Genomic DNA, 72,089 nt, shown 5'->3' with positions numbered 1-72,089 from the left:
GGAGCCCTCACCTCCCTTTCCCCCCAACCCCCTGCCCCAGCCCGGAGCCCCCTCCTACACTCTGAACCCCTCATTTCTGGCCCCACCCTGGAATCCGCACCCCCAGCCCAGAAACCATACCCCCTCCCACACGATAACCCCTGCCTCAGCCCGGACCCCCCTCCCATACTCCAAACCCCTCAGCTCCACCCCCATCCTGGAGCCCCCTCCTGCACACCAAACCCTCATCCCTAGCCTCACTCCAGAGCCTGCACCCCCAGCCGCACCCCAGCCCCCTGAGCCAGCCCGGTGAAAATGAGCGAGTGAGTGAGGGTGGGGAGAGCGAGTGACAGAGGGAGGAGGGGGTGGAGTGAGCGGGGGTGGGACCTCAGAGGAGGGGCAGGGTAAGGGTATTCGGTTTTGTGTGAGTAGAAAGTTGGCAGCCCTAGGCCCAAGTGAAGTGCAGGCCTTAAAGAGGCTCCAGCAACACCACCCTGGGGGCACTGCTCTATACCAGGGCAGACACAGACTTACAGCTAGCCCAGAAGGGGCTGGGGGCTGAGGACTGAGCCCATAGAAAGGGCTAAGGATACCAACAAGGTCTGATAGGCCCTGGTGGATCTTTGTTGCCCCAGAAGGGGTTCTGTCATGTGATGAGACTGCGTGACTCGGCCAGAGGGCTGAGCCACTGAAGATCTGCCTGACGAGGGCAACAGCCAACCGGGGTGCCAGAAAAGGAAAGTGTGCAGGTTTGCACTCGGCCAACAGGAAGCGCTGGGTCAGTGTCCCCATCGCACTCCTGTACTGTTTAAAACAACTGTTTGGGTTTAGCCTGCATTAAAAGCTATTTTATACTCCTATGGCACTAGAACACATACCCCTTTATGCCAGGTCTGGAGTTAGGACTTCACAGCGTCAGTGTCAAAGTAACCAGCTAATCACATCACAGAAAGTGCATACAACAGATACTTTTAAGGAAACGGTCATGGTTGGATTTAGTCTCAAGCTACTCTATTTTCAAGTAACAGAAAAATAACCTTTAATTCCCATTAAAACAAAAACCATCTCGGGAAATATTTAGCTTGTGGCTGATGTGTACACACTTTTTGGTAAAATCTCCAACACACAGACCCACCTGAAACACATGGATCCACTTGCAGACTTTATTTTGCCATATTTTAAGGCACAAAGGAATTAATTACAAGCAAAAGAGACTCACTGAAATCCCAGAAAAACTCCCCAGAGATGGAGCTAAGAATGTACAGTAAAACAGCTCCTTTTGGTCAACTCTTTGTTGAGTACATCATGTTTTAAAATAATGGAATTCTTGCTCTCCTTTTGCTGATCTAGGGGAGAAATATTGTAACATTAAATGTGGGTGCACACAGTGACATGATGTAAACCATCAGCTGATATGGAAGTCAGCATCTCTAGTGGTTCAAGCACAGAAATAGGAATCTGAAAATCTGAATTTTGGTCCTGGTTCTGCTATGACTTGCTGTGTGATCACTGGGAGTTCGCTTTACCTTTCCATCCCTAAATTCCTTATCTCAATGATGAGGACAATAAATATTAAAGTTTTCAAAATGATTTGAGATCTTTGGATGAAACTAAATAAATACAAAATCTTAGAGGGCACTGGTTAGTTAATATGGGAAATGAGTGTAGCAATGTTATTGGTAAGCAACATATATATGTATGTTTGTGTATTTGTATACTTATGAAATGTTTCTTTATATTATTACAAATATATGGAATAATACAAATGCTACATTCGTGCACGGACCATATAGAAAAGGATGAAGGGCAGCAGAAAACAATTCACAGTTTAATTAATTTATGCAGTCTTATTGAGAAACGGTATATAAAAAAGACTATTTCATTTCCATTAAAGAACACTGAACTATTTGCAGAATAGTCTAACACGTTGTCCAGTTTTCGGTGATTGCAATATGCCAGGTCCCTACTGTAAGGGGTGAAAGCATTTATTTTCCTTCCCTCCTCAACATCAGCTCCCTCCCAAAATACAAACTGAAAAAATTTAACTCAAAATGAATTATTTAGAAATCAAAAATGTGCTCTTTTTTAATGTTTAATCATCTCCAATCTTCAGGGGTCTCTGTCCTTCCTCACATTGTCTCTGTTACTATGCTAATGAATGCCTTGCATTATTTCCCATTAGAATAATCACTTTCTTTACAATACTTGGCATTTCCAAAGATAATGCTGTGAAGAGGCGGTGGATCTTGAGGTGTCATTTCTCCAGTACAGTGCCCCAGAATAACACCAGCATATGCTGACTGCACCAAAAATATTACTGTTCCAGATTATTAAAACAAACATAAGGCAGAACAATAGATACATGAGAACTGAGCAGCAGTTTAGCATGTATGGTACCACTAAGGTGTGCACAACTATGGTCTTCGGTATCAGAAACATCAAGCGTTGGTTGTTCAGAACAAAATGAATTCCGCGTGTTTGGCCCTGCACATATGTTTCTCATCAGCCAAGCTGCCCTTCTTGGGTTTTGAAGAGTTTCTGTTTGAAATTTTCAGAGCTAGGGATGGAAAGACTGTTTAGCTCAGTGTGTAGAAATGAGGCTCATCCACAGCTGTAGAGAGTCCCAAAAGTCACTCCAAAATGCTGGGCAAGGTTTGGACAATTAATTTGTTTTGAATAATCCACATTCAAATTACATATTGTTTAGAGGAGGCAAAGGAAAATAATGTATGTTATGCTTTCAGCCACTGATGGCTACCCTGGTGCCTTTCCCTGGCATCCCTTGGCAGGGGCAGAGGCTTTTTCTATGAAAAAAGAGCACATTAACAAGGTACCAAGGCCTGTAAAGATCACTACTGCTCTCAGCATGTCAATGGACCCTATGTTCAGGGCCTTGGGCTGGCAGGCAGCAAAGCAAGAAAACTAAGAGAATGAATTTGTCAGGATTATTTTTGTTTTGGATTTTGGAGAACTTCCACTCACTTGTCTCTAGGACTTGCTACCTGTGCAGGCTTAAGGGGTAGAAGGACATGAGCACAGGATCATTTTGTACCTTTTTAAATGGAACCAAATTTCAGTTCCAGCTTGTCAAACATACAAATATTTTATGTCTCTAGAAATTGATGTTTAGGTAAAGAGTGAATAAGCAAAGTTTGCAGATCTCCCCTCTGATTTATCTGCCCATCCTTAAACCATCTGCCTGAGTTCCTCATTATTTAAATGTTTTTATCTTCTCTGTTGCTGTATGAAAGACCCACACAAACAGTGGAGAAACTAACTAAAAGTGGGAAATAGTGCAAGTTACTGTAAGCAAAGTTCTGTCAAATGCAGAAAGTAAACAAACCAAAAAGAGAGATTTTTCTCTGATCTGTCACCTCTATTCATTTTAGATATTACTTGTATGTTGAGAGTGATGCAATGTTTGCGTTGAAAGTGTGCCTTTAAGACAGCAATGCTGGGGATAAAGTCAGATGGTAGTGCTTATTGCAGGTAGGTTTCCTGCTCCAACAGCAAGTTGCTGACAGTCTCACAGTATAAAAGCAGCTGAATTTTTGAGCTGGTCTTTGTCCAGTTTTTACTTTTTACTGATATAAAAGATGGTGTGAGATAATTGGAGTTGGTGAGTTACTCATAACGAGAAAGACTTTATGTGGAAAACTGGAAGTGCTGTTGTCTGAAATTTCTGGACTTTCTTTTAATGTTAATTGGTTCAACTATAATCAAAGTAAAGTTGTTTGTTCCACTGCAACTTTCAAAGAAATAAAATAACCCTTGTTAGGTTTGTTGTGTTTGGCTCCAGTGCTTTGCTTTCAAAGTGAATTGGAGTGAACGCCTGTGTCCCCTAGCTCAGAAGATTGAACTTTCATCGCCACAAAGTCAATAAACATCCCCATTCAGAATAATACTTTCCCAGCAGACTCTGCCTTCCCCACATTGCTGATCACTTTAAAACCTCAGTCAGCAATATTTTTTTAGAAAAGGACTGCAATTTTCTCTTTCTTTCTTCTCCTTTTCTTGTGTTTCCTTGTTATAAAGATAGAAGAAAATGATGGAGGACAAAGGACATGTGGCTGTGCTCAAACTGTTTTCTCTTTTCTGTTTTAATTCCTCCTTGTAGCTAGCTGGTTCTCTACAGAAGTGATTCTTGGAAGACATTTTCATTCTAAGCCCTTATTTTACGTAGGATATAACTTTCTCTCAGATTACATTTTGGGCTATAATTTCTCATGATTGTTGTCATTCCAAATGTGAGGCATCTTAGAAAGTTTGTGTAAAATCTGTCTGGCTGATTTTTATTTATCCTAGCTGGAAAAGGCAGTTTTTCACACTTTCAAAAAAGTGACTAGAGGCCATTTTTTTCACGGATAACTCAGAAACAAGTTAAATTTTAAAACGTTAGGGTTGGCATAGATAGTGCATTGTCCTTAGTGAGGGGTACGGCTTTGCTTGAAAAAAACTGGTTATGAATTTAAGTTGTAAATGAGTGAACATAGTATATTGTGCGCACATGCAGTCTCCTCTTTTCTTAACACAGCCAGTCACAGCCTCCCATGCTCAACACATTAGTTCCCATTAGCTACCTTAAAACTCATCCAAAGGGGCCCAGTTCCAATGTGAGGTGTTCTAAGGGCTGTTCCCTTAAGTGCACTGGGCCCTACGCAGCATGCCAAACTGCACTGCATATACAGTGTAATGATCACAGTCAGGTGATTTACTAACATGTCCATCTTTTTATCTCATTCCCATTTCTCTTTCTTTAAGCTTTCCCCCGCCCCCAAAGAAATGCAAAATTAAATTAATGGAGCATTAATGGTGATTTAATTTCAATAGATGGTTCCAACAGCACCCCAGAACAGCCAGATTGTGCATATATTTAAAAGACACTAAAGTTAAAGCTGCACATAGTAATATAGAATGTTGCATATGCACAAGGGAAGGGGTAGGGGAAGTACAATTGCTGTGGGGACCATAACTTTGAACGGCTTACTTTTGAGTAGGATTAGCTAGTAGCCCATTGATGTATTTGCATTTGTGTTCCTTTAGTGTGTGAGTCAGAACATAGTTAAACTCCTGAATCATGCAGCTCCTGTCATAATTAGAGACAATAATGAAGGTTTTTATATTTATTGATTAATGGATCTTCCCTCACAAGGGATTTGGGATGGTGCACATTCCTTCCTTTCCTCAGCTGCTTAAATCATCCCCAGAGTCTGAAAAATTCCAGTACTAGCTGCACAAAACCCAATTAAATGAAAAGATGATTCAATAAGAAAAAAAACCAGATGCATGTGATCAGTAGCATGCAGCCAACACACAGGCAATCCATGAAGAATCTCAGAGCATCTGTGGTAAATTCATCACCAACTAAAGCTATCACAATTTCATTGGTCTTACTCCCCAACTCACTCCCCTTAGCCCTACAATTGTATGAATAATTTGTCAAGTTGTGCCCCAATTTAGATTGCAAACTTTTGGGTAGGGACTGTATAATTGCTGGAAAAGGCCTACCATGTGTATTATGCCATGTAAAAGTCATACCGAAAAAGAGGCGATCCCATGCAGTTGATGTAATGCAGGCAGCACACTTGGATCCTCTAGGCAGCACTGAATATAATTCAACAATTAAAGTGGTTAAAAAGTATTATATAGTGAAACACCAGTTTGCACAATGATTTGCTTATTGGCCAAAGCGAATTGCAGTGCTCACACTCTAGTGCTGGCAGAGGAAAGGCATCCGGGACAAGGCATCGCATTCCTTCTGTTTTGATGGCTAATCACTTAAAAGGGTGACTTGGCACCTAAGGAATAAGCAAGATTCTGACCCACTTGTAAGTGGGTATGAATGTAAGGAGCTAAGAGACTGTGAGTAAGATTCCTAGCCAAGAACAAGAAATAGCTGTCTGCACAGTGTAAGAGGATGCTCAATATGTTTAATCCCATTGAGCTGCCTTGATCGCCACATAATAGGATTACACCACCAGTATAAAACAAGCAGGCAGGTGTGTGGGATGTAGAGAAGCATTTTAATGAAGTATCCAATTCTAGCTCTCCACAGGGGGCCCCATCTCTGCTCCACTGCTTGGCCAAGTTTCACGTAATTAGGTTGGCAGGTACCCAAACATGTTCCACAAGGGAGAAGCCAAATACAATGTGAACTAAGCCCACGGTTCTCTGGCACTCTCAGATACAGTGCTCCACATTCATTCTCACAGGGCAGGGCACCAGTCTCTATCCAGCAACACAGGGAGATGCTCAGAGATTCACTTTAGCAGACAACAAGCTGTAAAACATCAATAAAAATATTCTCAAATCTGAGAAATGTCAGCACTGACCAGGGAAGAAGAAATGAGACAAGTCGATGATACAAACAGGCCTGTAAAGCAAATGTTTGTGTTAAGTTGGTTAAGTGCTGACAGCATGCTCAGTGTTGTGCAAGGTGAGTAAGAGGGGAAGGCATCATTAATCATAAGGGGAAAAGACAAAGGATTTTATTCATCATCACAGACGGAGCTGTGCTTGTGTGGTGATTCACCCCTGGGTGAAGACAAACAGCAATATTGCCACCACCCTCCACTGGAGAGAGCACTTCTAGGCTCCAACTGGGATTCCAAAGAAGCCTTAGTCGAGGCCACGCCGGTCAGCTCCAGGTCACTGGCAGAATGGGGTCTGTAGTCCTGCCACTCTGCTCAAGGTGAGCTTTGCTCCAGCAGGGGCTGCTGCCTCAGTTCTCCCGGTTGAACCTGGGCAGCGATTCAGGTTGCCTTCTGGTCTCTGCCTTTTACACAGAAATATTTTTGGCAGATACATTTCCAAAGTCAGTTTATGGCTGGTAAAAGGTGTAATATCAGCAGTCTTAGAGACTGAAGTCATCGGTGTATCCTAAAAATAGGTACAGCAAGGGTCATGGCAGAGCAAGCTTTCCTCTCACACTGCCCCCTACAAGCATCTACAACCCTGATCCCTTAAGAAATAAAGAGAACAATTGTAACAGAATAACGAACTGCTGATTGTATTTAATCCTAAGAAATACAGCCCCAGTTACAAGCACTGCTTCTTTCCTTCTGTTGTTGGCAGCTTTAAACAGAGCCTGAGGTAGATGGGCTCTGGAGGAAGTGTTTTCCAAGAGTTACAGACACAGATGTTTTGGAAATTTAAACAGGCTGTCAAAACTAATATTTTGTAAGTAAAGAGCTGTTTGCATTTAAAGTGATAATAATACCATTTAATTCAGTGGTTTTTTATTTGTGGAGAGAGCAAATTTAACCCTCTAGATCATCCCTGCACAAGTCCTTTGGTCTTTGGCAGGCATGGCCCAGGAACCACTTGTTACCAAGGTTTTCAATGAAGTGTAAAATCAGTGATGTTCCCATCACATGCTACTTGTAGTATGTCTATGACTTTCCTGCACCTACTAAGACAGTAAAGTCCTGAGATCTCTTCCTAGCTCCTAATTTCTGCAAGAAGGGGTGAGGGAAATCTTCAAAACTAATTAAAAATATCAAATTCAGTGAGGAAATACTCAATGCAAACTTTTAAACATTTGGGAAGACTACAAGGAACATGTTCCCATTGTGACAGAAAAGTGAGGGAGTTTGCATTTGAATGGGATAGTGGAAAACAATCCTTACAGGAGCTATTAGCACTAGTGGAAGATTAAAGGCACCATATCTCATCCAAGGAATTTTGACTCATCCCCAGGGTTTGCCATGGAACAAAGAACTCAAGGAGATGAACCTCTGGTGCACAAGGTCCTGCTCTTGGAAAGCCAGCCTCTCTATCTAAGTGTAAGATTGTAATCATCTGGACCCATGGAAAAGAAGCCCCTGAGGAATTCCACCATGATTTCAACAATTTCCATCCCACCACCAACCTCAGCCTGGTCCAGTCCACACAAGAGATCCACTTCCTGGACACTACAGTGCTAATAAACAATGGTCACATAAACACCACCCTATACCGGAAACCTACTGAATGCTATTCCTACCTGCATGCCTCCAGCTTTCACCCTGACCACACCACACGATCCATCGTCTACAGCCAAGCTCTGCGATACAACCGCATTTGCTCCAACCCCTCAGACAGAGACAAACACCTACAAGATCTCTGTCAAGCTTTCTTACAACTACAATACCCACCTGCAGAAGTAAAGAAACAGATTGATAGAGCCAGAAGAGTTCCCAGAAGTTACCTACTACAGGACAGGCCTAACAAAGAAAATAACAGAACGCCGCTAGCCGTCACCTTCAGCCCCCAACTAAAACCCCTCCAACGCATTATTAAGGATCTACAACCTATCCTAAAGGATGACCCAACACTCTCACAAATCTTGGGAGACAGGCCAGTCCTTGCCTACAGACAGCCCCGCAACCTGAAGCAAATACTCACCAACAACCACATACCACACAACAGAACCACTAACCCAGGAACTTATCCTTGCAACAAAGCCCGTTGCCAGTTGTGCCCACATATCTATTCAGGGGACACCATCACAGGGCCTAATAACATCAGCCACACTATCAGAGGCTCGTTCACCTGCACATCCACCAATGTGATATATGCCATCATGTGCCAGCAATGCCCCTCTGCCATATACATTGGTCAAACTGGACAGTCTCTACGTAAAAGAATAAATGGACACAAATCAGATGTCAAGAATTATAACATTCATAAACCAGTCAGAGAACACTTCAATCTCTCTGGTCACGCAATCACAGACATGAAGGTCGCTATCTTAAAACAAAAAAACTTCAAATCCAGACTCCAGCGAGAAACTGCTGAATTGGAATTCATTTGCAAATTGGATACTATTAATTTAGGCTTAAATAGAGACTGGGAGTGGCTAAGTCATTATGCAAGGTAGCCTGTTTCCTCTTGTTTTTTCCTCCCCCCCCCCCCCAAGATGTTCTGGTTTAACTTGGATTTAAACTTGAAGAGTGGTCAGTTTGGATGAGCTATTACCAGCAGGAGAGTGAGTTTGTGTGTGTATGGGGGTGGGGGGGATGTGAGAAAACCTGGATTTGTGCAGGAAATAGCCCAACTTGATTGTCATGCACATTGTGTAAAGAGTTGTCACTTTGGATGGGCTATCACCAGCAGGAGAGTGAATTTGTGTGGGGGGGTGGAGGGTGAGAAAACCTGGATTTGTGCTGGAAATGGCCCACCTGATGATCACTTTAGATAAGCTATTACCAGCAGGACAGTGGGGTGGGAGTAGGTATTGTTTCATATTCTCTGTGTATATATAAAGTCTGCTGCAGTTTCCACGATATGCATCTGAGGAAGTGAGCTGTAGCTCACGAAAGCTTATGCTCTAATAAATTGGTTAGTCTCTAAGGTGCCACAAGTACTCCTTTTCTTTTTGCGAATACAGACTAACACGACTGTTACTCTGAAATTGTAATCATCATCATCATTTAAATAACAGCAGTGTAGAAAGGTGCCGAAGTTGCAAATTTTATTGCAGGACAAACACCAAGAGAACAACACTAGAGATATTTTGCTTTATAACTATACGAAAATTCCCACAGGAGCCAGTGGGTTTAATCAGGGGAAAGCACAAATCCAATGTACAGTAATTCCGATATGACGTGAAGAGGCTGTTATATTCACTATTGGGCAACTTATATAACTGCTCTGGGAAACTGAAGCTTGTGACAGAGTCACCAGCTGAGGGTCTGGTATCAACAGCATTTCTTTTTATCACATGAATTTAATAAGGGAGAAGCCAATGTGGTACACACAGGTTGTGGAGGTAGTATTTAGGGTATGAGTGGCTCTTGTCTTGTAATGGGACTCTTGGCTGTGATCGTGTTGAACTTCCTCTGTACTGTAATAACAATAAAAAGCGTCTGAGCAGGACCTCAAAAACCATAACCTGCCTGTGGGGTGGGAATGTTAGAAAGAGATTTCTGGTGTTCCAGGTTCTCGCATCAATTCAGTAAGCAAAGCAGTAATTACTCATCCAACAGGATTTCACCCTTTCATGTTTCAAAGACTCCAGAAACCCATTTAGTCACAGCAGTGATGAGACAGTGAGTCCCCTATTAGGTGATGGAAACTGATTATAATCCTCACCCACTCCATCCTACAGGAGAATGAACTGCATTCCCTATGGCAAAATCTACACTTTCACCCCTTAGTCCAGTTAGTGAGCAGTGCTGGATTCTTCATCCCAGTGTGTCTAGTGTTGTGCTTGGTTAAAGGTGATGCCAGGAAGGTCACTTCCACTCTGCTGAGATGGAGCATATTCTGTTTGTTGGTTTGTTTTCTCTCTCTCAGAATCTATGGGTGAATTTGGTACTCTTGCAAGAAATAATTCACCCATCTCCACTCAGAATCACATGCCTGATTCACAGCCCTCCTAGCAACCGTGATTGGCTTCAAGTGGCTTCTATATTGCTATTGGCTTTTCATGTTTGTAACACTGATGTTAAGAAAAAAGCAAGACACAACACAATCCAAACACGCCTAATGGCAGTTAATTATCTCACTCTCTACAAATGTCACTGAAATCCTGACAGGCATCTTAATAACCCAGTTCCCAAAGAGAATCGAGAAAACTAGATGCACAAAACCTACATCTCACACAGGAAATGGCGAGTTGTGGATGCCTGGGCCACTCTTGTGAAATGAGGAGCTGCCTGCTAACTACTCCCTTCACACTGAACACAGGTCCTGTGGTTCTCACATGTAGAAGTTCTTCTCTCCAAGTTCCCATCTATGCAAACACTTTGGTGGGACACTCAACGCATCTCCTGGTGGAGGGGCTGCAAACCCTCCAACCCGTCTGGATTGAACAAAAGAGTCTTGAAATGCTGTAGAAGTTCACATGATGGACTGAAGATCATGAAAATACTGTGTACAGATCACAGTGTCCCAGATACCCTCTGCATACAGCAGAAACAAAGGGAATGTGGTGTATAGCTTGGGAAGGTGTATGTGGATTGAGGTTTTTGTGATAATTTTGTGAATTGCTAGTATCTTGGATTATTCTAATTCTTTCAGACTTCCTCAATAAACAATATGTATTAAAAAGTTATATAATAGAATATCAGGGTTGGAAGGGACCCTAGGAGGTCATCTAGTCCAACGCCCTGCTCAAAGCAGGACCAATCCCGAGCTAAATCATCCTAGCCAGGGCTTTGTCAAGCTGGACCTTAAAAACCTCTAAGGAGATTCCACCACCTCCCTAGGTAATCCATTCCAGTGCTTCACCACCCTTCTAGTGAAAAATTTTTCCTAACATCCAACCTAAACCTCGCCCACTGCAACTTGAGACCATTCCTCCTCCTTCTGTCATCTGGTACCACTGAGAACAGTCTGGATCCATCCTCTTTGGAACCCCTTTTCAGGGAGTTGAAAGCAGCTATCAAATCTCCCATCATTCTTCTCTTCTGCAGACTAAACAATCCCAGTTCCCTCAGCCGCTCCTCATAAGTCACGTGCTCCAGCCTCCTAATCATTTTTGTTGCCCTCCGCTGGACTCTTTCCAATTTTTCCACATCCTTCTTGTAGTGTGGGGCCCAAAACTGGACACAGTACTCCAGATGAGGCCTCACCAATGTCGAATAGAGGGGGACGATCACGTCCCTCGATCTGCTCGCTATGCCCCTACTTATACATCCCAAAATGCCATTGGACTTCTTGGCAACGAGGGCACACTGCTGACTCATATCCAGCTTCTCGTCCAGTGTCACCCCTAGGTCCTTTTCTGCAGAACTGCTGCCTAGCCATTCGGTCCCTAGTCTGTAGCGGTGCATTGGGTTCTTCCGTCCTAAGTGCAGGACTCTGCACTTGTCCTTGTTGAACCTCATCAGACTTCTTTCGGCCCAATCCTCTAATTTGTTCAGGGTCCCTCTGTATCCTATCCCTGCCCTCCAGTGTATCCACCTCTCCTCCCAGTTTAGTGTCATCCGCGAACTCGCTCAGTATAGAGCTCTAGCTCCAACACTGCTAACGCTGAAGACAGTAGATTCAGCCTTTGTATTTTACCTATAAGAAAAGTTGTATGTGATTATTGAAGCCCAGGACTGCGTTTACTTGCATTTATGATGCCGAAATTGATCTGAAAACAGTCCAGGAGAAAGGATTTATTTATATAAATTGCATCTCATTGATAGGCAGGAGCACTGGTGGATATTGTGAAGGAAGAGCTTGTTAAACATTATATAATGTTTTATGCCCGTAAGCTATACTTGTCACAATGGCATTTAATATGTTGAAAGCTCAGCAGAGGAAATCTTATCACTAATTAAATTGTTCTGAACCAGAACAACGTCAGCTCTTTTCCTTGGTTTGTTTCTTTCTTAATCAAAGACAAACATTTAGCACAGCGGAAAAATATAACCTAGTGACTTAACGTCTACGTCCAGGCTACGTCCATGTCCCCCTCACAGCTGCTTATGTGTGGGGCCCTTCCAAATTCACGGTCCATTTTGGTCAATTTCACTGTCATTGGATTTTTAAGATAATAAATTTCATGCCTATTTAAATCTGAAATGTCACAGTGTTGTAATTGTCGGGGTCCTGACCCAAAAAGGAGTTGTGCACGGAGGTCGCAAGGTTATTGTAGGGGGTGGGGTGCGGTGCTGCTACCCTTCCTTCCGCGCTGCTGCTGGCGGGGCGCTGCCTTCAGAGCTGGGCAGCTGGAGAGCGGCGGCTGCTGGCCGGGAGCCCAGCTCTGAAGGCAAAGACACTGCCACCAGCCCTGCAGAAGTAAGAGTGGCATGGCATGGTATTGCCACCCTTACTTCTATGCTGCTGTTGGCAGGGCACTGCCTTCAGAGCTGGGCAGCTGGAGAGCAGCAGCTGCTGGCCGGGAGCCCAGCTCTGAAGGCAAAGACACTGCCACCAGCCCTGCAGAAGTAAGAGTGGCATGGCGTGGTATTGCCACCCTTACTTCTATGCTGCTGTTGGCGGGGCGCTGCCTTCGGAGCTGGGCGCCCAGCCACCAATTGCTGCTGTCCGGCCACCCAGCTCCGAAGGCAGCACAGAAGTAAGGGCAGCAATACCGCAATGCCCCTAAAATAACCCCATGACCCCATTTTGGGTCAGGAGCCCCAGTTTGAGACACGCTGGTCTCCCCCGTGAAGTCTGTGTAGTATAGGGTAAAAGCACACAAAAGACCAGATTTCACGGGGGGGAGACTGGCTTTCACGATCCGTGATGCATTTTTTAATGGCTGTGAATTTGGTAGGGCCGTGCTTATGTGTGAGAGATCAGAGCCAACATCCAAGCGGCAGAGGGCATTTACAAGAAGTGTGTCTCATCCCAGCCAGGTCAATCAGAGAAAGAAATTTTATTAAATCATAAGTTGGGGTTTTCTTGTACTCAAAAACAATCATTTGGGGAATAAAATAAAAACATTAGTTTTTAGTACCTTAGTACTTAGTACATTAGTACCTTAGAAACCTGTTATGTGAACATCAGCTGAGGACATATCAAACCAGACTCTCCTGCCGACTTCCTGTAAGCCAATGGAGTAACGCTGGGGGTGAGTAGCACTATTGGATCTGATGAGAGAATAGCTTGCTACAAGGAAAAGGGCAGACAAGTCACTTAGAGAAGGCTTTCACATTCTACATACAGCCAGTTTATCTCATCTGATGTCTACACCACTTTCTGGATTTTGTCAAATTTTTTTTTCTAGAGATTGGCATATATGGTACAGAGTTCCTATTCTACACGACTGAGTTCCTGGATGCCTTAGTTAACTTCACTTGGTCAAAGAGGAAAAGAAATGTGTCCAAGTTCTTAATATGCATTTTTATATGTTCAGAAGTGGTTGAATGTTCTTCTAATATTTATGGTTTTATCTAGTGATCCTGTATCTTTAAAGAAGTGAGTCTCATTCTCCATCTGGCACTTTGCTTCCTGCGTCCAGACAAATAGTGTCTTTTCCAGTGTATTTCCATCTGTAATCACATTGTATGTATCTGGCTGTGACATCACAAGGTCTTCTGGGTACCAATAGAAATTTTAAAAAAAGAAAGGGAAATAAGAGAGATTACAAAGTGCAAATTCTTTCCAGTTAATAACAACAAATAAAGATCATCCTGACCAAAAATGTTTCTGAAAACGCCAGAGACTCAAGACAACAGGATATGCCAGAGGCAGCAAAGAAGAGTTAGTGAAATAACTCAGACGTCTACTTTTCGCACTTGACTCCTGGCTACCCAAGTGGTTTCTTTTGTGTGAACTGATCGAAAAAGAGTGAAATGTCCAAATGATTTACACAGTGATGATCATAATCAGAACCCACACAATGATTTTTCTGCTGTTGTAGCATGAAAGAATATAAGTGACTTGGTGATGTCATCAGATGAAATCAGAGAATATATGAAGCTCAGATTTGTTAATTGCTCCGGGGATACTTTAAGTGGATGTGCCAGTGTTTTATAAATATTTCCCATCATCATCCTCAACTGGCAGTTACTTGTTCAGATCCAATATTTGCCTTACCCACTCAGCTAATCATCTATAGAGATTATAATTATGTTTCAATCTACTGTCTGTCATTATTATTCTATCTCTCATAAACATTCTGACAGTGATGTTAACAATGAGCTGGGAGTGTTTCCCTTAGTCTGTCAGGAAAACAACTTCAAACTAACATAGTCAGATCTGTTGGGAATAGATGGAGAGAGAACCTGAGAAATTATTTAGAAGGCAGCGTACCAGTCAGTGATGAATTTGCTCTTTTGGTTGCCCTGGATCACAACTGAAATGTTGCAGCTGGGTCCCCGTAAAGGCCTGAAGTAAAATCCCTGTCCTCAGCTTCTGCACTGGCACCAAACAGGCAAAGCTGTAAGTATCTCATGCAGCTAACCGCTGGAGTCAGTTTGTTGATTAATAGTATAGCCAACTGATTGAATATGCTTGCGTTCATTATTAAGAATGTTCAAGAGACCAACTAACCAAATTTAGCCAAATTTACCATCTAAAGACAAAACACAAAGGAGACATACATACCCTCTGTCTGGGAAGCAATTCTTGCCTCACAGGATGTTCACCTTACACAGAAGGTATGCTTCAAAGACTCCTCCCACAAAACAACTTATATTTATGTCATGGCTTTTTACAAGTTAAAGAGCACTTTATAGCTCACCTAAGATCCGACCCACTAATTCCTTAACGTGCTTGTCTGTACCTTCCCTTAGCCCAGTTTTGTATGCCACACTCCAAACAGTGGGGTGTAGAGGTACAGCCTGTGCTAGGGCACACCATTCGTGATCTCGGCTTTGACAGGCTTCCTGTTTTCTGTCGTCAATGCTGACCTCAGCTTTGCACAGCGTTGTGGAATACATACCATGGGTAAACAGAACGGTGCGAAGAGCATAATATATTCAGTTTACTTCCCAACACATATACATATATAATGTATATTGAAACCATGCACATACCACCCGTTGACGTGGTGTATACTGCACCTCTCATATATGGAGTGTCTAACAAGTGGTTACAGCCCTCCAGGGATATTGACCTTTGTGACCCTGCTCCAGGTCATGTGACTGAGGACAGGCCATAAAGTTCAGTCTCTTCCAGCACCCTTATTACACCGTCCATGTCGGAATGCAGGGGGCACAGTGGTGCAGAGGCCAGGGAGCAGCTAGGCGCCCCACTGTTCACAGCTCCCCGGAGTCAGAGTCCTAACCAGGTGCAGCGGTGCAAAACGCCACCTTTGGCAATCAGTATTCATGACTAGCATTCACAATCCATCATGTCAAATCCAAACTGGACTCATTTGTGGCTCCTTTTCTCTAACTTCTGGCCACTTCGTGTTAGCCCTCATTTACTGTTGCTTGGAGCACTGGCCCATCTGGACTCATATGTCAACGGGTTCTGCTACAAAATGAGAACGAAGGTAATGAGAACCCAACGCTCACTCCTTATGTCTAGTGCCAAGGTCAATATTGATGTTAGTTCCTGAGCACTGAATTGAGTGGGAGGAGAGAAGATTAACTAATTGTCAGTTTGTTTATGCTTAAACAGGCTTCTTTTCCTCTGCAAGGTCAGAGTGCTGGTTTGAAAGAAGTTGGTACAGTTCCCTTTACATAATAACACGAACAATACTGGAGCACGATTATATCTTTCACTGAAGAAATACTATAGTGATGCCTGTCTCCATCAATTGTTTATGGGCCCAAAGCCCTCCAGGACGTGTCAGAAATCCACATACTATTCTGCAGTTTGCATTTGGATCTCTAATTAGGATAACACATGTGAGAAAACACCCATAACAAGGCAATTGTCTCTTGTGTGCACATCTGCCGCTGTTGAAGAGTGTAGATTATTCCAGCTAAAGTTTTCATTAGATTAAGTTGACTTTTTCCTCCAGAGATGCCTTTTTTTCAGACAGTACATTACAGCATTTTGTCTTGTTTTACTAAGAGTGCCCACGTTTGATACACGCCTTCCTTCTGGCCCCCTAGTGGCAGGTCAGTAGGATGTTACATACAGATACACAAACTGCGTCATGCAAGCCTCTGTCTTCTGTAGGTCAGTGTCAAGAAGCAGCTTCTCCATTGACCTGTAAAAGGCAAGATTTCAGACAAGCATTTCAGTGTGAATGCAAATGTTCCTTCCAGACAGTCAGCTTTTGTGTTGGAACCTGCTCACACCATTAATAAGAAAATCTCCTAGAAACTATAATTTAAGAAAAGTTGTCATCTAGTTTTTTAGTGACTTCCCAATCATGTCTCTCACTGACACTTGATTGGCTATAAATCCTCTGAAGCATGGGAAGCAGGAGGTCATGGAAGTTGTTGTTGCCAACTAACTAAAGAATAACTGAGATTGTTTTTTTATTTTTAAACCACATTCTTTAAATATGACAGTGTAAACATGCTGCCTTCTGAAAAGTAGAATAAATGACATGAATACTGCCCTGGGGAACTTCACAAATCCAGTTTCAGTGATGGCAGCACCGTATATGCGGTATTGAGTGGCTATCCAAGCCAACTGCTTCAAGGTGAAAGCACAAATACCAGGTTAGATTGCAATATTTTTGTTACTAACTCAACTAATTTTATTTCAAACTTTTCCTTTATTTACATTACCAAAAGATTACAGATTTGCATGGATAATACGTTTTCCTTTCCACAGATGTTCTTAATCTGCCACGTCCCCTGGGCAGCATACATCACTCTACCAAACACCTGCTTCTCTATTATGCATCACACTGGAGAGTGGGTCACGAGAAAAGTGGCCAGGCCATGAGAATAGGGATGCGTAGCCTTAGCAGTTCTGAGTGTCACAGGCTGGTGTTTGTAGCTATCTCTACTAAGTATGGAATTCTGAATTCCATGGTTAACTACAGTGTCAGGATCCAGGTGCATAAATTCCCTCTGGGAATTTTCTGATGATAAGGCAGAGACATCAACACATAGCACAGTTCCTTGGCCATGTTTCTGTACTAAAGGATGAAGCAATATTCTAATCTCAGTGGTGGGAGCACAATCAATCTCTGAGGCAAGAAGCTGAGTGTAATAAATCAGTACCCTCACTAAAAATATGCAAAACCACATGGAATAGCTGAATGTTTTACTAGTGGAAATTTTAATCAAAGTCAAGATTTATAATAATGATGACGGTTATTTTATCAGCAACTATAGGCCCCCTAGATTGAGCTTTGTTGGGACTGATCTCATCCTTGGCGAGAATTTGTTTTAAGGAGTAACAGAAAGAACTGCAAGTGGGCTGATTGTGGAAAGAATGCCAGCTCCCCAGATTCCTATTGCAATCAGAAGAAAGCCTATCTCAGAGTTCCACAACTCTCTGAAGAGACTCCAGGTCTTACACATGTTTCAGATTATCAACTACAATCTTGAGACAATGTTTGAGCTGCAGTTTTGTTATGTCAATGGTAAAATAATGGCAGAGTTTTGATAAACCATGAAAAGCTAAGACATACAGAGATTTTATTCTTTGCTAACTGCATTGCTCTCAGGTAAGGCAGAAGATCTGACTAGAACACATAATATGTAACATCATTCATTGCTGTGAGGTCCCCCTCCTTTCAAGGTTGCAACCAAAAAGCATACACAGGATTTAGCTCCGACTCTGGATATTTCTCTGCTTCAGTTGCTCTGCAGGTGGCATCTCATTCCATTACTCCTCAGCTGATCTGCAGGAGGTTGCCACTGTTAAGAGCACATTCCCAGCATAGTTGGGGGCTGCACCATTATCCATCACACCATGAATGTGCCTGTTTCACGTACATCCCTCCCCAGAGCAAGAATTAATGATTCTGGAGGCTTTGCACAGGGCAGAGTGAGAACCATATGATTCTGCCCTCCACCAGCCTTCTACCTAGCAGCTGTACATGCAAACTTTGCATCTACCTTGCTATTGAGAGGGAAAAACGTTAATCTGGTGCCTCTGTTCTGCACTATAACCAGCCACTAGAGGGGACTGGAGAGTAGCTTACTGCTGTTCTTCTCAAGCCTGAAAACACTCCTGCTTGAATGTGATAAACTAGCCCAAAGGTGGCTCAGACTGATAGGCCGGGATACATAGTACTAGGGTGACCAGATTAAACGGAGAAAATATTGGGACACATGGGGGATGCGGGACAAAGACCTAAAAATCGGGACAGTCCCGATTTTATTGGGATGTCTGGTCACCCTACATAGTACACCCCAATGGGCTGTCAGAATTTGTGATATATGCCTCCTGATGCCAGCCCAACTGGCAGTATTTTAATAAAAAGAATATTTTGTCTAGTTTTAGGTTATTTCCTGCTTAGTGAAAAGACAGTGAGACAGGATGGGTTTGGGGTTGGTTTCAGACAATGTGCGGCCTTCAGTGCAAACATCAATGTCTCTGTAAGTGAAGAATTGAGTGAAGAGATCAAAAGCTGCTGTCCCTCTTCACTGTTTGTATAGGCCAGGTAACAATGAGGGAGGTTTTTTAGAGGAAATAACAGTATTTGTGAGGTGGTGAAAGTTGGGAGATGGGTTCATCCTCTAGGGCTTGGCAGACACCAGACGAAAAGTCCTTGGAATACTTGTTTTGAAACAGTTTATTGGAGGGATAGCTGCTGCTTTTCCAAAGGAAACAATGGGAAGGTTTATAGATTTTGTTCAGATTGCAATGGATGGAACACACATTACAGGCCTCAGGCTGGCAGCTACACCAGGCCTATAAACCGTAGTGCTCTCAAGAGAGTGAGAGCAGAGAAACCATAAATGGGAGGAAAAAGAAAAGGAGGACTTGTGGCACCTTAGAGACTAACACATTTGTTAGTCTCTAAGGTGCCACAAGTCCTCCTTTTCTTTTTGCGGATACAGACTAACATGGCTGCTACTCTGAAACCTGTCATAAATGGGAGGGTGGTTTTTGGACCATTCTTACTGAAATATGGCCAAAAGATCTTTTTCTAACATTCGCTCCACGTTAAGGCACTGTCGTCAAGATCCAGCTTTAAGTGAATGCCTACAGTTAAGGTATACACCCCCGGAAATAGAGATTTCTGATTAAAACCATCATTAGTCCCATCACTCTAGTACAACTCATAAATGATACCATTATCAGACAAAAATCTGCATCTTGAGCAAAGTCATAGTCTTCTTTTCTCCAACATAACTTAGAGCTGGTTATTTTCATCATTGAAATATTGGGCAGTTTTCTCCGGCACACTGAGAATTTTACTCTGAAATATCCATAGTGGTATATAACTACTGTACACTGCACCAACAGTTCACAGGATCCTATGACTGACTAGAAGAATGGAGGGTAAAACCAGCAATATTTCTGTGGGTTTTTTTCACGCTTTCATGAGTTGGAGAAGAACATAGCATTCTGGAACAAGCCACATTTTCACACCAAAAAGGCAGGTTTTGCCTGTGAAGATTGGCTTTTTGTGGCAAAGAGTAGGGAGGGGGAGATGAAAAGTGCAAAATGTTTGTTTTTCACAGTACTCTAATGGCTAAGCTCTGTGACTGACAAGGCTGAGATGAACATTTCTCCAAAAGATTGTTATGTCATTACATTAAGTTCACAACACACAAGGAGTTTCCAAAAGAGTTTAATAAATAGCGAGGTTCTTTCTTTACTGTATAAACTATAAATATACCATGCAGTCCTTATAACTTAAAATAATTTACAGGCTGAGGTAGGGGGAATGGGAGGATGTGGGCATGAGTGTTTGTTCCATCTCAGGGTCTCACTGTTTTCCGGCTGAGCACGCACACACAGGCGGTATCGATTCGGATAAATCTCCAGGCTGCTTGCTTGCCTTCCATTGTCAGTGCTTTGACAAAGGTGTGCGTGGTGGTGCAGTAGGAATTCCAGTGCTTAGCATCAATTCCCCGGCACCCACTGGAGACTGGCTTAGGGTCCCTGCACTTGGTTTCGAAAAAGTACTGCTTGAAAACATTGTTGTTAATGTTCACCTCTCCCAGCACTGTCACCTCTTTGCCTTTGATGTCAGTAGCTGTGGTTTTGTCCCCAACCCACAGGCTGACGCTGTCACAAACTGAGAATTCTCCCCGGTGCAGCACAGGATGAGCAGTCCGCTTGGTTCGAATAGTCCTGTTAAGAGAATCTGCACTGCCCAGATACTCCATGTTCTGTCCATCCCCTAACACTGGAGGGGGCTGCGTGCTGAACAGAACCCGAGGGGATCGGAATCGTCTCTTTCTGAAAAGCTTTGGATCCACAGTGATGTTTGCTGCCTGTCCAGCTTCTCTGCTGTCTACCTTCCCAGCAAGGTGATGATTGGCTGTGTGTGGAGCTGCCTTGGGACTGGGATTTGCTTTAGTCCGATGGATATTTGGAATGGTGGGTCCTGCAGGAAACCCCCATGGAGCATTGTCCTCTGACTTTGGTGCTGCCTGTATGCCGAGCAAAAAAGCTATAATCAGAGTGTAGTACAGCATGGACATTACGCTATGCACCTAGAATGAAACAAAAACTGAGGGTTACTACAAGTGACACGGACGTGAACCGAAAGCACTTGTGCTACATGAAAAGTGCCCGCTCTGACCTTGACGGGGTTTACTGATCTAATGCTGCTAATGACAATGACTTTGCTGGATATTTAGTACTGTAATGCTGATCATACAGATCTCATCAGGTATTCATGTGAGTCCCAGATGTTCTTCCAGAAAAGCTCATTCAACCAGCACTAATGTGCTTAATAAAGTAGGAATCCAAGGAAATAATGGCTTGATTATAATTAATTCCTTTGGTATTTGTTATTAGAACATTGTATATGAAGCACTTGTTTGGGGTTATTAATGTGGAGACCATAGGATAAGAAGGTGTTCTCTGGAGTACATATCTCCATTGATACTTTTCTCAAGCTCTTTGACAATGGCTACTGCCACTCTGGGGCCATTTTGGGCACAGCACTGGGAGTTATGGGTAGAGAAACACCCTTCTTTATTCGGACAGTCATGATCAAGTTCAAGTTCCACAGACGTCACTGAATAGAGAAACAAGGCCAGGGCTTGTCGCTCTGGAAACTGGAGAATATGCACATCTGTTTGGGTGTGGAAAAATGTAAAATAAATTTCTAAAAATTCTTCAAGAACAACGTTATGCCACAAGTCCAGTGACAGTGAAAGCTGCATCAAGCAACACAGACGTGTGTTAGGTAATGAATCAGTAGTGGGCATCCTATGAATAAGAGAGACATTCAAAACATAATCTGAAATTGCACTTAAGGGCAGACATTGAATTTCCCCTGCGAAGCATTAATAAGTAGAGACAGGGTATAAACAGAACAAAAACTATCAAGCCAGACTCCTCCCCTGTCTCAGTGTCTCATTTTGCCTGACATGTTTCAGCTGGCTTTGGATTTCACTGCATGTCCGGCAGGCACGCACTGACTGGACAAACATGGTTTCACAGGGGAAAATTCAAACTCTGCAATTTAGCTCTAATTTCCCATAATGTTTTAATATTTTTTTGGACATGGATCACTTATTACTAAAGCTCCCCCCGCCCCTTTCTGCTCAGTCTTTCTCCCTAGCCTAAAATTGGGAGGATTACTAGAATACTAGTTAGTGTTTTATGCTTTTGCTAAGACCAGGATCTCATGGAAAACTCAGGAGCCTGTGAGAAAACTGATATCTGAGATAAGAGCTGGATAGAACTAACCAGCTGAGTTTGTGCAGGACTGGATGGTCTGATGGATTCAAGAAGCGAGCCGAAGATGCCAAATGGAAGGAGTTACTGGAGACGGTAGTGATGCGAAAGTCCCTGCAATAAGGGGAGAGAGAGAGGCCAAGAGCCACTTTAGCAATTCTCAGCGCAGTGACCACACTGGATTAGGTGGAGACTGAATGTTGGAGAGAGAGGCAGGTCTTGCTGGAATGAAAATCTTCACCATTCCAAACCTAGCCTCATTTAGTAGGGCCTGAGGCTGCCTTCTTCCCACATTCCGCTTGTGCTACACAGGCATTGTCTGTGTAAGGAAATGGAATTTGGAGGTGGGAGTAGCACTATAGCCATGTGAGTCTACGAGTAACCTCCAGTTCTCCAACTCAAATTAAAGTCAGATGGTTCACAACATCTCTAAAGAGTTTTCTTTTTTCAACAGAGATGTTATTGAAAAAAGTCTGCAGAACGAAATCCAGGCGTAGTTTAAACGCCCCCACAGCAGCCTCAACCAAATGTATTTACATATAGACCCTTTGTTTATACTTTCCTTCTATAGGAAAGAGAGTTTAGTGATGCCAATAAAAGCCTGTGTTCTGCTTTTGTGTGATTCAGAATTCACTAAAATGCAGCAACATGTAAAGAATGATTTATCTCCCTTCCTCAAGCTCTTTTATTACACAGTTACTAACATCATTGTAGTCTGCTTTAAACCTACTAACACAAAATTGAAACCATCTCCAATTTTTTCTGCCCCGCCCCCAACTTTACAATTGCATTGCTCCATATTTCTCTTCACTGTAGCAAATACTCTGCAGGCAGCATGGTGTGAGGTAGGACTAACCAGGACAAAGCTATTTGTTTGGGATTTTTGGTAGTTATTTTTTAACCTTGAGAAAACATTTTCAAAACTGGATCTCTCCATCTGTCTATGGGAAATGGAAGATGGAGGATTAAAGCAATGTGTACCTGAATCACAGTTAATTGTATGTGCAAAATAAATTTCAGGCCTTGAAGTATGTGGAATATAGATTTGCAATCTTACGGAAATGGCCATTCCACAAGGTCTGTTTGTTTCTGTTCTTCCATTCACGTGCTTAGTACATACTTGACTCTTAAGTGCTGCTCTTTGAAAATGTGTAAAGTGTATGCCAACTGCATCTGAGCTTCAAAGAGGTTTTTTGGAGTTGCAACCTTTAGGCATGAAATTCAGGGACACCTCTTTGCAAATATAGCCATGTGGGTCATCACAAACCTTTCAATACTAAAAATGTAAACACTGCAATGGAGAGTACTTTATAACAGATGTGACTTCAGAATGGCTAAACCTCCATTATAATACAGTAATTAGTAAACTTTTCCCACAAATGAAGTAATCTGCTAGAAGAAGAAGAAGGGAAGACTCAATGAAATTAAAAGGCAACTAATCAAAAAATTTTAATGATCTGTTTAGGTAACTTGGGAGTTCACTGCTACAGGATATTATTGAGGAAAATCACTTATCAAGAGTCATAACAAATTAGGTGCTTACAAAATTAGGTGCTTACAAAATAAGAATATTAAGTGCAAAGAAGTGGCAACAGTAAAAATGATAGGGTCTGTTGGTCTTCCAGCTTCAGAGTATAAACTGATCACTCTTTGGGCTAAGAAAAAATCTGCTCTTTCCACACCTTGTTGTACAGTTGATCACGTGTATTATTATTTATTTATTCTTTTACTTCTCCTCTGAGGCAGCTGGTACAAGCCACTGCTGGAGACAGGAGGCTGGTGTAATTAGACTTGGTCTGTTTTGATATAGCAGTTACTATTACACTTACCTCTGGGTGTATTGAACGGAAAGCTGCTCCCTGGCAAGGTCTTTATTGCCTCCAGACTCTGAGCTGAAGTTGGATGCAGCATGCCATCAGGCCAGTCTGACTGCACAGCTAAGAATCTCTGTACAACCTAGTCTGGGTTCTGCTAGAGGAATAAAAGTATTGTTGTCAATAATAATGCAGAAAAAAAGCTTTTCAAATAACCTTTCCCCATTGTTAGAAGGAGCACGGGAGCAAGGCCTAGCAGGCATGCAGGTAGGAAGCTCCCTTGCAGGGCTCTTTGAACTATGACTTTTTTGCTAATTTAATGGCATAGGAGTTGCCTGAAGCACACGCTCTCTGGCTCTGCGGGCACTGGCCTTGAAGAACAGGAAAGCACGAAAGCACATGCTTAATTTTCACACATGAATGCCACTGGAGTCAATGGAAAGTAAATTTTGGCCAGTTTAATTTCTTCGGTGGCTGATTGTGCGAACCTCCCTCAGACTGCGTCTGACCTTACTCTGCAAGTGGTCCATTCGGTTTCAATCTGAGTCAAGGTGGCAGAACTAGGCCCCAATAGTGTGGGTGCACCGAGTGAGAGGATCATCTGCCCGGCACCAAGGCATTAAAGAAGCTTTAGAATTTGTTTTAATCAAGTTATTTTTAAACTGAAATTTCACAGGCCAAATCCAAAGAGTCAAACTATGCTTTTGGCTCCACCTGCACAATCCCCAATTTTCATTAATAGGAGCTGCACATCAGGAAGTGAGGTTGTGGGATTTGGTTGATAGTGTGGCCCTTAAAAAATCAAAAGGCAAAGTTAATTCTTTTTAATAATGTATTGAAAATTTCCAAAGCACTTTTAGCAGGGGGCCTGCACTAACTAAACGTGGGAGCAGCTAGGATAGCATCATGGACTGTTGGAGCCTTTTGATTTGACAGATCAAGGACCTTGCATCACTTTGATAAGATGAGGTGGCCAATGTCCAAATTCATTACTGTATGTAGATTGGTTTCAGACTAACCAATTTATTTGAGCATAAGCTTTCGTGAGCTACAGCTCACTTCATCGGATGCGAAAGCTCATGCTCAAATAAATTGGTTAGTCTCCAAGGTGCCACAAGTACTCCTTTTCTTTTTGTATGTAGATTATGGTCCACAGTCTACAGTATGGAGTTTGTTACAGAGAAAATTTCAGAATAAGGCAAATTACAATTACATGAATTTGTTAAATTACATCAAACCCTACAAACAAAATCTTCATGCTATAGAACTGAGTAAACTATATTTTTGTAAGAATGTACTAGTAAAATAATAACCCTTTCAATGTAGCCTGTCAGTTTAGTAACACTAATGATAGAGTTATAATATTCATGCCACTGCCAAAAATAATCCAACAATTTTTCCAACTGTTCTGCCACCCTAAGAAAACACTACTCAGTTCCAACTGGCTGGTTATTTAACCACAAGAAAAAGTTTCATTTCAGCATTTTTTTTCAAAGTTCTTTTACTCCATGCTTCCCGGATTCACCATCATGGCTGAATCCAGTAAATGATGCAGTGTCATTCAAATGATGCTGAAGACAGCACCTATCCATGTTTCCATTGTACATCCAATTCTCAGAGATTAATATCATGTTAGACATACTGAAGCAAAACTTTTTTTCAGAACTTGTCAGTTTAGATTTCTTTTTTCTAATTTTAAAGCTAGTTTAAGCCACTTCAACAAACATTTTACGTGGAATTGCAAAATATACATTTTCCTTCTTTCGGGATCTTCTCTTACTCATGCACTAGTTAAAGAAGTAGCATGTTATAAATGTTTACGACACTATTCACATGAGTTTCTCATGGTGATCTATAGAGAAACAAAACACTTTACTACTTAAAAAACAAAACAAAACAAAACACCTCAGACAAATGGTTGCTGGAAAAGGCATCAACCTAGATTTAAATAACCTTCTCTCTTCTTTTGTATCACGTGTTAAGTCCTGGCTGCCCACCCTACAATAAAGGCACACTAGAAAAAAGCAGAACAACATGAAATTAACAGTTTGCTAACAAGTCTAGAAATGATGACCCATATTAAGGAACACAGAAGGAGACTCTCTTGTCACCTGGGAGACCCTAAGCAATGTACACAGGCAAACCAAAATCTAACCTACAATACATAAAACAAAGGAACTCAGCTCAGTTTTTCTTCTACTAATAGACATCTTACCCCACATGCTCCAGGATCAGGATTACGAAAATAAAAAAGAAAAAAAAGGATACATTTCCCGGATGGAGGTTATTCAGTACTTGAAATATATGAAATGTATGGCCTCTGTGCCTCCTCCAAGATGAATACCAGTGGTTAACATTATTGCCAAAGTCTTTTCTTTTCCTTGTTATGCTAAAAAGGCAAAAATCCTGTATCCATTGATTTCAATACATGTCTCGGAAATTGTTGTGTAGGATTATTCTATACAATCTGAAGAATCAGTAGACAGCCTTAAAGCACACGCACGCACACACACACACACAAAAGAGGTGGAAGTTCTTGCAGGAATGTATGGAATTAACACCAATATCTGTCAAAATCACAACTAAATATTGGCAGCTCTGCATTTTGCGAGAAATACAAGAAATAAGTACATAAAAAAGGAAGTTCATCTTTCGTTAGATCTATAGTAAGTAAAAACTTTCTGAAAACTACAAACCTTTTTCCAATGCCATTACAATGGGGAAACAATAGATACTCATGCAATGTCAAAATAATTCCAGTTCATGGTTATAGAGACCCATTACTCTACTAACATGAAATACAGCACTGCAAGTTCAATACTGTCTGCCTCTTCTTCCTAGGAAATCCAGAGTGCACCAACACTCCAGTAATATTAATATTTGATTTAAACCCACTAAAAGAGAAATGTTTGAGTTTTATTTGTCACAAGCCCAGCTCTTTGGTGCCAGTGTTCCCTGGCACACTGAATGATGTCACAAATATAAAACCTTGGCTCAGGGCACCAGTGACACCTCAGCCTTACTGTGGAATGACGGGCAACAAATACTTGGGTCTCCTGTGGCTACGCTGGGAGCTAGAGGAGCTTTGTCACCTTCAAATCAGAATTCCCCTTCCCAGAATTTCCGTTTTTGTGTTTGTCAGAATCCTAATGTTGTATTTAATAGTATTTTTCTGTACAATTTTAACCGACAGACATTATAAACTCAGCTTTTTTCACAAAATTATATTATATATGCTTGATGGTAACTGCCAATACGTCAACCAAGTGGTTGGATATAATGAAGGCTGGATTTCATGGGTATTTTTAAGCTTATGTTTAAAGTGGATTCATCTAGGTCTTTCATTAACTCAGTAGCAAAGGTCAGGGAGATGAAAACCTGGTATCCTAAATTTACTTGATACACATATAATTATGTTTCAAAAAGTTCACAGTCTTCTCGTGTTTCTTATTTCTGGTTCCATTTGACCATGACATCATGAACAAAGGACAACTTTCCACCAGGGAAATTCACTCTGGGGCTGACAAGAGCTCCACAGTATTCATCTCTCCCAAGGGTCTTGGATCATTTTGAGTAAGAGAATCCCTGGGATTAAGAGCAGATTCTTTTCCCCCACACCTATAGAATGAAGGAAACCAGCCGCTTTCTCCTTCACCACTAACCTAGTGCAATTTAGATATTTTAGACTCAAAGGAACGTGAATTCCAGCAATTCAATTCCCAGCAGAAATTGCAGTCTCTCACTACAGATTGCCTTGTTTCAATTATATAAAGCTCAGTCACCCACTTTTTTGAAAGCAAGAACAATCTTCCTGTTCTTTATTACATGTCACCCCAAAATGAGCCATATTGTGAGGCCAGGGAAAATTATTTGATGTCAGGACCAAGACTGCTGGAAGTTTTAGCTGATACTTTGTACAATTATGTTCCGCTTCTGTATTAATCTACAGTCACCCAGCAGTTTAGTTACCATGGTCTGTAATCATTAGATTATAAATGTTACACTCCAATCTCTCTTACTGAATCAGTTAGCGCCTTAACGTGCATCACTTTCCCAGCTGCTCTCCCAATTGTCCAAATCCAATTTATTAATTGATAAATGAAATGTATCAGCTAAATAACATTGTGCCGCATGCTTGAAAAATATTAAAAGTCAATAAATGTGTTAACCCTGAGTGTGCAAAAGCAGGATTGTGATAGCATTTCCCATTTATTACAAGATATCTGGAGACAGATTCTTATCGATAATGTCTATAAAGAAGCCTCTCCTGTCCTGAACAAGAAGGTACAGGAGCAGAAGATGTGCCTTCAGAGCCAAACACGTACAAATACAAATCACAGTCCAGTTAGCTTTTGCAGAACTGTCTATGTGATTTTACTGTTGATAGCAATTAATTCTTGCTAAAACATGAATTCTGACCAAAAAAACCCTTCCATTAGCCTGTTAGAGACTAAAATGTGCTGTAAGTATTAACAGCTCATAATTCCCATCATGTCTGGTTGGAATGTACTTTTGCTACACGGATTTTCCTTAAAGATTGCCATATTCCATTTTTCCTTTGAGGTTTCACCCCTTATGTTATGCAGCTCTGTAAAGAAGGTGATTTCATTGCTCTGTCATAGCCCATAATGCAAGACATGAAAGATCAGGAAAATATATAAAAACCTGGTTGTGCAATCGGTAATTAAAGCCATACTCCTATGTTACATTTTCTTCAGTGTAAACTGAAAACTAAGATGCAAACCTTGAGTTTATACAAGGACACCTATGAAACAATCACATAATTGGTGGCCTGGTACTAAACTGGTGGGAGCAATACCTGTGCAAAAGCAGGCGGTTGCTGTTTGAACTGAAGGAGGAGATTCTCCCAAAAGTGCTGCAGAACCTTCTGACTCGCTGTACATAAATGCCCCAGTGATTCTCTTCTTCTAATTAGACCACAGTTTCCACCCTGAGTCTTCAGTTCTTGTCACACTATTTTGTGAATGGAGATTACATATATTTTTTTGCTTAACTGAAAGAGACCTTCTTTCTTTTATGTAGCAATATCTGATCACTTTCTTCACCCATGTTGTTTTAAGAAGATGCAGACCGTTCACACCTTGGAGACAGCCCTCTGAACAGAATTGGTCTAGGGCTACTAGAGTTCAGAAACATCTAAACTACTCAGTTTTTCCACCTACACATTTCTTCTCAATGGATTTCCATCACATTAACTGGAGGATTGGTGCCTTCTATTAGTTTGCTTTTGTGTGGTCTACCGTTGTGCAAAAAACTTCTGCTGGTAAAACCAGCCAAAAGCCACATTTTTATGGGATTATAATAAAAATTATCTAGCACTTCCATACGCACACTTGAGAGGTAAGTGAATCTTTCAAAGAGGGGCAAATAAAAGTCCAGAGAAGACAAAGACTTACTTTTTCAGAGGTGTTTAGCACCCATAGCTCCAATTGTACCAGCTTTATTATGGAATAATGTACTATTTGGGCCATGGTTAATGTTGCCAGTACCTTTCAATGCTAAATCCTATTTTTGACCCATTGAAGGGAAGTTGGCTGATAGGTGAGTAATGACAAAGCCAATATACTGTATGTAAGCTCTGTTATCTGCCCAATTCTTACTGCATATTGGAGTCCCTGAATACTAACACAGTCCAGTTATGAATGTAATCATTTCACTGGATGAAGGGAAAATCTGCATAATGTTAATTTGTTATGGGAAAAATAAGACTCCAGAGTCAGAACCTGCTTTGTTTGCCGAAGTTCTTCAATCTCAGCAAAAAATGCATCTGAGGCATGTTCACTGATTCTTAATACTGCAACGTTTTCCAAACACTGCAGCATGACATTTAAATGGAACTGACTTGCAGAACATTCAGCTGTGTGTGTGGTGGAAGAGAATTCTGAACAAAACTATCAAGTCACAGGAGACCACTTAGGCCCTTTGGCCCTCTTACACTGCTCATCACCACACAGTATCTAACCTTTATGTGTGCTGAGAAACATCATTAAAGTTAATTGGGACTACTAATGTGATGTTACTCAGTGTGAGTAAATGCTGCAGAATCAGGCCCTAAATGAGAATAACACAAGGAGTAAGGAACATTATTTTTATCTTGGGCTCTTTTCTGGTGTAGATATGTTGGTAGAGAAAACAGAATTCAGCCTGCTGGCATGCACATTATCACAGTCGTGCAGTAAAAACAGATCTCCTGCATTACAAGGGAAAATATAACTAATATCCCAATCAAAAGTAACAGTAAAATTCCATTCTACAGAAAAATAAACCCAGCCACATGGGTTATGTTCTAGTCTTATGCATGACACTATTTGGAATGCCTGTTTGTGTCATTTCTGAAACAATACTTTAAGGAGGATGGCAGATTTGGGGGCCGGGTAAAAATGAATGAATACTTAAATAAAAAACACAAGTGATTCAAGCGTGTCTTAATGATTAGAAAAATTCAGATGTGCCTTGAATTTATTAACTGATGTGTATGTCTCCAAATGTAAAGTGTACTTCTCAAACTCCTAGTCACCACTGAGTCATAAAATCATAGAAATATAGAGCTAGAAGGGCCCTGAAGAAGCCATCAAGCCCCGCCCCCTATGCTAAGGCAGGACCAAGTAAACCTGGAACTGCACTAGTCATGCTCCCTAGAGCAAAGGTAAAAGAGCAAGGCCTGGTCTACTACAAAGTTAGGTGGACATAAGTAGACTTGCGTTGACCTATTTGTGCATGAATCTACATTCAAATTTGTCACCGGGCAATGTAAGTATCCCATTACAGCAACACAGTAAAGCCACCTCCCTGAATGGCATGGAGCCCTGGTTGACCTACAGAGGATGATGCAGTGCAAGTGTAGAAAGGTGTGTAACCTGTGTCAACCCTAACAATCCTCCAGGAGTTGTCCAACAATTCTGTGACCACTTTGGTCACAACTGTAAACTCCATTGTTCAGGGGTCACAGAGACCAGAAGCCATCCCCCACACTTTAAAACCCTCTTGCGTGTTTTTGAAATGCCTTTTCCTGATAGCTCATCTTGGCGAGCACATCTAGCAGCTCACCTCTGTTGTGCGCTACTGCCCAAATGACCGTGTCAGCTCCATGCACTAGACACACTCCTGTTTGGAGCAGACAGGAGGTTTGGATTTCCTGGGCCCATGGGAAGAAGAGGCTTTGCAAGCACAACTAAGGACCGGCCATAGAAACATGGGCGTATATGAAGAGATTACGCAGGAGACGCAGGCACAGGGGTACAACAGAGATCAGCAGTAGTAGTGCCAAATGAAAGTGAAGGAGCTTCGCAAGGCACATCACAAGGCCGGGAGACCAACAATAGGTCTGGTGGTCTGCTGGGGAGCTGCTGCTTCTACAACAAGCTGCATGCCATACTCGGTGGAGAAACCACCAGCACCCACAGACCAAGGTGGAAACCTCCGAGGAGCCTGAGTCAGAGACCCCCTGCTATGAACAGTGAGGAGGAGGACACAGTAGTCATGCTGTGAGCCACAACCTGTTTGAGACTCCACCATAGTCTAGCCAGTCCCACAAGGAGAACATGGATGAGCCAGATGAAGAAAACTGGGGTAAATGTATGCATGAATTTTTCCTTGCAATGTTTAAATTGAAAGATGGTACCTGGTGTCATAACCCACAGGCCTCAAACCCAGGTCCATGGGGTTTACAGGCACAGCCATGCTCCAGCCTTCCACCTGGCAGCTTGCTAAGAGCTGCTGACCCAGGACCCATGAAGCCCAGCCCCAGTTTGAGGCTCCACCCCATGACATCCCATTGGCGGAGTCCCAGAGCAGCCGATTGGCCTGCTGCCCCTACTGAAACCAGCAACAGGCACAGGAAGCTTTCTGAACAACTGGCAGTTACCTACTCCGGACCGCGTGCCTTGTGCTGCCTGCTTCCCCCAGTTGGACTTCCTGGTGCCCTGACCTGACTTGGCTCCTGGCATCTGACTTGTGGTTTTGATCTCGGGTTTGCCTCTTGCCTCTGAGCTGGCCTGACTGTGAACCCTGGCTCTGACCACTATATCTGCTGCTCTTCCCCTGACCCCTGGCACATCTCAAGGTAACAAGACACAGGTATTGATTTTTCATTGTTTTACTCATATGAGAACAGCTAGAAGTAGAATTGGCATTTGCTTTTCATTCTCCTGTTGGGGTAGATGGGGGAGGGCATGTAGAACACTGTATGTGCAAGGGAATTTCTCCTTTATCCTCCCGAGAGCTCTTACTGAAACTTCTGCAATCCTTTCCTCAAGGTTTGTAGGAAGGTCTACCTTATTTTTGCCTCTGCAGTAGGATGTTTTCTTATGCCACTCTGCAATGAGTTCAGCTGGTCAAGCTTTACTAGGTTTATAATCTGAAGCAGTAATATGAGTTCTGATTATAGGATATAGAATGAAGCCAACATCACAATAACAGAGTGTAATAGTTATTCAACATCCTGAAAGACTAATAGCCTACCCAAAACATTTGAGTAGAACGCTGTGCCTCAGTGTGCGAAAGGGATTGTTTTGCTCTCTAGTGATGAAGCGTGCCTAATTATTGCTACCGGATGATTTGTAAAGTATTGACAGTTCTTGGCCCTGCACCTGACACAGTGACACCAGGTGCTGCCCAGAAATGCTCACAAACAAAAAAGGCAGACGGGCAAAAGTCTGGAATCCTAAAGGGAGGTATAACTGGGAGGTGAGTCTTCACTGTCATTGTTGCTGGATCACTTCATTTGGGCATCTTCAAACACTTAGGAAGGCTCGGAATTACTAGAGGGTGGTGTCTCAGTAGAGATAGGTGGGGAGAAAAGGGGACAAGCAGGGTAGCGTGACTTGCATCCATGGGGCGAAAGTGATAAATGAGATGAGGGAGGGAGGCCAGAGTGGAGCTGTGCAGGGCTCTGATGGTGAGAATATGTGTTTAGCATGGGAAGCCCATGTTCGGGCTCAGAGTGGGAGGGCTTGACATGGTAGGAGTAACTGGCAGAAGGGTAAATTGGAGCTGCATTTTGATGGACTGGTGGGATCTGATATGGCCATCAGGGAGACTAGAGAGGAGGATGCTTTAGTAATCAAGGTGGGAGGACATGGACAACCACCCTAGCTGTCAGGACAGAGGAAGGGATGTATTTTTGATAGGCTATGGAGAATTTGGACATGACCTGGATGTTTTGGCAGATTAAGAAGGCAGAATCAAAGCCGATCCCCCAATTGTAAGCTTGAACAGCCAAGAGGATGTGGGAGCAACAGTGACAAGATGGGAAGGTTTAAGGGGAAAAATAAGGAGTTCAAGTTTAGCCATATTAAACTAGAGTCATTGGCAAGCTATCCAAGTGGTGATGCCAGGATGAGACCTTGCTGAAATATAGCACTGGGCAGAGGGACACCAGCCCAGAGGGAAAAGCTGGTTTGAGAGTCACCAGCAATGAGGTAATAGTTGAAGCCATTTGAGTGGATGGGTGTAGGCCCTGGGGTTTGACTGGGAAGAGGTTGTCAGAGCCCCTGAGTCATTTCACAGAAGAGGGGTGAAAGCTGGAATAGAGGCTCTAAGCTGGAGTTGGAGGTGAATAAATGGAGGTAGGTTTGTAAATGACCTGTTGCCTGAAGGGAGCTGGAGTAATGACTCTGTCCCGGTACCTACTACCCATTCACTGTACAGTCAGACCTCAACAATATATATCTGATTGTCACTAGTAATTCTGGCAGTGGGCTCCAGAGTGACATAGCTGGTTAGAGCCAGGAGCAGGCCACAGAGTGGGGGTAACAAACATTTTAAGTTGTCATGATGCAAGTTTAAGAAACCTTTTTTGCCCTGATCCTGCTTTCATACCATTTTTACATCCATATCATTCCACCAACTTTAATGGTGTTACTCCTGATTTACATCAATGCAAGTGAGATCAGAATTAGGCCCCCCATTGTAGGAGAAAAGGAAAATTCCCTGTTTATCCTCAAACAGAGCAGTTTGGCCTCTCCCAGATATAAAAGTAAAACCCCAGTAACATTACATTCCACAGTCATCCAGTTTTTGCTTAATAGTACCCAACACCAGTGAAAACCACTAGGAAATGTGCATCTCAGAAATTCTCCTCACTTTTGACTCTGACTTTGTTAAAATATTTGTATAGGAGATAAGCATGCTTGTTGCCATCCTCCCCTTATTACCAATGTGTGTAAATTACAGTGATAAAATGTAACTTCAAACATTGAAAAGCTGGAAGGTCTGGGGAAGCATGGAATCATGCTGAATAAGAACAGCATCATGACTGGGTCTTACTCAACCAAGGTAAGATCAAGCAAAGTGTAAAAAAAGGGAACTCTAATGAGCTCATTTCTTAGACTGTTATGTTATCAGCAAGTTACCATCTAGTGCAGGGGTGGCCAAACTTTCTGGCCCTCTAAGCTGCCTATGATAACCCTCAGAAGTTTGAGAGCCACAAGACCCGCACAACCTGCCCTGTGGGACAGTGCATGCTGGGGCAGGGGGCTAAAGCCCTGGGACCCCTCCCTGCAAAAGCCCCCTGGTTCCACCACCTCTCCGCAGGACAGAAGCCTCAAGCTCTCCCAACCCAGTCTGGTAGGTGGACAATGTGGGGGAGGGGGAGCTTACTTACTCCACGAACTGCACTTTAACTGCAAAGAGCTGCATGCAGCTCACAAGCCACCGTTTGGCCACACCTGATCTAGTGCATGTATTACAGTGCCTGTGGGATACTACTTGTCTCTAGCTGCACATATACAGCCCTTCTTACCAAAATGCCTCCAATGCTGTAATGTTCCATGAGTGCTTCCACAGGAAGGTGATACCTTTGGGAATAATACATTGCAGTGTCCCTTCCTATGCTGCAGTATTATTCTGCACAGTTGTAGAAGGATGGGCAGCAGATCTACTTCTAGACTTCGGGTTCAAATCCAGCCCAGACAGTGATGATCAAACAGGTACTATCAGCTGTCTGTCTGATGGTCAGTGAGGTCGCTGTCTGCTTCATGGGGTTAAGGAAGACCATGCTAGCCATCTCGTTGCACTCACTGCTATTGTTGGCTCTCACAAATACAGGCTATGGAATTCTGGTGGGAGAATGTGAAGATGTATGAGAATACCCTCATATTTATGGGTGTCTTTGGGATCAGGGCTCTCTACAGTTTCTCCCAATCTAGAGCACGTACTCAAGAGTATTTCTAATCACCAACAAATGTCTAGAGAACTGATTTCCTTTTAGTAACAACACATGACCTTTAGAATGCTTCCCCAGTTAAGGGTTTCGACTGGGACGGAACTGTCACTGTCAATCCTAATGGTTAGCAAGGTGATAAAGCACACAAAGTTGCCCTGACAGATACAATTATCTAATTTAGATAACTAAGACAAAATGGCTTACAAAGAACAAATGTTACTAAAATTAGCCATGTCATGCCAAAGGGCCTTTATACACAGTGAAGGAAAAAATTAGTTAATAGTCACTCATGAGACTGGTGGGAAGTTTCTCTGAAAATAACGGACAGGACAAATTATCAGAGGAATTGTGTGTGAGGCTCAAGACACAAGGGCCCTAATTTTCAGTAAGTCAATGGACTCAAAAGGTTTACTCGTATGATGGACTGGTGAATCAGGCCGAACATGCCCAAAACTCTGGCTGCAAAGCATTAGCTGAGCATGTAGTTGTATAATGATGATGATAATAGTAACCTAAAGCTAATGATTGACACATGATGACTAGCTTGGAATCTTCCACTGCAGACTTCAGTCTGTATATGAGTGTTTTATTGGACTTTTGGGTTTCATAAATCCTAACTCACTGGCACAAGGCACTGACTGTAAGAGGCTAAACCCTCACACAGAGGCCTCGGCCACTGTCTGACCAGAAAATCACAGCTGAGGGCTCAGGGTGAAATTCACTCCATGAATGTGAAGCCTTCCTATTTGGGGTGGATGGCAAGTGAAATTCACTCCCTCTCCTCCCCACCCCAATCCAGAGCCAGGGTGCTGGGCTGCCATGCAGCTACCACTTTAGGCACAGGAATAGCATCATAATATTCACTTTTTGTTCACAGTAAAAAAGATGTCCGTTTATACTGCAGTGCATAGGGAGATCTCTAAAAATCTGTTACCGCCTGAGATCAGTCATACCTTGTGTAGCATGTAACATGGAAGCACAGAAGTGTTGTATAAAATTAAAACTGGGAAGTAGACCTGGGTGAATAACTAACTGACTTTTTGCTTCGGTAGCAGTTCTGAAAAATCAGGAAAACTCTGTTTGACCTGAACAGAATCTGAAACTTTTCAGAATTTTCACTCAATTGAAAAAGTCAGTTTTGGATCAAACAAAATGTTTGTTTCTGAGCATTTTCAATGGCTAAATTCACAAACTGGCCAGAGGAGGAGGAGTTTGTGCTGGCCCCCCGCCCCCCCAACCTTTGGCCCAGTGGTTTGGGAACTTGCGGCTTGGTTATACGTGCGAGTTAGAGCACATTAAAGCAGCCCTGGGCGCCCTAGCTCACTACCCGTCCACACTGGCAAGGCACATAGAGCACTCTGACTCCACGGCTAGAGCACTCCTGGTACTCCACCTCAGCAAAAAGATTAACGCTTGTTGCGCCTTGGCTGCAATGCCTGGGCGTCAGTGTGAACGAGGTGTTGCATTACTGCGCTCTGATCAGCCTCTGGAAACATCCCATAATCCCCTTAAGTCAAGTGGCCACTCTTCTCATTGTTTTGAACTCACTGTAGGAATGCGGTTATGCCCTTTCAAAGTTCCGTTTCTGACATCCGGCATGCTTATCTGCTCTGAGACAAAGCAACCATTACTGTGGAATGCTGTGTGTGTGTGGGGGGGGGGGTCTGCTGCTGTCTGAAAAAAACCCTCTCTCTCCCCACCCCCCACACACAACACACTCCCTGTCACACTCCACCCCCCTCCCCCATTTGAAAAGTACGTTGCAGCCACTTGCATGCTGGGATAGCTACCACAATGCACTGCTCTCTGTGGCCTTTGCAAGAGCTGCTAATGTGGCCACGCCAGTGCGTTTGTAGCTGTCAGTGTGGACAGATTGTAGTGCTTTCCCTACTATGCTCTGCGAAGGCTGGTTTAACTCAAAGCGCTCTACATCTGCACATATAGCCATATCCTTACCTGTGATGTGAGAGACATGGGTTCAAACTCCTCCTCTGCAACAACGTCGACCCAGGTCTCCCCTGTCCGAGGTGAATGCTCCAATCCCCAGGCTATTGAGTATTCTGAGGCAGCTCGCTCTCTCCAGTTGAAGCTGTTCAACTTTATATAAATATTAATTGGAGCAGGGGGATTCAGAAACTTTTCTCCCCCCCACATGCCCCTCCTCCAGTGAGTGTCTTAACCATCAGGCTTAGAGTAATTGTCTCTGCCTCAGTGACTATTTGAGGTTATCAGGGACGGGAGGAGCATGAACACCACAACCTTCAACCCTCCTGTTAAGTCTCCTTGTGAATCTAGATTGAAAATTGCTTTTGTCCTAAACTATTTGGTGAATGTCTGCCAAATTTGTGACTAGTTTCAAGTTGACCAAAATGCATTTTTTGGCAAATAAACTATTTGTCCAAAAATTTTTGCCCAGTTCTACAAATAAGTCATGATCAGAATCTCTTGGGCAAACAGATTCCATCATTGTAAAATTTCTCCAAAACTTTATTTTAGAAAAACATTCTTCAAATACACAACCTCCAGGAAATGCTGACGTAATCCTCATGGTATTGATATTTTTTTGTTTGTTTCAATTCTTCATTCTCCATTCACTCTTTATCCAAACAAGGAATTTTTACCTCCTACCAAAGTCTCTCTCAAACTTTCATGTGGCTTTTACATTTTGTAAAAGCCACAGAAGTTTTTCAACAGGATGGGAATTCTATTCCATGTGAACATTATTACACTTGTTTGTAATTGGGAATTCAGAGAAGGAAAATAGATCAGCAGTGAACAGAGATCAGAGTTTGCAATGTAGTAGGCCCTACAAAACCAGAAGCTAGATGAAGATCATAAAATCCTTATGATGAAATCAAAAACAATGAAATTGTATTGGAAATGATGCCAAGATGTGAAAGACGAAACCGATTTGTTCATGAAAAGGGATTAAAAACTTGAATAGAAGAGATCCCCAAATAAGCCTGTACCCTGCAAGAGGAAGATGCTGCTCTGCTGATACAAGGCTTTCTAAAACCTACAGAAATACTGTTAATACTTAAATAGAATATTAGTTGCATTTACAGAAATGTTGTTCAAAGATCTCAAATTATTTTATAAACAATAATTAATTAGGCCTCACAACAGACATATGAGGTACCAGTAGGAATTATTTGTGGCAAGTCAGTGGCAGAGTCCAGAATGTAACCTAGGAATCCTGTCTAGCAGTTTGCTTCTCTAGTCACTAGATACGCTCCCTTGCTTTTCTTTACTTCAAGGAGATTCTTTCCTATTTCTAAATGAGAGATCTGTTTCCCAAATGAGACATTGGGGGGGCTTCTTGTTCTTAGCAAATGAATTCCCTCTTTGTTCACTCACGTTACAGCCCTGAAAAATAACCTCCTAATTTGAAAAAGGTAACAAAAAATACTCATGAATGCTTCAGAGATGTACTACCTCACCTTCCAGTGCACTTGATGTATGAAACAGCCAATAGCATCCCACTGCAGTATTGTTGACTCTCTGGGTTGTATGCTTTTTATTTCAGGGTTTTATGGTTTTGTGTGACTCACTGTATTACAAATCCACATGAGCTTTAGGCATGATATTTTAATGTAAAATTTAAATGTTAATGATCTAACTTAAATCAACAAAGCCTTTGTTAATATTTCAAAGGGCTTTGAAATGCTCTATAAATGTGGAAAATATTGTTTGGAACATGAGTTCTGCAGATGACCAGGTACCACTGGGTGTAATGAGTTAAACAAACTGAACCTGGAATATAGTTCTTAAATATTGCTTTAATTCAGGTGATAAAATATTTTAATTTGAGTAGAAGAATGAAAAAGCAAATAAAACCCCAAACCAACTCATTTAACTTATATCAAATCCCAAATAATTTGGACCCATCACTAGTAGGTTGAATTCTGTGCTCTCGTTTACATCCAGGAAATCCTATGCAAGTGTATTGGTTCCAACTGACCAACCCTACATATGCAATGGGGAACATAAAAAGCACACTGCTCTACAAAAGGTGACATATAGGGACCTAACATGCATGCTTGTGCCTATTCTTGATGTGAAGCTTGAGTCCATTCTAGCGATTGTACAGGAATAGAGACCCAATACCATTTTTCTTGTTACTTTTTAAATATAAATATCCCAATAATTTCAAAGCAACCATGCATCAGAATACTCAAAGCAATTACTCCATCTGGTACCTGTGATAACATTTTCTTTTAGAAAATTAAGATTCTATTGCTTCAGTTTAATCCAGGGAAAAAGGTAATTTTTAGGGATTTCATGTTGGTTTTTGGTGACCTCCAAATAAATTGTCAAATAAATGAAAGTCTCATGTTCCCTGTCTCTGCACAAACAAGCCCCATTTAAATCTCATGCAATTTTGAAATGACCAGTTGTGAATCCCTAAGAGGGATTATAGCTGAATTACCCACAAGAAAACGACAATCTTGGAAATGCTACCAGAATACAGTATAATCTGTATTACAATTGTAACATTCTCTGGAGCCACAAGCAGTTCCTCATGAGAACAAGGCTCTCCTGCCATATTGGGTAGTTCACCAAGAAAAACATCAGATAATAAAAGCAATTTGTACTGATACTTTGGCTCTTCTGGACATCATCAGAAAGAAAACGAGCAAAAAAAGTCCAGCTTTGAGTTCTCCGCTTGCAGTATACAAGCGGACCCACTGAAGTGCTCTCTCGGTAGACCGGGGCACATTGCACATAGTGGGGTGTTCCCAGAATTCATGCTTTCTGTGACTTTGTAGTTTGCATGTTTTTGCTACCATGAAGATGTGGTATTTGCATAAATCTGAAGACCTTTTTAAATTTTTTTTTAAAGCCTCATACCTCATATTTTCTGTCTGTATTCTATCCTGGACTGTCTTTACATTGCTCCTTTGTTTTTGATTAATTATCAGCCGAGTACACCACTGTCATTCCTATCTGTGTAAATCTGCAGGATGTTTGTGCAGCTGATGCTGTTACTTGGCACTCTTATATTTACTGTTCTTGCATTTTTTCCACTTTGCCCTCATCAGCACTGACTTCCCCTCTCCCTGCTGGGTGCTCATCGGCACCAACTTCCCGCCCCTGGCCTTGCCCCCTTTCCACCCCCTTCCCCCAAGTCCCCACCCCTTCTCTGCCTCCACCCCTGAGCACACCATGTCCCCCTCCCTCTGGGAAAGTCCTAAGCACCGCCAAACAGCTGTAAGGAGGTGTGTGTCCCGGAGGGAAGCACTGGGAGGAGGAGGGAGGCGTGCTTGGGAGGAGGCAAGGCAGGGGAACTTGGCTGCTGGTGGGAGCTGAGCACCCGCTAATTTTTCCCCATGGGTGCTCCATGCAAATGAACAGATTCTACATGGCCCTTACTCTGGTGCTAGATGTGGGAGTAAGAAAGGGTAATTCTTTCCCCAATCTGCATCATCCATTGCAGGGCCAAGCTAGATGGCAGACCCTCTTCCCTAGTGACCCCCTAGATAGGGTGACCAGATGTCCTGATTTTATAGGAACAGTTCTGATATTTGGAGCTTTGTCTTGTATAGGCGCCTATTACCCCCACTCTCACTCTGATTTTCATTTTTTTTTTTTTGCACGTGCTATCTGGTCACCCTACCCTCAGGACTGCTCTACTTGTTTGCTGGGATGTATGGCACCCAAAGGAGCAGGGATGTCACTCCACGTTGCCCCTCCACCCCCGCACAAACCAGTGAAGGAAGAAGGCTGCATGCCCCCAAGGGATGTAGCAGCACAAACACAACTTCACACTGGGGAACTCTGGGAGACATTGGGTATCCCAGTGATTCTTCTGGGGCAGTACAGAGCTGCAGCTCCCCAGCCTAAAAGGCAGTCTAGTCCTTACACTGAAGGTCCACATGGCTGTGAGAGCTGTCCAGTTCATTGAGCAGCACACTCAATAGGCATGACAGTTACTTTCCAGTATGAAATTTACGTCTAGGAACATTTAAAACAATCCTCCAGACCCTAAAGAGCCCTGCCCCACCTACACCACCTGGCTCCTCCCCTGACTCTGTTCCCATTTCTTGGACTGCTGCATTCAGGCTTCCTGTGCTCTGTCCAAGTATCTCCGCTGACAAACTCCCTTCGGCTCCAGCCTCTGTACTTCCCTCCATGCCCACCCACAACGTTTGGGGAAGCCTCTCCTTTAATGTTGGCCAAGCTCCCGCCTCCTTTCACACACACTGAAACACCTCTCTTCTGTGAAGAGTTCCTGCTCTGCTGACCAATCTCCTCCTGTCCCGCACTCCCCTGTTTTCTGGTGCTTTTAGGCTACAGAGTCTTTGCTGGAGGGACTCATTTGTTCTCCTTGTCACCAGCACACAATGTCATGTACAACTGTGGTGTTCTACGCATGGCAGGAACCACACAGTCAGGCGATAAGTCACTAAACATCTCCATTTTCACAGTGAAAACTTCATTCAGAAAGATTCTTGACTTCCGTTGGGATGTAACAAGAACCTGACAGTGAATCCGGTCAGGCCAGAAATACTCAGCCCCACTGTCTTCATCGGTGGAAACCCCAATACCATGTGAAAGTGTCAGGCCACACAGAGGCAAGGAGGTGCTGCCCAGAATACCAGCTAATGCTTCCAGGGAGTAAGGAAAGTTTGAACTGAGTTCATATCTTAGCTTCTGGGCTCTTGGGAGTGGACCCAGTGTGGTGTGGGAGTTCTTTCTGTACCATGTCTGAGCTTGAGGGAAAGGAGCAGCTGCAAGCCTTTCATGGCAAGAGGGTTTCTCACCCACCAAGAACGTTAGGAGGAACTTGAAAAGGGGTTGACTCTGAATCAGAACTCCAACTACAATTGTTGGGGTCTGAGAAACACTGATTTACACAGGTGCAGAGGGGGTGCAAACTGTGACTGTTATGTTATGGGGTGAGATTATACTAATATGAATAATGTACACAGATGATGAGCCCTGCTGCCTGACGGTCAGTGTTCAGCATCCAGCCCAAAGACTTCAGGAAGGGTTTTGGGGAGTTTCTGTCCAGCTCTGCTGATCCCACATCAACTTACTCCGAAGGATCAGATGAAATGCTCCTTAGAGGGGGCCCAATCCTCATTTACACTGAGGCTACTTTTACATTTATGCCCGCTACAAGGCAACATAAAGGGGCCTTTGTGTATATGAGAATCAGACTGCTGAGCAACTTCTGCTTACAAACAGGAAATGTTACCCTATTTATAAGGGCTTGGACTAACTGTCATCCTCAATATCCTTATAAATCTACAATTGGCAACAGAAGTTCCTGGTAGCAATATTTGTAGGCTTTTTATTATTTGTTTGGTTTCAGTAGTTTGTAGAGATTGAATGCATCCTACAAAATACTTGGAAAGTCAGGAACCTCTTGCTGTCATCAAGGGTTTTTTGTTTTTGTTAAGCATTTTGTAAGGTAATGTTCAATCTACTTTAGCTCAGGGTAGATACTGCTATCTGAATACTGGAGGTTTTTTACCATATTCCTCCAGAAATATGGCTTTTCAGTGTAGGCTAAATTATTCCTGGTGTTTAAATTGTAAAGTATTGGTGGTGGTTTTGCTGCACAGTTTTGCAGTGCTGCAGCTATACCTCTCACTGATCATCTGACTGTGCTGGGCTCTAAAATGTAGTAACTCAGCAAAGAATGGAGCAGATCAGATACGTAGTGTTACCGTGCTCACCTATGCCCTGCCTAGATTTGGTATGATATGATTCTCTTCCTCATAGCTCTTTTGCTGTATTAGATATAAACCTTTCTCCATTGTCACAGGAAGATCACTCTATGGTACGGCTATGGAAATCCTCGGGATTGGGGTGACCTGTCTTTTGAAAGTGATGGAAATAATCCTAACTCTTTATGTGCATTAAAGGAGCCTGGCAGAAGCAAGTTATGCTAATACCTCTGTCCCCCGTTAGAAAGTGGAACCTGCAAGCAGACGAGGAGAGACTAGACAGCAACCATAGGAAGAGGGTTAAGCACCAGACCCCAGAAAGATAACTTGAACAGCAACACAATCTTCAGAATTTATTCCAAATTCTTCTCTCAAACTGATTTTGCCCAACTTGATTGTCATGCACATTGTGTAAAGAGTTGTCACTTTGGATGGGCTATCACCAGCAGGAGAGTGAATTTGTGTGGGGGGGTGGAGGGTGAGAAAACCTGGATTTGTGCTGGAAATGGCCCACCTGATGATCACTTTAGATAAGCTATTACCAGCAGGACAGTGGGGTGGGAGGAGGTATTGTTTCATATTCTCTGTGTATATATAAAGCCTGCTGCAGTTTCCACGATATGCATCTGAGGAAGTGAGCTGTAGCTCACGAAAGCTTATGCTCAAATAAATTGGTTAGTCTCTAAGGTGCCACAAGTACTCCTTTTCTTCTCTCAAACTGATCACTAAAATGTTGACATTTACCTTTTCAATTCAAAAACATATGGGCCTGATTCTCATTTAGTCAGGTCCCTCCACACCTCCGTGGGTATAAATATAATTTTACCAAAGCATGTAAAGGGGGCTGAGTGTAACTGAGAGTCAGGCTCTGTACATTTAAAGGAAGTATTAATGCATTTGGTTTCACAGACTTAACATTTAGAGGCCAGGTCCTCAGGACTGACATCATCACTTGTAGATTTCTCCACAGTGGGAGAATGCTTGGTTATCCATTGAAAACAGTTTTGCAGATATCCACAAAGCTGCTCCCTGATGGCCAGCAAAATCCTCATCAGGATCTTCACAAAATATGATTTGGCTGAGAGCCTTAGTATGAACTAAGGAAGAGGGATTATTTCAACTCAGTAGCTCTCAGATGTGTATGGTTACTTAAAATGTTTTTTGTTACATTCAGGGAACAATTGCACTTGCACTTGAAGCCAGTTACCATGCATATGTAAGGAGACTGTTGGCCCCTTACTAAAACTTAGTGGGCTTTTTGGTTGGCCCTCTCCCAGTACCATGGGAAAAGGCCAATGGGAAATCAGGAGCCTGAGACTGATGGTCCCCAGGGCCAATGGGGAGGGGCCAACCTCCAGGTCAGCCCGATTGACAGGGCAGACGGGCCAATGAGGGAGTCAGGAGCCCGGGGTCCCGTCCTCCGTGTGCGCTGGAGCTGCCTGAGGCAGCGCAGGGCCGAGCTAAGGGGAGCGGGGGCCCGAGCTGAGCCGGGAGCAGAGCCAGAAAGGAGCAGCCCAGAGGGCCGGGCCGGGCCGGGAGCAGAGCCGCGCCGGCCGGCCGGAGGGGCGCCTGGGGAGCCGCGCTGAGGCCGGGGCCGAGGCCGGGGCCGTCCGGAGCCGCGTGCGGTGAGCAGCTGGGGACTGCGAGGGGGGACCCCAGGCCGAGGGCCCAGCGCAGGGAGAGGTCACCAGCCCAGGGGTCTCCCAGGCCGGACCGGGAGGGGGGCCGTGACCCCGACGGGCGGAGGGGGCAACACTGGGGGAAGGGCCCTGCCACCTAGAGCCTGAGGGTGGCTCCGGCCAGAGCAAGTGTCCGACCCGCCGGGCTGCCAACTTTCTGACCGAACGAAACCGAACACCCTTGCCCCGCCCCTTCTCCGAGGCCCCGCCCCTTCTCTGAGGCCCCGCCCCCTCCATCTCCCCCCCTCCCCCACTCGCTCTGTTTCACCGGGCTGGGGAGGGCCCTTTCTCAACTGGGTGTTTGGGTGAAAACTGGACACCTGGCAACTCACCCGCGGCGTCCCTGCCGCGCGGCCAGGGCCTGGGACGTGCGAGGGACGGACTGACCTTCCCTTGCAGCCCAGAGGCGGCTGGTGGTGTGTCCCCGGCCCACCGAGGGGGTGACGTGGTTTCCTGTAACCGGCCCATTTGTCCTTATTTTGTTTGTTGGTTGCTGTTTAATCAGTCGTGTTTGCTTTGAACCACTCTATGTAATGAGCAGTGGGTCAGGGACGTGGCCGGGGCGGAGAGACCCCCCCACCGTGGGGACACCCTAGCCACTGTCCTAAGTGACCACGACAAGACTGGGGGTCCAGCCCCCCCCAGGGATCCTGGGCCTGGCCTTGTTGGGGTTATGAGGACTCTGCCCCACGGGAGGGAGGAAGGGGAGTCCTTGAGGGCAGGCAGGCCTCTGGGTAAAGGGAGTGGGAGCAAGGACTCAGATCCTTTCACTAGCCAATTCCACAAAGGTGGTGTATAATCCAGGAAAGTTCCCCAGGATAGCAGGACCATTCCCCTGCTTACACATCTTTTTCAGTCCAGCGGATTGAGCACTTGCTTCCTCACACTGCACCTCCAGTATTGGTTACACAGTTATGGTTAAAATCTCCACTGTCTCTCCTCATTCACTTTAGCTTTCTGAAACCTTTGCCTTTGTTGCCAAACTTTTGCATGCTTGGACTCTGCCTGAGGGGAGGGAGTAATGGGGTTGGGCTGAGGGAGTTATACCAGTTTTCCACTGATTTCCCTGCAAGAATTTGTGTAGATTGCTAGCAAACATCATCTGGAAGTGGAATGGAGCATTCTGAAGTAAATCAGAAGGCTGGCTTGAGTGCTTGGTAGCTTCTGTTCCTGTTTATAGGAATGAAACCCATAAAGGATGTTACTAAGACACTTACAATACTTTTTATTCTACATTGGGAACCCACATTTCTCCTCTGAGTTGATTATAGACTTTATCACTTTTGACAACCCTTTGGCAAATTGAAAAAGACGTGGTTCCTTGAGGCACGTGTTGGATTCTTAATCTGCCCCAAATTGTGCAATGAGAATTTTATTGACAGCACTTCTGTAACTGAATCATCCTTATTTCCAGCTCCCTTGTAGTTGTGCATTTTTAATTTTATCTGTGAACTTGCTTTGATGTAGCATGTGTGATATTTCCTATTTCATCACATTTGTAACATAGGAAATTCCATACAAACCTAATGCCCCTGACACAATCTCACACTTACTGCATTCAGGAGTGAATTATCATAACTGTATCCAACTTGGTGCAATACTCTTTAATTACCAACCACATAGTAATTAAAGTTTACAACACAAGGTTGCCTTTCAAATTATGTATCTGGGGTTTAACATCTGTTCTTATAGTTGTACTATGTACTGTAACACATGCCACTAAATGCAGGCAACAGAAACATGAGCAGGGTTCATTGTTCCAGTAGAAGCAATTACTTCTCTTCCTATGCACCACTGAACATCACAGTAAATGCTGAAGAGTGCCTCCTGCCCATAAGGCTTTCACCAGCACAAGCCTAAAGCTAATCTCCTTGTTTCACTTCAGAATGCTGAATATTTCTTGTCATTTTCCTTAAACAAAAGGAAAGTTCACTAAAATGCTCCCTCTTCCTGTCTGTTTTGCTGTTTGTTTGAATGGAAATGTGAGAAGGAAATACAAGAACTTATTCACGGGTTTAATTAGATGTTCTAGAGAACTCACTTCTGTTTTACCTTATCCCCCACACTCTGATTCCCAGCACAAATCTGTGGTGCATCATTACAGGAGCCTGCCCACTCTGAGTGGGCTTGGTGCAAAATTCTATCAGATCTCTTACTGACACTGTTTTAAGTCTTGGCTATTTAGCACTGCATAGCCCTGGGACAGGATTACTTGAATGCACAAGCAGCACCATTGCTAGAATGTATAGCTCTATTACATTTTTTTTTTAGATAATATAAATACAACATCTAAATCATTTGTTTATCTAGCCTGGTGCTGGACTCTGCCAAACATGGCGTTTACATTTAATCAGACTTACTTCAGAGTTCAATATTCCCTTGGATGGTGATCTGTAGGGCACTTGGTGATGGTGTACAGGCAGCTGGCTAGTCACAGATTGATGTTTCCCTTCCTGTTACCACATGATACTTCATAGTAGAAGCAGCTAAAAATGCATCAATACTTTTCCATGTAAGCAGTTCCAGTCGTTTGTTTTTCAATTAGCTGTCCACAAACTCCTTCTCTGCAGGTCACTAAGGCTAAGCATGGGTGCACATAGGAATGATCAGGCAGCAAAAATACTGAACAGTGAACAGATCAGATTAGTAAACCAGACCTTTCTAAACGTATGACACACTGAATCTGATTTATCCTCTAACAAAGATTAAGAGGATCCACAATTTTAAGGATATAAAGTTGTGACCGTCCTGGTGGATCAAACTCTTCTTTTCAGTGTTGAATGAAGTGATTCCAATACACGTAATTTAAATGAGTTCACAAATTTTTCTGGGAGCTTTCTTAATAAAAAAGCATCAATTGGGATGATGCTCAGGGTAAGCCACGACTGCATTATAGAGATGTGCACAAACCCAAATGTCAAGACCATACACATTTTATAGCTCCACAGCAGCAATTAGGCAAAGTCTGATGGAAAATCCATATTTCAATCTACCGTCAGTCTGTATTAGACAGTAAAATAATCAGTCACATTTGAAGTTTGCCATCATTATATCTTTCATTATTCACTGTAAAAAGTTTATAATTTTTGGCAGGGGGAGGGGAAGAAGGGGTCTATCTGGGTATATTATATAAACTTCAAGGAGTTTTATTTTAATACATTGTTGGACCAAGGCATTAACCAACAGTCCTGAATAGTCTCAGTTGTTGTAATGACATTCTATTGTGAATGGGAGGGGAGGTAGGTCACACAAGTGTGAAGGGAAAGAAGAGATGTACAAGATAATCTCTGTATTAAAATGCGGTCTACCGTACAAAAATGTTTCAGAACACCTGCCCTGGGAACTGGTCCTAGAAACCTATGTGGTGTTGAATAGTCAGGGCCTAGGCTGTGCTCACAATCAATGCCACAAGAATGAACCTTCTCCTTGGCCATTTTCTATTTGTATTACAATTTTCACCAGAGCAATGAGACCTCCAGAACTGTAGAATAATCCACACAACAGGAGAAATAAACTATGGAGGAGACTTTCAAAGACATGAATGCAAGTTTGTTCTTTGAAAATCTTCCCCCAGCCTATAAAAAGGCCTGATATGTTCTATCTGACAACACTATTTCTGCTTTTGCCTGTTTTCTCGTGGGTGAACTTGAGTTTGAAAAGGATAAGCAAATCATTGTGTTAAGCAAAAGTCTCAGTTTATGCAGGTCACTTTCTGCCTACTGTAAAGTAAAAAAAATCTCAAGAGTTAAAAGAACAAAAAATGTTTCAGAGAATATACTTCCTATGCCCAGGATACCAGAGTTTCAAAGTGCCATCGAAAAGTAATTTTGATTACTTTCTTTGATTAGGTTACTAAGCTCTTACTAGGCATATAGAGCAATTAACTTTAAAATCTTAACATAGAACATAAAATCAGCCATTTTCCAGCATGAAAAATGTGTCTGCCTCCTGGCAAATTATTTCCTTTCACTTCCAAGACATGTTGAGGTTGTCAACAGGCCATAAAGCTGCAGGCCAAATTGAAATTGATTATGAACTCTCTTAAAAAGCTATCTTGTTAAAGGACAAAACATTTAAAATTCAGATCAAAGCAGGAGGAAATTCTGCAGTTTGTTAAATTGTTGTATGTGACATGGAGGAAAATGTTCCTTATCAGGAGCCATAATTTCTTTAGTATTCTTGCAACAACTAAAAAAAGAGAGAAGGGTGGAGAGAACCACATTCATTCTTTCTTTCTCTCCCCCTCTGAGTCAGACACAAAAGTGGGAGAGGGAGGAGGGAGAAATATTGTTCATTTGTTGGACCCCATGTTGCCTTAGTTCTTTTTTTTGGGAAGCACACAGATAGTACAGTGATGGGTGTCTAGATAAGAATATAGTTTGTAGCCTGATTTCTTCTCCCTCATGTGAGTGGTTCCACGTGCTTTGGCAAAGCTGGGAATGCACAATTCTGGCAGAGAAGAGACTCTGGAATGTGCAGCTCAGCACTGAACCTTGTGCACTCTCCTATTTACAGCGTATGCCTGAGAAGATGAGAGAAGAGTTGGCAAGAACTACTGGGGCAGGACAGATCTGCATCTGGGAAGAACTGAAATGTCTTTGAGTATTTATAGTGTGGATAAGATGCATTAATAATAGGGATAGAAATGGGGCCTGGACAGGATTCCTGACATGGGGAATTAAAACCTGTCTATTATCTCTGGCCTGTACTTTCTGTAAGTAAAGCATAAGCCACTATGCTGGGTGAGATATCACTTTCTCATCCCACAAGAGGTTTTTTTCAGATTTTGAAACTTTTTCCATCTCAAAATGGGACAAAGTCAATCTTGAAAATTTTCTCAAACTGATCATGTGGGGGAAAAAAAAATCACCTTGGGTCAACTAAAATGTTTTCTATTTTGACCTTTTTAAAAAGGTCAGACATTTTTAGTATAAATTAAAAAATTTCAAAACAAAATTGTTTCAAATTGAAAAACACAACTTTTAATTTAAGTGTTGAAACGAAACATTTGTCAAAAGCGACCCTTTCTCACAAACAGAAATTTGATAATAGAGGGAGGGGTTTCCGCTAGTAGACACAGGTATAAAACGATCCAATGACTGGCAGTTGAAGCTAGAGAAATTCAGGCTCAAAACAAACTACACATTTTTAACAGGATAATTAACCATGGAAGCAATTTATCAAGGTTGTGGTGGATTAATTGGAAATTTTAAAATTAAGACTAGATGTTTTCCTAAAAGATGTACTCTAATTCAACAACTGATATTGCCTTCAAGCAGTAATTAATTAATTTAGGGGGTCCTTTGGCCTGTTATGAAAGTCAGATTAGATCACAATGGTCCTTTCTGGCCTTAAAATCTGACAGTGGAGTCATGGCCTTTTGCCCAGTCTTAATCAGCCCCTGGAGCTCCCTGGTTGCAGAGGGGAGCATAAGGGTGTAGCTGTGTGGGAGCCCCCTGTCACCCAACAGCTCTGGAAGGGATTGGGCTCTGCAGTGACCACAATGTGGGATGCTGCCCAGAGGGCCCAATCCTCACATCACTCATGATAGCTATGGTTAGGCTAGCATAAGAAAGCAACAAGCATCTCATCTGATGGCTGTTATTAGTGGATTGGGATGGTCCAGGCAGGCAAGTTACAGAGAGAGCATGATCAGAACTGGTCCTGTCTGCATGGGATATAGGTTGCCAATTAGGGTTGGTCATATTCCTGGAGGTATCATCCCATGACAAACTTTAAAGTTTAATTAATTAAAATTCCTGGAGACTCCAGGATAATCCTGGAGGGTGGCAGCCGTAGTGGGGCAGAGGCTTATCCCTAGATTGTGCTTAGCTCAGATGATAAATCTCAAGAGGAAGGAACTCAGCTGGGGACTGCCAGCAAGTGAAGGCTGTTGATGGGGGAGAGAGAGAACAGAGATGGGGTTTTCCAAGTGAAACATTCTGATTCTCCCCTAGTGGGAAAAATTATTGGTCACGGGTTAATAAAAGTTTCTTCTGAATTTGTTTGTACTATCCTACATAGTCTGCTCCTTTTCTTCTTTTGATACACTGCACAGGCTTGTCCCTTTCTTCCCCAGGAAAGGGACTGACTGTCTGAGCTGCTCTTTTGATGAGGAAATTGCATAGGCTGCTTGGGGGCAGGGGAAGAATGAGTGCGTTCCCAATTAAAGAGAATCACTTTAAAATACCTTTTCAATGGTATCTTGCTCCTATAGGACTTAAATACATATCCATAGTAGTATAGAGTGCTGGAGACTTGGGCATAATTTTTGTCCTTTGTTAAAAGCGCAGCACTCGCATTGACTTCATGAACACTGGCTTTGCTTATACCACAGGAACAACTGAGGGAAGAACTTGGCCCTTTGTACGGATAAGTCTCCATATATGGTGGAGTCACTCTGCTTGGGCTCCTAGTCAAAGACAAACATGAAAAGATATATATATGGAGCAAATATAACTCTTATTAATAGTTGCTCATGGTGAACAGCAGTCAGATGGAACAGAAAGGAGGCCCTGGGCATGGAAAACCAGTTGGAAAGGGAATGAATGGAAGCTGTTAATGTTGGCACCCACAAAGTATTATGTAGGAGATATCACATACTGCCGTCTACTGATAGAGTAAGGAATCAGGAGAAGCCAGTGGAATCAACTGGAGTTTTGCCTGCGGTAACTGAGAGATTGTCAGGCTCTGGCCCATAGTGGTGTCCCCTCTTTATAAGTCTATTGAAGATCAAGCTGTCGGGACCTATTTGGTGCACGCAGTGTGTCCTGTATTGATCCATAACAGTACTCCTCTCTGCACTGACCTGACTGCTACATGAAATATCACAAATAGGTTAGAAAAGAAATGACATCACTGTGGACTAGTTGATGAAAAGATTTCAAGAAAATTAAATTGCACAAAGCTTGGTCCACCTTATCTAAAACCCAGTTCTAATCCCTTTGCCCAATGTTACATGTTCTTGCCTGTTACAAGGAGGCCTTTTCCCCTCAATATTTTAAGGTGCTGATTTCCTTCTGTGCCGCACCCCTCCCCCCACCAAATTCACTTGTATCTGATACGTTGTATCTGCTGAACATCCAAAACAATACTTATTTTCACAAAGGAGAGGAGTATGGCATGCAGTAGTCCCTGAAAAAATGATGCTCTGTGGCTCAACTCGACTTGCTTTGGAAACTGGCTTTTGTCTGGATTGCCTGCACATACCACAAAGTTCCTGTTGGGTACATAGGACTCTGCCTTTCTTGAAATGAAGTTTTCTAACTTGTCACAGCAGTAGTCCTGAATTGTGTAACTGCTATGGGGAAATCATGCTTACTGTGGCAAAATTACAGTGGGGGTGCTATTTTTCTACATCAGTTGAAGCACATTACTACCACAAAGCTGTGATAAATCAGGTCATTTTCCATTGCTATGCTAATGCAAAACCACTTAAGTGCAGACATAAGATGACAATAATGATACTCCATACCCTCTTACTTTTGTTGCAAGGATGTCCAAGCACCCTGAAAACATTAAATACTCATAACTTGCATGTGAAATAAGTAACTCATCTTATCCCCGTGCTGTATATTGGGGAAAATGAAGGTCTGTCTGCACTGCAGCCAAGAGACAGCCTCCCAGTTCTGGTAGACACTTGCACAAGCAGGGCTTGAGCTAGCCCTCTAACAATAGCAGTGTGGATGTTGCAGCTTGGACTGTCAAGCCTAGAGAGTCAGATGGGCTGGGATGCACAAGACACGACATCCACACTGCTATTAGTGTATCCTAAGTCCCACTAGCACAACTCTGTCTACCTGAGTGGGAAGCGCACTCCCAGCTGTTGCATGTCTTGAGGCACAGAAAAGTTAAGTGACTTCCAAGGGTGACAAGTACTATATGCTATAAAACAGAAGAATACTTTTTCTCCTCTTGTGTCTGTCTTTTCTGTGTAGAATATAAGCTCTTCAGGGCAGGGACCATCTCTCATTGTATTTGTAGCACCTAGTATAATGGGGCTCCAATCCCATTTGGGCCTCTAGGTGCTATTGTAATGTAAATAATACCACCTAATCAATGGGGCTCATCAGTGTCCTAAAAAGACCATTGTTAGGGAAGAGGGATGCTAAGTGTCTAGGCATTGCCAAGTGTGATGGCAATCTAAATCAGAAACAAATAGGAGCGAAGATGAAGCAAAATGAGGCCTGTATCAGATGAACTCAGATACGGTTGATTAGACTGTGTTTTGGGATCTTGATTCCATGCTGAGCAATGTGAAGTATCCATTATAGTTTCAAGAAAAAAATCCAGATTTGGCAAAGTACTTCTTCATCTTCCTTTTTAAATTCCCTGAATATTCTCTGTTTGCATCCAGAGGAGCACTTGGATTATCTTTTGTGATGCCAGCATTTCCAGCTGCATCATAATATACCAATAACCTTGCTGATGGATTACTAATATTTAGGAATGATTTCCCACTATGAGTTGCTGTACATAAAAATTAAGAATTAGATTAATATTTGCATAATGGTAACACTTACAGGCCCCTTGGTGCTAGGCATTGTACAAACATGCACCAAAAGGCAGCCCCGACCTCAAAGAATTTCCAGTCTAAATAGACAAGATAGACAAAGTGGGAGACAGGAAAGTATAGTTTATGCCCATTTTATAGAAGGGGAACTGAGGCCCAGAGAGTTTAAGCGACTTGCCCAAGTTCACAGAGTAAGTCTGTAGCAGAGACAGGAATTGAATCCAGGTCGGAGTCCTAATCCATATCTTAATCATAAAACTATTGTTCTCAGAGGAGACTTGCTGATGGGATCCCAATATCCTTCAATTCCTATGATATCCTTATAGGGATCAAACCTCAAACAGATACTGGCTCCATAAACTTTAACTCCAGTCCTCTTCTGTAAGAGTGACTACCAAATATGAATCCAAATATAGAGATTTCAGATAAACTCCTATTCCCTAATAGTGAGGAATGCCCAAAGAATCAGATATTGAAAGGAATACAGAAATTTGGCCTTGTAAGGGACAGAAAGAACAAAAAATGTCTGCATCTGAGAACTCTTAAAACCAGCCATGTTTTCTCAAATACTTGAGGTGTTGATCCTACCTAGGTACCTTGGGAAAGAGAATATTGCAAAGGGTATGTCTATACTAGCCGCCGGATCAGCAGGCAGCAATCGATCCGGCAGGGGTCAATTATCGCATCTAGTCTAGACACAATAAATCAACCCCCAAGCGCTCTCCTGTCAACTCCTGTACTCCACCGCCCTGAGAGGTGCAGGCAGTTGACTGGGGAGCGGCAGTGAGTAGGTCTAAGCAGTGGTGAGCTGGAGCCGGTTCGCACTAACCAGTTGTTAAATTTAGAAGCCGCTTTAGAACCGGTTGTTAAAGGGTTGGGAAAACTCCAGCCCGCGGGCCACATCTGGCCCGCAGGACTGTCCTGTCCGGCCCACCTGAGCTCCCGGTTGGGGAGGCTCCCCTTGAGAATCCCTTTTTACTCACCTGACGGCACTCCAGGTCTTCAGATTCACTGAAGACCTGGAGCGACTGAAGGAACCAGTTCTTCAGATTTTGGCAGCTCATCACTGGGTCTAAGTACATCAACTTCAGCTACATTTATTCACGTAGCTGAAGGTGTGTAACTTAGATCCATTTACCCCCTCTCACTCCCCCCCAGTGTAGACCAGGTCAAAGACAGCAAATGTCTCATATCTAGACACACACTCCCTGTGACCAGGCTTTTTAAGATGCAATCTAAAAAACAGAGTAATGAGTATTTGCTGTCTTAGCAGTTTCTTCTCTTAATACACAAAAGCATTTACCCAAATGATTGCAGTTAATGCGAATAAGAGACCCTGTAATCTCAGCCAGAATGCTGTGACCTTTTCAACACAAAATACCAGCTTTACAGATGGCCAGAGTGGTAGAAGGGTAAATAATCTACTTTAAAATAGGGCCTTCCCTCCTAGGTAAGAATGGATGGTGTGTGCAACATAATTCTCTGAGCCCTGGTTTAAACTGCAGGGTTAGGTTGAATTTAGCCTCCTTAGGCCAATTTTAAAATGGATGTGTCCACGCAACCAACCCCGTTCTGTCGACTTAAAGGGCTCTTAAAATTGACTTCTGTACTCCTTCCCAGCGAGGGGAGTAGCGCTAAAATCAACCTTGGTGGGTCAAATTTGGGGTAGTGTGGACGCAAATCAACGGTATTGCACTCTGGGAGTGCTCCAATGTGACCGCTCTGGACAGCACTTCGAACTCTGATGCACTAGCCAGGTACACAGGGAAAACCCTGGGAACTTTTGAATTTCATTTCCTGTTTGGTCAGCGTGGCGAGCTCAGCAGCACAGGTGACTGTGCTGTCCCCCCAGAATCACAGATGAGCTCCAGCATGGACCGAAAGGGAGACACTGGATCTAATTGCTGTATGGGGAGAAGAATCTGTGCAGGAAGAACGCCGAGCAAAAAGAAGAAATGCAAATATATTTGCCAAAATCTCACAGGGCATGGTGGAGAAAGGCTACAACAGGGACACAGAGCAGTGCCTCATGAAAGTTAAGGAGCTCAGACAAGCCTGCCAAAAGACAAAGGAGGCAAACGGGCACTCCGAGTCAGACCCCCAAACATGCCACTTCTATGATCAGCTGCATGGCATTCTAGGGGGGACGCTACCACTACCCCACCACTGTCTGTGGACACCTGCAAGGGGGGAGTCTCACGCAACAGGGAGGAAGATTTTGTGGATGAGGCAGAGGAGGAGAATGCGCAGCAGGCAAGCGGTGAATCCGTTCTCCCTGGCAGCCAGGACCTTTTTATCACCTTGGAGCCAATACCTTCCGAAGGCGGGTTCCCCGACCCTGAAGCCAGAGAAGGCAGCTCTGGTGAGTGCACATTTGTAACTACAGTACAGGGTTTAAAAGCAATAGTGTTTAATGTTTGATTTGCCCTGAAGAATTGGGATGCATTCGCGGCCAGTACAGCTACTGGAAAAGTCTCTTCACATGTCTGGGGATGGAGTGGGGATCTTCCAGGGACATCTCCATGAAGCTCTCTTGGAGAAAGCCTTTGCAGAAGGTTTCTGGGGAGGGCTGCCTTATTTAGTCCTCCATGGTTGAACACTTTACCACGGCAAGCCAGTAGCAAGTATTCTGGAATCATTGCAGCACAAAGCATGGCAGCGAATGGTCCTGGGTTTTGGTCACATTCAAGCAACATTCAGTCTATATCTTTCTGTGTTAGCCTCAGGAGAGTGATATCATTCATGGTCACCGGGTTGAAATAGGGGAATTTTTGTAAGGGAACAGTAAAAGGACCCCGTTCATGCTGGGCTGTTTGCGCTTGGCTAAAAGGGATCATCCCAGAGAATAGCCACACGATGCAGTGGGGGGAGGTGTGTCCTGCACATCCACCCGAAAACCGCAGCCCCTGCTTTTAAATGTGAAACCCAACCCATTGCTTGCTATGGGAAAGGATGGCGCTGCAGTTTGAAACCATTCCCACATGTTATGCGTAAAAAGCCAACCCCACGTACCCCGTGCCTTACCATGGCTGTCTGGGAAACCGAATTCTGTTGCCCAGCTGTGTGTGATGTGTCACCATACCGGCAGGCGCGCAATATAAAAGGCAAAATGCAACCTTGTACCTAAAGCACATGTTCTGTCTGCTGTGAATTGCTTGATTCACTGTGAAAGAGTATCCCTTTTGTTCTCAGAAATGTATCCTCTTAAATTTTACTCTCCCTTTTTATCTCTTCCCCTCCCCCCACCACCACGTGCAAATGTTTACACTTCCCCCTATCATCTCTGTCCCTGAGGTTATTGCAGATTAGAAGGCGAAAAAAACACACTCGCGATTACATGTTTTCCGAGTTCATGCAGTCCTCCTGCACTGATAATGCAAAGCTTAATGCATGGAGGCATTCAGTGTTAAAGGTCAGGAAAGCATTAAGTGAATACGAAGAGCAGAGGCAGGAGGCAATGCTGAGGCTAATGGGGGAGCAAACGGACATGATGTGTCTGGTGGAGCTGCAGGAAAGCCAACAGGAGCACAGACCCCCCCGCTGCATCCATTGTATATCCACCTGACCTCCTCCCCAAGTTCCATATCCTCCTCACCCAGACGCCCAAGAACACGGGGGTGGGGGAGAAGAGGGGGAGGCTCTGGGCACCCAGCCACTGCACTCCAGAGGACGGCCCAAGCGACAGAAGGCTGTCATTTAAACAGTTTGCTTTTTGTAGCCGCACTACAAATCAATGTGGCCTTGTCCTTCCCTCCTCCCCCACCCGAGCTACCTTGTCAGTTCTCTCTCCATTAATTAAAAAAAAAAAAAAAAAAAAGAGAATGCATGGTTTCAAAACAATAGTTACTTTATTTCGAAGTGGGGAGGGAGGGTGATTTGGTTACAGGGAACGAAAAGCAACCAAGGGGGGGTGGGTTTGCATCAAGGAGAAACACACAGAACAGTCACACCGTAGCCTGGCCAGTCATGACACTGGTTTTCAAAGCCTCTCTGATGTGCAGTGCACCTAGCTGTGCTCTTCTAATCGCCCTGGTGTCTGGCTGCTCAAAATGGGACGCCAGGCGATTTGCCTCAACCTCCCACCCCTCCATAAATGTCTCCCCCTTACTCTCATAGATATTATGGAGCGCACAGCAAGCAGCAATAACAATGGGACTGTTGGTTGCGCTGAGGTCTGACCTAGTCAGCAAACTGTACCAGCGAGCTTTTAAACATCCAAAAGCACATTCTACCACCATTCTGCACTTGCTCAGCCTATAGTTGAACTGCTCCTTACTACTGTCCAGGCTGCCTGTGTACGGCTTCATGAGCCATGGGAACAAGGGGTAGGCTGGGTCCCCAAGGATAACTATAGGCATTTCAACATCCCCAAAGGTAATTTTGTGGTCTAGGAAGTAGGTCCCTTCTTGCAGCTGCTCAAGCAGCCTGGAGTTCCTAAATATGCAAGCATCAGGCACCTTTCCCGGCCATTCTACATTGATGTCGGTGAAACGTCCCTTGTGATCCACCAGTGCTTGCAGAGAAGTACCCCTCGTGGTTTATGTACTGGTTGGCAAGGTGGTCCAGGGCCAAGATGGGGAATATGCATTCCATCTATCACCCCACCACAGTTAGGGAACCCCATTGCAGCAGAGACATCCACTATGACCTGCACATTTTCCCAGAGTCACTACCCTTGATAGCAGAATGTCAGTGATTGCATTGGCCACTTGGATCACAGCAGCTCCCACACTAGACTTGACTTGCCCACTCCAAATTGATTCCCAACCGACCGGTAGCAGTTGGGCGTTGCAAGCTTCCACAGGGCTATCTACTCGCTTCTCAACTGTCAGGGCAGCTCTCATCTTGGTATTCCTGCGCTTCAGGGTGGTGGGGGGAAAGCAACTCAGAATTCCAGGAAAGTGGCCTTACGCATGCAGAAGTTTCACAGCCACTGTGAATCATCCCATACTCACAACACTATGCGGTCCTACCAGTCAGTCTGTGCTTATTTGCCTGGCCCAGAATCAGCATTCCACTGTATCAACCAGCCCCACTGCCGCCATGATGTCCCAATTGCCACAGCCCGTGCTTTCAGGAATGTCTGTGTCCATGTCCTCATCAAAAGCCTCCTTGTGCTGGCGTCTCTTAGTCTGGTTCCACATATACTCCAGGATAATGCGCAAGGTGTTTACAATGCTCACAGCAGCAGCGGTGACGGTGAGCTGAACAGGCTCCATGCTTGCCGTGGTATGGCGTCTGTAGGAGAGCAGAGTTGCAGCAGCAGAAGCGGTGGATGACGACGGTTAGCAGATCTACTTCAGCATCTGCTGACAGCAGCACCCAGGACACAACAGCCGTGGAGATGGTGAGCTGAGCTGAGCGGACTCAATGCTTGCCGTGGTATGGCGTCTGCACGGAAAAAAGGCGCAAAACGATTGCCGTTGCTTTCACGGAGGGAGGGGTGACTAACGACATGTACCCAAAACCACCCACGGCAATGTTTTTGCCCCATCAGGCATTGGGAGCTTAACCCGGAATTCCAATGGGCGGTGAAGACTGCAAACTCAGAAATACAACACTGCATCAGTTGCGTTTAGAAGATTTTCTTCACATCCAAAATAACTGGAGACAAGTTTAATATCCAGAAATGTATGGCTCAGCCTGCTTCCCTACTGTTTACCTGGTAAAACTGCCCACTGATGGGTGGATTTTTTTTTTTTAAGCCTTGATATGTAGTTATCTCAGGGCAGGTCTATACTACGGGGTTGAGTCAACCCAAGATATGCAACTCCAGCTATGTGAATACCTGGGTTGATTAGAGAAACTCTCCTGTCGACTTACCTTATGATTCTCGTTCAGGTGGAGTACCGGAGTCAACGGTAGAGCGATCTGCGGTCAATTTAGCGGGTCTTCACTAGACCCGCTAAATTGACCCCCAGTGTATTGATCGCTGCAGCATCGATCCCCAGTAAGTGTAGACATACCCTCAGTATCAACTTTCAGACATCTGCATGATAGAAACTTAGTCCTTTTTGCTTCTGTAAAAATGTGAAGGGCCAAATTCATCCCTCCACTAAAGCCACCAGAATTGCATTGCTTACATCAGGGCTGCATTGAAAAGTGTTTAATCACTGATGGCTATGTTGTTTCATAGTTACAGGTTTGATTCTGGAAGGTGCTCAGCATTGGAGTCAATGGGACTCCTCATATGGTTAAAGTAAGCATGTGATTTGGGACCAAAGTGCTCAGCACCTTGCAGGAGCAATCCCCATCAGAAGTGATGACCAGATGAAGATGCATTATGCACAATTTCAGTTATCCTTGTAGTTACTAGAAATCTCTTTGAGATTAACTGGAGCCTAAATGTGGACTTGCTTTTTCATATTTCAGTGAACCAGCACTTGGCTACTTCCCATAATAAAGGGTAAATTTCAAAACAGAAAAGTGCTCACTTCTGAGCCAAAGCTGTTTAACCAGGAACAAAGATAACATGTAGCATGGGGTGGTTGGCAAGTCCACATGTGGAAGATTTCTGATGAACTCAATGCACTTCCTCTGTTTTTTATTTAGATTTCATATGGCTCTACTGAAAACAAAATAAAGAAAATGGATGAATGAGATCAACTCTGTTAAAATCAGGAAAAGTTCTGAGATACAATTACACACTCGATCACTTAGATGAAAAAACTGTGAAATGAATGAGTTGTAAAACATCATTAAAATGTTTAGACTAGCATACCACGCTAGCTGACAGCCAGAAAAATACTCAGAGTAATAGGAAATCGTCAAAGAAATAATCCCCATCCCATTGACATTGGTAATCTACTTTCCTCTGTGTGACTAAAGACTGTCAAACAGTCTAATCTTCTTAGTTTTCCAAGCAGCCACCCTATAGAAGGGATCTCGAAGTAAGCATATCACAGCAACTTCAACACTGTAGCACCTCTCACAAATGTAGCAATTAAAAATAAATGACTAGCCACCAAAGTGAGAGTCATGATCACATTATTTCTGGAAAGGATTTGATATTTGAATCACATCTATGAATGTCATAGCTTTGAGGGTTGGCAAGTCTAAATTATCAAAAAAAAAAAAAAAAGCCAAAAATCACTTCACATGTGGGTGGACAATTTTTTCTCTTTATGTTTGAAACAGTTTCCACTGAAATGAGTGGGAGTTTTGCTACTTAATTCAGTGGGAGCAGGATCTGCTCTTTTATTGGCGCATTGTTATGATATACCACTGCAAGGGACATGAGATTTTGGAGATAGGATTATACATTTAAAAATGATCTTTTGGAAGAGCCCTTTTAGAATACATTCAGTGGACCAACTTCAGTTTTCAATTTTAGAAACTTCCTAAGCAAATCTATAACAGTATCAACTGAATCAGAAGTTGCAGGTACAGTACCACTTTACAATCAGTGGGTTCTTGGCCAGGAATGTCTGAATATCACCAGGAAGATAACTTTGGTGGTTGCCAATCCAAGGAGAATGCCTTAGGTTTGACAAGCTGCAGAGCCTGTATCATGCAACTTCTTAGGATTTTTATTGGAGACTGTAACCATAACACAATTTTTTCCCCAGAGGATTCCACTGAGAAATCTGGAAAGTGTAATCATGCAATACAACTGTTCCCAGTAATGGAGAATGTGATTTTGATAGGGGTTGATATGGCCTTCTGCCAATGGGAACCACTTTACAGTAACTCTTTGAGGCTTTATGGCAAGTGCAGGATCCTTGGAAAAAGAAGAAAGGATCTTTGCTAGGAGGTAAATATTTTTCTCCTCCGTGTTTGAGATGGAGTCCAAAGGGTTTCATACACTGAAGCAAGAGATTTAAAGTGATACTGCTGAAGCTTGATATGCTCACTCAGGCTTTTCAAACTATCTCGTACAAAAGTTTTGATCTGGGACTAGGACTTTGCTCCACCAAAATGTCATCCAGATTTAGAAATACAAAGGGCCCTGGTCTTGTTATGATAGCTTTAATTTTATAGGACCTGAAGAAGAGCTCTGTGTAAGCTCAAAAGCTTGTCTTCACCAACAGAAGTTGATCCAGTAAAAAGTATGACCTCTCACACCTTGTCTCTCCACTAAATTTGACCATTATCCAATGCACAGCAGTGACCTCGTATACAGCTTTCTATATAGTATAACATTCTGTGTATTGACTCTTGTGAATGGCTGAGCAGCACATTCATTATAAGCCCCTGTCTTCAGGTGCTTATAACTCTCGGAAAAACATAGCCTTTGGGCTCAAAAGTCTCATGCTTGATCTTAGAATAAAGGAGGCTTTTGTGTGCCTTGAGAGCTCAGTATAATTTTATTTGGCCTTTTATGCATTCTCAAAGTATGAAAAAAGTTCACATATTAAAAAAAAAATAATTCAGACACTTTTGAGGGGCTAAACTCTATTAACCACTTCAAATGCAGTTGTGCTTACTGAGGACTTTATTAAAGATCTACTGTTTAGACATTTAGGATCTGCTCCTTCTCACATTTTTACTTCATTAGTTATTCCTGATTTAAACAAGTGTAAGAGGAATGAATCATTCCCAATTAATGTTTAAGAGTCAAACCCTAAAGTTACATATACCACCCGTGTTGCTTGGCTTTGTCTTTAGGGAAGTTCAGAGGCAGAGGACTTCAGCTACAGGCACACATCAATGACTGCACAGCTGGAGCCATGAGACGTTGCAATAATGTCACTTTATGCACAACACATCATAACTTGGCCATACTTGTACATACCATAGAGTATAAAACATAAATTGTAATAGCAATATAAGATGCTATTTTATGCTTCCTGTAGGAAACATAACATTGGTATTTCCAGACTTTAATTGTACTTTTATCTGAGCTAGAGTTATTGAGATGCTTAGGTGCCACAAGTACTCCTTTTCTTTTTGCGAATACAGACTAACACGGCTGTTACTCTGAAACCTGAGATGCTATTTGTATTCACATAAATCTTTAGTCCTTTCCGGAACATTCCTGAGCTATTTGCCTCTATATGGGGTGGGGGGAGTATTAATTTAAAAGGAATGAAATATTTGCTTTTCAATATGAACTCGCTGTGTGACACTGTGGCCAAAAGGGCTAATGCTTGGGTGCTGTGATAGGGTGTACAAATCCCTCTCTGGGCCCAAAGGGGTCAATGGACAATACTGGATCCGGGTAGCCCTGACCCACCCCTCCAGGCCTGCAGAGCATGCTCCACCTGGAGAGAAACCTTAAAAAGGAAAAGACCGGGGCGGAGGACAGACTCCTGAACAAGCCTCACTGTGAGGAAGATGAGCCCAGCTGAGACTGAAGGTTTAGGTGTCTTCGTTTTTGCTATATTGGACTTATTTGTCTTGGTCTGGGAGTCTTTGGGGGAGACAGTTGGTAGCATGTGGGCAAACCAGAGTGACTGACACTGCTGCCTCTCAAAGGGCTCTGGGTCAGAGGTCAGTGGTTTGGGAGGGCCCTAGCCCCCTGTGATGGGGTGTTCAACCCACATCTGCCCTGAAGAGGTTAAGGTGGCCAGGTGGGCCAATTAAGTGCTTAGGCTGCACCTGGAGGAGGAGCTAGGGAGCAATGAGGACTAATTAAAGGAGGAAGCTCACCTGGACAGGAACAGGCAGGGCTGGTATAAAACTGGGTAGCTGAGGGCAGACTGGGAGGAGGCCTGGAGAATGTCTGAGGTGATGGAGAAAAGGGAGTTTGGCCTGCAGGGAACAGTGTACCTGGAGGTGGGTGGAGAAGGAGGCTGATAGAGGCAATGTACGAAATAGTCCAGGGAAACAACAACAGCAAAGCATGGGGCAAACCTTAGCTGCTGGTTGTAGGGTCCCTGGGCTGGAACCTGGAGAAAGGGGTGGACCTGGGTTCCCCTATCAGCCACTGAGGAAGTGGCACCATTGAGAAACAGTGAATTGAAAGACTGCTTGGGACAGCTGATACAGAGAGACATTGGTACACAACCGCATCCCCCCACCCGGAAGGGGAAAATTACAGTGACTAGGTGGGTGGGCCAAGGGAGCAGTTGAGGAGTGGGGTGGGGAGAGAGATGGAGTGAGCACCCACCGGAAGGGGTTTGAGACTGTCAGAGATAATCCCCAGCTGCGCCTAGAAGGAGGCACTTCAGTGGTGAGTAGAGCACCATGTGACACTCCCCTGCCAACTGCCCTTGTTGTGAGGGTGTAACCTCATTTCCACCCCACCTCCTGCTCTAGTAAGGAGAGAGTAAGAATGTTGAAAACCCTGAAATGAGGATAAGCCACTGAAGGCCCTTCCTGCTGGGATGCAAGAGAGTGGAAACCAAATGCACTGAGCACGAGGCCATCTGGCTCTGCTACAGATATAAAAAACAGAGAACTCTCAAGTAGGCATAGAGAGGTTATTTTACTTCTGTGTTTGGCACTGATGCAACTACTGCTGGAATATACTGTCTATTTTCTTGTCCACACTGTAAGAAGGATGTTAATACATTTGACAAGGGTTAAGAGAAAAGCCACGAGAATGATTCAAGGATTAGAAAACGTGTATAGTTGCGCTACAGGAACTCAATCTTAAGTAGCTTCATAAAGAGACCATTAAGGGGTGTCTTGATCACAATCTATAAGCACCTTCCTGGGGAACAAATATTTAATAATGGGGGGGTCTTCAGTCTAACAGACAAAGGTATAACAAAATCCAAAGGCTGTAAGTTTAAGCTCGACAAATTTAGACTGGAAATAAGATGTACATTGTTAACAGTGAGTAATTAGCTCTTGGAATAATTTACCAAGGGTCTTGGTGGATTCTCGATCACTGGCTATATTTAAATCAAGATTAGATTTTTTTTTTTTTAAGAGATGCTGTAGTTCAAAAAAGGAATTACTTTGGGTAAGTTGTGTGGCCTCTGTTATACAGGAGGTCAGACTAGATGATCACAATGGTCCCTTCTGGCGTTAGAATCTATGAGCTTCAAGTGCTCTCGTACTCTGGTATTTCAGGAAGGAGTTAATTACAGTGCCCACTTAGCCTTGTCTGTTGTTCAGCATTTCATGCCTCTCATACCACTTCAGAATATTATTATTCTCCTCATGCTGAAGATCCCTTGTACCCAGAGCCCCATTATTTTCATTGCCTTTCTCTAGACTTTTATTTCAGCTGCATATATTCCAGCTGTGATGCAGTATTCACGGCAGAGTTGTATTGACTTTTCTATAATATTTCCTTGCTGTTATTTATCTCGTTTGTTTGTTGCACATTTGGCAGATGTCTGTCTTGAGCATCTTATGCTGACAGTGAAATTCTTCCTTCGACTTTACTTACAAAATTCATCACTATATACAGATAACCTTTTTTTTTTCCAGCATGCAGAACATTGCACGATTCCCCTGAATTACAGCTGCCCTCAAATTGACCTATTATATAGTTTTGTTGGGAGTTTTCTGCAGTTCTTTAGTCATAATCCTCCCTGCTCTTGAATAATTTTTTTTTTTTTATTCCCTGGTATGAATCTCTTTCTACAGTGAATAAATGAATGCACATTGCCTATATCATTCATTTTTCTTTGCCATTAGTCTTTAAATCAGTAATTCTCAAACTGGTGATCCCTTTCACATAGCAAGCCTCTGAGTGCGACACCCCCCCCCCCAAATTAAAAACACTTTTTAAATATATTGAACACCATTAGAAATGCTGGATGCAAAGTGGGGTTTGGGGTGGAAGCTAACAGCTCACGACCCCCAGTGTAATAACCTTGCAACCCCTGATGGACCCCAACCCCCAGTTTGAGAACTCCTGCTTTAAACAAACCAAATACAGTTGGTATAATCAATGAATTAACAGCCTGTATTAAAGTTTTTTTTGTAAGTGAGCTTTGTTAAATACTTCGTGTAAATGAGACTCAGACCCTATGGCCTCTTTGCAGCACTTTGGCAGTGTAAAAGGATCTTAAATGTAATTTCCACCCATTTTATAGCCTCTCTTTGCTGTCATTATGGTGTAAACAAGCCTTTGTATAAATGAGAATAAGGCCCATGTGCTCTCAATGTGCATGCATAAATCATGCTAATAGGTTTTATGAAGTCATATCTAAAGCAGAAATGGTTCTGTAGTATTTGACTACATTATGATTCCTACTGTAAAAGTAATAAAGCATTGAGGCTTGATATAAATATATATTTTTAAAGGTATTTAAGTATCTAACTCCCATTGATTAAGGTTCCAAAAGTAGATTTTACTGACCTGTATTTTTATAGGAACTTGGGGAGAGGAGTTAGTTTAAAAGGTAGAGTTAAAACTTATGAATTTTTAGGGCACTTAACTTAGGAAAAATATTTTTCACAGCATGATTTGGCTCTTCTGTTCCTGTTGCAGTTCTTGTTGGAGTCCAAATCTTAGGTTTCTAATCGATGAACTGTCTTCTATGTAGAAAACACTTCAGTAGGTAGATCCCATCTCCTTCACAAGTCTCCTGAGTATTCTCTGGTTCATTGCCTTAGTTACTTCTTGCTGTTCTCTCCAGACGTGGTTGTAGTGGATGAATGCTTAGATTCTTATGGGTGGTCTACATTGCCTAAAGGAGTTCTTGTTCTTTCAGAAGGCCAGATTTTCAGATGGTATAAATTGGTGTATTCACACGAAAGTCACCCATTCAATCCAGCTGAGAATCTGGCCCACTATCTGCATGTGGATCAGGCTGGGTGTCAGTCCCCAGTTCCTTCAATCTCATTATAAGCAGAAAATCCAACAGGACACTGAGCCAGAGCTTTTACTCTGCTTCCATTTGGGGAATTAATTCCAGACCATTGCATCTTTTAATATTTAGCCTATAGTGAAGTGAACTATTTCCATTTCTAATGGTGACAGTTGAGGCAGCAGACTTTTCCCCGAAAGTGTGTGTTAGTGCTAAAATTACTCCTCAACACTGGATTGAACACAGTATTGCAAGACTTGCTGGAGGAAACTTAGAGAAACATCTCTTTTCCCTGGTTTTCAGAAGTGGAATATGTGTATAAGGGCTCCATTGTTCAACAGAGAGATATACACACACATAGATGTGCAAAGGAAGGACTGGTTAATACACGCACATAGATGTGCAGGGGAAGGACTGGTTAACAAACACCATTAGAGCTGTTCATTAATGAAATCTAGAGCAATTTCTACGTTTTATCAAATAAACCCATTACACTCATGGTGATGAGATGGCAATTGCCAGCAGAGGTCACCATTGTGTTAGATGGTTTGAAAGATCCTGGCTTCATTTGCTTTTGTAGGGCAGAGATTTTAATGACACTCAGCAATCTCTAATTCCTCCAATATTGGACTGATTTTATTGGTGGTGAGATTTAATTTCAGTCTTCTACTACAGATTGCCTACAGTACTTATACCTAAAATACAGAGTTGGTCCTCAAATAACTACACAACTGCATTACTGCCTTAAAAATACAAGTACTGGGGAATTATATACATGTCAGAATAGCCTTTATAATTTAAAATAGAAGAGGTGGTCAGAATGCAAGAAATGTTCATTAAAATATATTGGGATTTTCAAATGGTTTTTAACATTTTTATTTCTTTAAATAAACTCAAATTAAGAGTAAAAGGGAGCATCTTATACATGACCAAAGCAAGTGGAGTCATAAGTGAGCTTTTGGGATCTAATCTACCCATTAATACACGGCTGCAGCCTCCACTTTGCCTAGCTTCAGTTCCTACATGTGCCCCAGCCATCTCTCTTCTATATGCTCCTTAAAGGAAGGGCAGTTAGCATAACACTGACCTCCTAAAACATGTTCAGTTTTTCTGAACCCAAATTTTGATGCACATTTTAAAGCAAGTGGGTAACAATTGTAATGAATTAGTGTTGCGACTGTTTTTATTTAATACATGTGTCAGAATAAGCCATTGTGCTCTTTGGGTAACTCTTAACCGAAAGCCCAAGAACACAGCTCAGAAGAGGAATTCTTAAATTTTGGGTGAAGAAATTAACATTGCGTAGCTAACACGCAGAGAAAGTAATGAGCAATATAGTCATCACTATTTCCTCTGCTATTACATTGTGAAATAGATCCCTTTAGGGTGAGTTGTCTGCATTTCTCAAGTTGTTGAATAACTACTTCTACTTTGCATATACTCAACAGAAAAGTTACTGTCTTGCTGTAAGATCTCTCCAGATCCTGCTGAGATTTATCATAGAATGACTCACACATTTGAGGGCCAAATCCTGCTTCTCTTACTTATTTGGACAGTCCACTTAATCTGGCCATTGATCCCACTGTTGCAGTCCTCTTGAGAAAGTACCGACATCACAGCAACCTTGCAAGTTTGACACACACGACATCTCAGTTGACAGAATTGTTTTAATGGAACTTCTTTCTGTAATGTATGCAGCAACTCAGAACTGTAACCAATGTGCATATAGGCAGGACCCTCAGATGACTGTCTTGGGGTGCAGAGGAGAACTCATGTATTTTGTTTTAGCTTATATCAAAAAGTACCCAAGAGGCTCTACTGTGCTACACTTCAAGGCATGAAAACAGCCATGAATTATTTTTTCTAACTGTTACAGAGCAACTTCCAAGTTGTGGCAACTTGGAAAAACCAGCCTGACAAGCAAGCTTACTATTTTTTTCCCTAAAAGTTCTGGAGCATATAATAAGAATTTAAAGTGAAGGAAGAAACCCCCAAAGCACACACAAACTTTGTCAAGTTACATTTTGTTCTGAACTCCCCAATTCTCTTTCTCTTTCCCTGACCGGGGTCCCCATCTCTGTCTCCCTGACTAGTGTCTCTCCTAGATAAAACAGCTTTATCATCAAATACAAATCAATAAACACTCAGTTTCATCCTGTCACAACAGGTCAGACAACAAGGAGTTTGCAAGCTTTTCCATGTGAAACTAGAGAATCTGTATCTCTGGTGACCTGCTGCTTCTGCCAATGTCTGATAGCCTTGAATCAATTCTGCTCAGCCTTACACCACAATTCAGCTCTGATAATGAACGTTTTCTGAACTAAGGTAGGATTGTTTGAGGAAAAATGTGGCTAATGTTAAATGAGCCTAATTCTCTGAAGTGAGCAGGGTAATGGTGATTTCTTAGAAGATTAACTGAGGTACCTGTGAACATTAAATTAGTCTGATTTACCTGGATGAAAACAGATGAGAGAGAATCCTTGTATTTTTCTAAGACTGGGGTGCTCTGTAAGGATGTGTCACAGGTTTTTGAACTTAGCCACAAACACTTATTGAAGCCTTCCAGATAAGCATGACGTCAAGCCTGTATTAGGTCCGTTTTAAGTCTCAACACACCAACCAAAATATGGGAAAAAATCGTAGGCTTTTTGCATAAATGTTACTTTCTAGTCACAGCCAGTACAATCCATCTTTCAAACACATCTGGACTGCCCCCATCCAGGAGGATGAGGTTCAGAGTATACCAAAACCATGTTTGCTAAGTATAAAAATCCCAAACTTCTACAACAACCACCGTGATTGCTTTGTGAAAGCCCTTTGATCAGAGTGTTGTCACTCACCTCTGAGCTGTACCCTGAACACCACTGGGAGATGGAATCCTAAGGGGTGCCCAAGCTGTTCGGTAGACTGTAGTATCCTAGTTTGTGGACACTTTCCCAAATCAGATGAGCCATTCACACACACACTCTGCTTCTCCAGCCTTATTCACTGCTCTGAGGGGTGAGAGCAGCACTGACTCATATGAGAGTCAAGCTCCGCCTGGGTCCTAGTGCCTGGAAACCAGAGCTGCATTGATTCAGGAAACCAGCCTTTGGCTCAGAGCCTAAATCCATGCAGAGATGCACAGATGTGCAGAGGAAGTTTCAAAGTGTATGCACAGACTCTGTAGGAATATGCACAATAAATATTAAGCAAGGCCAGGGACCCCCCACTGCATAAATCCAATACTTTATTCTCAGCCACAGTCAGTGATTTTAAAATGTATGTTAGCTTCTGGTCTGCATCTTCGTTCCTGCCTCCTGCACTATACACTGATCTTGGTCTTAAAGGAGCTGCATGTGTGTAGAGGGACCATCCAAGCTCCCTGTGGGATGGGTCCTCATAGTAATGGCTCACAGTGACCCTCCTCACAGCATTCTGCTGTACAAAAGCCAAGATTACATCGCACAATAAAGGGAGTTACAGGGAAGCTTCTCCTAATTCTTTGTGTGCAGGAAGATTAAATGCATTGAGAAATTAATAGTGTCTCAGGCACTAAGGATTTTGTCACCAGCGTCTGGGAGTGATATTGAGAAATACAAAGAAGAAAGGCAAGAGGAACTCTGGAAAATCTTGTTGAAGAGCTATAGACAGACCCCAGAAAAAATCAACCCACTCAAAGAATCTTTTAACAAATCTCTGGTTTGGCCACTTTGGACTTCAGTTACCATTCTGCTGCATGGCACGGGCCTTGGAGCTTCCCAGAGACAGGAGGGATAGAAATTAGATGTTCCTCCTCCAACATATTGTCCCCTACCATGTGGCTGCTACACATTTTAGTAGTATAGGAATTATCACACGTTTTAGCACTTCTAATTCCATTCAGCAGATAGCAGTGGTGTGAGGAGAGGCATGCTGTTTCTTTAAATCCATCTCAGGAAACCGTATATGCAAGAGGGAGATGGGGAAGATTCTAGATAGAAGCTGTACAGTGAAACAGAGGGTATGTCTATACTCTGGAGATTAGTTATATTGCATAGTTATGCCATTATTTGTAATGAAGATGCAGCCTACAGTGCGAGAAAGTGTTTGTTTTTTCTGAACAGCACCTCCCCAAACAAAGTTAGTTTTCTCGATGGAAGCCCTCTTCTGTCAACATATGTTTTTTTCCTAAAAGAAAAGTGATTTCCCACACAAGGTACTCACCACAGGTGAAATGCTCAAGTCATCATTGAGTCTGCATTCAGGTGGACTGCCATCTGATTCAGTGGGAGTTTTGCCTGGAGATGGCTGTTAGGATTTGGCCTCGTGTTCATATTTCACTATAGAAGTGTGAGGCTATTCTTGTGGTGAAAATTTGTATTGCTCAGCTAGAAACTGCTCATATTAAATCTTTATACTGGAAAATCTGAAAAACCATTATGAGCAGCCTTGAAACAGATACAAAAAGACCACTCTTTCTGTACAAAAGTCAGTGAACCTTAAATCTAAACTCTAGTGCTCAGAATTTCTGCAATGGATTTTATGACCGGAGCTCCTTGTTTTCCTGCAAAATCAGTATGGACTTTGTACACAGATAACCTTCTTCCCAGGTTGATCTTGCATTTCCATTTATTTCATTATCACTGATTTCTGATAATGAAATATCTTTTTTTCACCTTGCCATCCTCAAGTTCACAACGTAAGCAGGTGGACCTGAACAAAAAAATCATTGAAATCTCCCTTGACAAAGGCCAATTCACTGTACGTCAAATTCCCATCATGTCCCAAATAAATTTAAACTCTGGGCTTCAAAGTGAAGTAGGTGAACCCTCAGGGCACTGCTGCAATAATTACTAATTAGAATCCCAAGTGGACTGCTGTCTCAGAGCTGAACTGCAGTTGTTGGCCAGAAGTCATGCATCTCTTCTTTCAGTATTGGCTCAAACCACTACTTAAGGGGAACATTCTTGTTTCATGAATGGACAGTTAGCCTTACGTCTCTCATTAGTTGGGGGTTTGTTTGTTTTAAATCTGGATATGAATTCACTGGTCATGAAAGTTTGGTACTGATAGCTTTAATCTGAACTAGAGCAGAGTGTTATTGTTGAATCAGCTGAACCATTGGATAAAGTCAAAAATAGGCACACGCCCATTGTAACAGGATGTAAAGGGGGAAAAAGCTGCACTTGTCAATTGAATTTGTTACCCAAATATTATTCCCTTGATTTTTGGAGTATCAAAATTGTTAAATCCAAAAAGGAAAAGCAGAGTTGTCCAGCGTTCATGGATACAGCCAAAATACTGTGTGTGTTACTGAGGCAAACTCTAACTATATGCCAGGCTGATGAACAGAACTAGATGAAGTAAGAAAAAGACTTGTTAGCCAGTGTTCTTGAAAGCAGTGCCAAAGTGAAGTGACCTAGAACACCGATTCCCTTAGTGCATCTCTTTCTCCTTCAGAGCTTGACAGGTTCCTTCACTCAGACTAATGCTATGCTTCTTTCACTGGTGGTTTATTTTATTTTTGATGTTTAACTGTTCTGAGACCCTGATTTAAAAAACAAACAAACAAAAAACCTAGCTGCTTATTCCTTCTCTAGCTAGCTTGAGAAATATTCACAGTCTATACTGAGTCCTTCTCATTTCATATAGTTCACATTAGTGGGGTGTTCTGGTCAGGCCATAATACCCTTGAGCAAAATAAGGTTTTCTCAGAAAAAAGTACCCCAAAACCTGGCCTCATGTATTGGTTTTAGAGATTTGAATACAAACCACATTCTGGTAAAATCGTATAGCCAAATTTCCAATGATGCCTCAACCCAGCCTCTAAATTTATTCTTGCAGTTTTGCACATAATTTTTTTTGTCAAGCATACAGCTTTTGCATCTGCGCCTAGAGTTTTATGCATGCAGAAATGTATTGGTGCAAATTCAGAGCCATTTGAAAAGTTAATCCTTTTGATAAATTTTGTTTTTTCCCTCAGTACTGTCAGATCATGAGATTTGAAAAATAAAGCATATTTTAATGAAGCTGGACACATTTTCCTAGCCAAGGGTCTAGAGTGATGTAGGAGGCAGTTCCTATTATGCAGTATTTTGGCCCATTCCATCAGCCACAGCGAAAGACTATCCAGCATTCCAATTCCTTCTTTTTCTCTGAACGTAACTTTACATTTCTTGCTGTGAAATTCTCAGTTATATATGGGAACAAACTGTAAGTGCAAAAAAGACAGTGAAATGAGGCCCCCAGAGAACCAGCAGTATTTGGAGTATCTCCTAAAACTCTCGGGGAGGGAATGGAGATAATAGCTCTTCTTTTTTGTTCCAAAAATATATATCTTTGTTATTGTTCTGGGGGCAAGGGAGGGGTCTCCTCCCTACAGTCAGTTACATTCACTGCTCCCCCTTTTTTTTTGTTACAGTTAGTATCTGTTTTTCCCATATGATGCTTCTATACAAAATAAGTAGAAGCGTTAACTTAAATGTGAGTGCAGAAGATTTCTTTAAACACCATAAATGGTACTTTTGAGTATGAGCTA

The 72,089-nt window shown here is 42.9% G+C and overlaps 1 protein-coding gene across 5 annotated transcripts; it reads right to left on the bottom strand.

Moving 5' to 3' along the window:
• Positions 1-20,023: 20,023 nt before the first annotated feature.
• Positions 20,024-68,542, bottom strand: NGF (nerve growth factor). 5 transcript variants are annotated; one of them, XM_073319532.1, is made up of 4 exons: positions 68,431-68,542; positions 23,901-24,039; positions 22,084-22,185; positions 20,024-20,876 (listed from the first exon to the last, which is right to left on the bottom strand). In XM_073319532.1, exon 4 carries the CDS (start codon positions 20,862-20,864, stop codon positions 20,136-20,138), a length of 729 nt encoding a protein of 242 aa, XP_073175633.1. In that variant the 5' UTR covers positions 20,865-20,876; positions 22,084-22,185; positions 23,901-24,039; positions 68,431-68,542; the 3' UTR covers positions 20,024-20,135. The 5 variants fall into 5 exon arrangements, 4 of the variants coding, with proteins under 4 accessions (XP_073175633.1, XP_073175634.1, XP_073175636.1 ...); XM_073319533.1 differs by lacking the exon at positions 68,431-68,542 and adding an exon at positions 46,786-46,892 and having other exon boundaries at positions 23,901-24,042; XM_073319535.1 differs by lacking the exon at positions 22,084-22,185.
• Positions 68,543-72,089: the final 3,547 nt, after the last annotated feature.

This window comes from Lepidochelys kempii, chromosome 21 (assembly GCF_965140285.1).
Source record: "Lepidochelys kempii isolate rLepKem1 chromosome 21, rLepKem1.hap1, whole genome shotgun sequence".
In the NCBI taxonomy this organism is placed as follows: domain Eukaryota; kingdom Metazoa; phylum Chordata; order Testudines; family Cheloniidae; genus Lepidochelys; species Lepidochelys kempii.
Note: the sequence above shows the minus strand (reverse complement) of the source record. Positions and strands in the feature narration are given on the sequence as shown.

What these genes read in the sequence shown, in the direction of transcription:
- NGF (XM_073319532.1), bottom strand. Translation starts at nt 20,864, where the DNA reads ATGTCCATGCTGTACTACACTCTGATTATAGCTTTTTTGCTCGGCATA.